The following is a 71,375-nucleotide window of genomic DNA, read 5'->3' on the forward strand; positions in this document are numbered from 1 at the left end:
CACTTGTTCTGTGTTTTCTAGACTGTTCTTCACTGTTTTCTGAATTCTCCATGCTGATGGCACGTGCCTTGGTAACAGTAGGTGATGGCTGGTTGTGTGGAATTTTTCCCTGAAATGTGTAATTTAACCATTATCTGTGATAGACACAGACTCCTGTTGGTAGATATTAGTTCAAGGGAGACATCCATCCTCAACACCAAGATTTTTTGTTTAAATGGGGCATTCCTCTGCAATTTCACATTATCTTATGTTCTCCTTCCTCACCTACTTGTATTTCAGATGGGTGATCTTTCTTCCTAGAAATTAATTTCCCAGAGTCCTCTTATTATTTCTTCAATTTGGGGATCTGCTAAGCCTAAATGACCGCTCTGACATGGGGGTTCCCATCTGTTCCAAAGCTTTGTTGGTTTTGGTTGGGTACAGGTTTTATTCAGTGAGGAGGAAATGCCTCCTGAGAATCATTCAGGGGCTACCCCAGCACCTACAGCAAGAGCCCTCCCCTTCTGAGCTGGAAGGATCTCCCTTCCTTCCAAGAGAGCCCCATCTGAAATTGTTTCCCCACACAAACCCTGCCCTGCATTCTCCATCTCGCTGGACAGGCTCCACACCTGCTGTGGGTGGCACAGCTGTGCTGAGAACACCAAGTGCCCCCTGTTCTCAGTCACAAAGGCACTGGCAGAGACTAAATGGTCAAAAGGAAATTCGTTAAAACATCTTGATAAGTAAAATAGCAACAATCGTGACAGCCAGATGGTGTTCACAGAAAGCTTGAAAGAGTTAATCCCTGTTCTGTAGGCTGCTAGCAAAAATATGCTTGCTATATTTAAATGAAGGCAGTTTACTGAAGAGTTTCAGAGTAAATAGAATTTTCTTAAAACTCACTGCCATAATTACATTGAAAGAACTGTGGGCCAGGTAATTCTGACCCAAATAACTTGGTTCAAGCATTAGGTGCTCAGCCCAAATGTTCTTCCCTTCCTTGTCTTTCCTGATGACTATTTTAGCCCTTGTGGCTTCATTTGGTGAAGTATTTGATAGAAGATTTTAATTCAAGTATCAAAGAAAAGAATAAAGCCGCACTGGGCAGTAAGCCGCAAACGAATATATTTTAGTGTTTTATAAATTGCTGCTCTGAGCCCTGATCTCAGTGACATCCCCAATGGTTTCAGCTGAGCCATGGCTGCTTTCACTACCAGATTTCAGTTTTAAGTGGCTGTGAACAACTTCTTCATGCTTTAAGACAGCTTTCTGTGTTTTCACCTTTAAAATATATTTAAAGACTCATTAAACAATTCTTTGAGAGTTCTGCTACAATAATTCAGATGCTTTTGGTGCATTTTTTCTCCTGCCACATTTCCTCTTGTTTTAAAAAAAGTGGTGTCGTTATTCCATTTTCACATTTCCCACTGAAATCAGTGAACTCTGCAATGAACTCTGCATTTCTTGCAATTAAAAAAAAACCCTAAACCATCAGCAGGGAACTCCAACCATGCCACATCTTCCTTTCCATAAATGAATGTGAGTTTCTCTAATTTACTCTTGAACAACTTGCAAGGAGAAGGAACTAAAAGAAAAAGGCAATGGCTGATCCTTCTTCCTTTTCTTCAAAGGAGAGGACAACGGGATTTCTGATAGATTTTCCCTTGGAAGACAAATGAGAACATTCCAAGCTTTGTGGATTGGAAATCAATGTGCATAAAGCAAGAAAAATGGGCAATGTTGTCAAGCCCAGAGTTTGCACAGGCAGTGAATCCAGACAAAATGGGCCATTTTCCCATCTCTGTCTGAGCTGGCAAGCTCCAACAGAACTGGCTCCATCTGTGACTGCCCCTCCTGCCCCAGCACACGGGGTCTGTGCTGCCTTAGACTGGCCCACCTGTATCTGAGAAAGTTCTGTGCAGTTTTTGGTATTATCCTGTGTTCTGTGGGGTTTTTAACGTGTGGTCATCACTAGCACTTTTCTTCTGTACATGAAATGGTTGCCCACACTTTGTCATATTTTAAATCTTTCTTTTCTAGAACTTACCCATAACTTCCCTCTCCTTGCTACAGTGAAGTTCCATAATGGCAGCAGTATTAGGGAAAATATTTGTAGCCAAGTGCATCTACCTAACTCCAATAGACTTCTGTGGTGATGCACAAGTCCCACAGGTAATTTTAGGACAGAGCATTAATTGTTCTTTTCCATCAGGTACGTGACATCAGCAAGATTTTGTACCAATCCATTGTGCTTTTTAAGTATGAAAGTGGCTCTTGGAATCCTTACCCATTCTGTCCTGGCATATTCCATGTGTGGAATGTAATTAGGTTTATTTGGAGGATTCTACAGAATGTCTGTGAAGGGAAAGTGTGTGGGTGGGATCCTGGCCCTGTTAGAAGAGATGAGAAGTTTCCATTGCCTGGAATGAAGTTCCGGATTTTAACTGGGGTTTTGTACACATGAGGTAGGCAGCAGGCAAAGCTCCTCAGTGATGGCTATTTCTTATCTCAGAGAGAAGTTGTCATAAGAAATAAAGTATTTGGAATCTTCTGATGTGTACATGGTTGTCAATTCTCAGAGTGGCAAAAGAGCTACCACTTGAGTCAGTGAAAAATCTGGATGGTTGTAGCAAGGATAAAGGGTACATCTTTAGGAAATACTCCTTCTAGTCAAACTGAGCAGGATTTCTGGGCACTGAAGCTCTCATTCTGTATTGGAAAATGTGTTTCTTCATTTATATGAGATAAGAATTTAATGGAAATCTCTTTATCTCTTTCCCTGGAGAGGAAGTTCTTTCATTAGTGCAGGAGTAACTGTAGTTTAATTTTAAAGGTTTTTGCAGTCAAATTATTCTAATCTGCCAGAAAATTTACCTGGATATATAGGAAGACATTTCCTATTCACATTCATTTGAATAACACCAAGTCACACTATTTTCTTACCTAATCTATGAAGCACTATTCAGTCTAAATCCCTAAAATTGCACTGCTGCCTTAAAATGTTCACATTATACAGGAAATCAGAGCTGGGCAAAGTTCTGGACTCTTCTCCATGGAAACAGCATCACTCATTATTCCTGGGATAGTGAAGATTTTAAACCAAAGGAGCTCTGCCCTTTTTCAGTATCCCAGTTAGGCTGGAAAATTTATGGGATGATGTATAGATAATCAGTCACTTTTATTTCTTTGCTTGTAAATAATGCTACAATGAGCTCCACAAATTGAGTTCTATTCTCAGCTTCTCTTCTGTTGTCAAAAGAATTTAAAATCTGCCAAGCAAGTAAAGCACACCTGGCTTCTTTTGCCTTGAGTCTGTAATAACTTTGCTCAGTCTGCTGGCTGTGCCACTCTGAAATGAATGACACTTGTTTTTGCAATAGAGGAGAGTATCTGTTGATAGTATACCATCTTGTCATCCATTGCAAAAACATTTGTGGCTGCTGATAGCTCTGGAGTCTTGAATTTTGATTAAGGAGTTCAATTTTGAAATGACTGCTTCCCACTTCTCTTAAATTTCCTGTTACAAAAGCCTTCCATGCAATTTGATTTTAGTTTCCTTTGATCACCTTCATCAGTTAAAGGTAAAAATGCAAATCTGTCACTAAAAGTCATTTGGAAAGGAATAGAGATTATGAAATTACATGTCCACATCTAGAACCACGTGTGCAGTTCCAGTTTCTTTATCTCAGGAAGTGTATCAGAAGTAGGGAACAGTTTCTCCTTTGTATGTAGGACATGGATATGTGTCCATGTGAAGAGATTTTTACTGACATTGAGGGAACAGGAGATGGGAAATGAGCAAAGAACAAAACTGGAGGCAGACTGGAGTGCAGAGTGGGGCTGGTGATATGCCAAGTCCAGAAATGGGGAGGCTGTGTTGTTAAATAAAGTCACATCTCTCCCAAAGGACCTTTGAAACAGAAGTGACCACATTTTTGTAGCTTTCTATGAGTCACAGAAAACAGATTTCCATCAAATCCTGCATGTTCTTTCATGAGTCTGAGGTTCTAGCATGTGTCTCATTCCTGTTTGCTGCTTTGGCCAGTTTTGTATGTTTTGTTGCATATTTTGCTGCAATAATCTCAAGATGGAAATGGCAGAGATGGATACTGCAAAGATGATCATCACAGCAGGCAGCTGGTAAGAGACAGCACACGGGAATGAATAAAGAGCCCAGTAATGATAAGGAGAGAACTTAAAAAGTACCAGAGAAAAATACCAGCACACACAGTTCAAACCATGGGGACATCAAAGAGGAAAGCAAATCCATTGATGTTTTCCAGCTGTTGCTGTTCTAATTTAATTTAATTTAATTCTCTACTCCCAGTGTGTATATGAAAATAGAGTATCTGGCACTGGCAGAAATTTCCTTTGCCTGTGTTAAACATTTGTGTAAAAAAAAAAAAAGTCAATATTTTTCTGGACTGTGTTGTACTAATTTTTAAAAAATATATTTGTTTCCTTTAAAGGGGAAAAGTTAGGTTTTACTGAGTGATCAGACCAGACTCTATTATCAACATTGCTAAGAAAGAATCAGTCCAAGCTGAATTTAGTGGTAAGGGAACCTAACAGTGCTGTTTCTCTGGTAACAGAAAAACTGTGCAGAGATTAATGTGTTCACAGGCTAGGCCATTAACAATCTCTTAGTGCAGTGTAGTTTTGCTTTGTTGCTGATATCTTTTTCTCTGATCTTCTCACTGGCTTTCTAAATTCTAGTGAAAAAGAATCTTTTTTCTTTCACAGATAAAATTGTTCTTCAGCTGTAAACAAAAAGAGGAATTTTTTCTGGATGAAATAGCCTGAAGTTTGTTGGTTTATTTCTAAATGCCACTTTGAGCTGTGACTTTGGCCTGATCAATGCATTGCTGAGCCTCCAGCTCTGTGCTCCTGCCTGGCCCCAGGTCCCTGTTTGTGTGACTGGATGTCAGCTTTGGGAAAAACCCCGGCCTGGCACAGGGCTGAGGGGTGTGTGCTCTGTTTGGAGATAAAGGCTGGCAATGGGGAAAAGCTGTTACTGATTTTTGTGCTTGTTTCTGACAATAGGAAATATTTCTGCATGGCAACATGGAAGAAGAATAACCTGTTAATGGTGAGAAGGGTACTTGGATAAATAGGCCCAGCAGTGTCACCAGGAAAATGAAGCTGCTTTTTAATGCAAGGAGCAAAGTTTTGGAGATCAAGAAACACAGGGCTAAAACCAGATTTGACAAAAGTGAAACAAAGTCTGATTTTACAAAGATTATTAAAACGTGTTTTAAAGTTGTTTTGGAGCGATTCTGATGGCAGCCTGCTCCAGGATCCTCAGCTTTCTGCCCCCAGCGGCTGCTGATCCTTAAGGCCCGGGCCGTGTGTGAGGGGCCGGGCCCGGGGCCTTTGGGCTCTCTCGGTGGAGCTTTGGGCGCCTCAGGGCCCAGCGGGGACTGCGGTTTGGCTCGGCCAGCTCGGTTTTATTGAGCCCAGCAAAAAGCTTCTCCCTTCCCGGCTCGCAGGAGCTGCAGCAGCGATCTTCCAGCAGCCTCCGGGCCGAGCCGGGGAGGGAAAGCACAGGGAGGGAGAGAGGGACAGGAGAGACACAAGGAGAGGCTCCAGCCCCGCTGCTCCGCCCGCCCTGGCTGCCGGGAGAGGAGCTGAGAGCCCCGGTAGGTGCTGGGCTCGGGCTGGAGCTGCCCTTCCCTCAGAGGGAAAAGGGAAGCTCAGTGCAAGCGCCATTTCCCTCAGAGGGAAAAGGGAAGCTCCCTGGAAGCTCCATTTCCCTCAGGGTGGAAAGGGAAGCTCCATGGAAGCTCCATTTCCCTCAGAGGGAAAAGGGAAGCTCAGTGCAAGCTCCATTTCCCTCAGAGGGAAAAGGGAAGCTCCCTGGAAGCTCCATTTCCCTCAGGGTGGAAAGGGAAGTTCCGTGGAAGCTCCATTTCCCTCAGAGGGAAAAGGGAAGCTCAGTGCAAGCTCCATTTCCCTCAGAGGGAAAAGGGAAGCTCCCTGGAAGCTCCATTTCCCTCAGATGGAAAAGGGAAGCTCCCTGGAAGCTCCATTTCCCTCAGAGGGAAAAGGGAAGCTCAGTGCAAGCTCCATTTCCCTCAGAGGGAAAAGGGAAGCTCCCTGGAAGCTCCATTTCCCTCAGAGGGAAAAGGGAAGCTCCCTGGAAGCTCCATTTCCCTCAGATGGAAAAGGGAAGCTCCCTGGAAGCTCCATTTCCCTCAGAGGGAAAAGGGAAGCTCCCTGGAAGCTCCATTTCCCTCAGATGGAAAAGGGAAGCTCCCTGGAAGCTCCATTTCCCTCAGAGGGAAAAGGGAAGCTCAGTGCAAGCTCCATTTCCCTCAGAGGGAAAAGGGAAGCTCCCTGGAAGCTCCATTTCCCTCAGAGGGAAAAGGGAAGCTCAGTGCAAGCTCCATTTCCCTCAGAGGGAAAAGGGAAGCTCCCTGGAAGCTCCATTTCCCTCATATGGAAAAGGGAAGCTCCCTGGAAGCTCCATTTCCCTCAGAGGGAAAAGGGAAGCTCAGTGCAAGCTCCATTTCCCTCAGAGGGAAAAGGGAAGCTCCCTGGAAGCGCCGCTTCCCTCAGAGGGAAAGCTGGTGCATCACAAGTGCGGAAGGGAGATTTCTTCAACATCTGCTGTGTTCTCTGGCATTCTGTTTTAATCAACTGTTGGGTTTGGGTTTGGTTTTTTTCCCCTCACTTTATTAGCATTTTCTGTCAGTGGAAGGGAATTGTTGAAACTCTTCAGAGAAGAGTACTCATTGCAGAGTGTCCTCTCTTTTGTCTCAAAACTGAGACACAAGTGTATTCTAATCTAGATAAAATAAAAAGAGAATAAAATGTGGGACATTATCAAAGAAAAAATTAGCAAATCATTCAGAGAAAACAGAATTATCTTCAAAACTAAAATACTGGGATTTATGAAATGAGGCAATATTTTCTTGATGACAGGTAACAAGAATTTACATCAAGAACTGAAGACATGAACTGGAGGAAATGATAGAGATTGAGAAGGACCAGCTATAAATGCCAGAAGGTACACACCAAAACAGTGAGGAAAAGGCAGATGTGGTTGTCGAGCACATCCAGCAAGGTAATTCCTACAGAAAAATATTGATACTATTGGAAAAGAATGATGGGATCTGACTTGGGAAGCCATGTACAGTCTGAGTCCCCCCCACAGGAAGGTTGGGGCTGGAGGGATGCAGAGGGAGGGAATGGAAAATGAGCAGAACAGTGTTTGATAGGCTGGCACACAGGGGAGACAGACAGACAATATTATACGCGTGTTAAAACTGCATCAGAAGTGTGGGTACTAGAGGCAGAAGAACTAACACCCTGTTTTTCAACAACTAGAACAAACACCAGTTTTTCAACTAATTGTGCGTAAATCAACTCTGAAAATTATAAGTGGGTTTCTGATCATTAAGTGTGGCAAAGTTGGCAGCAGTCCTCAAAAAAGAGCAATTGAAATAATTGTAGAAATTGACCAAGTCTGAAGTTTGCAGTAACTGAAAGGTTTTATATTTTGCTAAGTAATTGTCAATTTCTTGGTTTAGCTGCTCTCACTAGATAAATTTAACCTTTTATGAGTAGTGACTCAAAAGTTAAGCTTTTCATCTTGTGAGACTCATTTTCAGGCCCTGCAGTCAGACATGTATTCATTAAACTCTGTGATGCCTCAGAGCTACTCGTCTGCTCTGGATACCATGAATACAAACATTCACCGTCAGGTTGTTTGCAGTGTCAGCCCTGAACAAACATGCAGGAATTACCAGGTGGTTACAGTGTTTTAGGTATGACAGATCTATGGCCTGGTGTTGCTGGCTTATTATCTGCTTATTTTAAAACACTTAATTTAGTGCTGGGGGAGCAGACTCCTCCGAAGCGATAAACATCTGTTGCTGCTGTCAGCCTGAGCATTTGCAGCCCATAATGTTCTTGTCCCCTCTGGCAGCCGAAGGTAAATAAGGGAACATCGCTCAAGTGTCAGTATGGGGGGACCTGGGTGAGGAGGGGGACAATGTGTGACTACAAAATTAGGTCTGAATTCTCTTCCTGAAAACATTGTTTCTGTGGCAGTTCACATATAAATAACATGAAAATTGGAATAAAAAAAATTTCAAAATGCATTTATTAGTTTTGCATAAGTATATTTCTGATAAAACCTCAAGCAACCCTCCCAATAAACCAGGAATGAATATTGCTGCCTTGGGTCAATGCTTCCTAAACTGCAGTCAGATTTCCACTCAGTTTAGGCTGTTTCCTTTCAGCCTTTGAGTGTAAGAAGATGGTGAGGGTTATGTATTTACATCAGGTAATTGGTATTCCATAGATAGGGAAGGTGGGCTTGTTAGTGCCCCTTACTGTCACCATCCCCCAGCACATGCTACTGTAAGACCTTATTTTCAGGTAGGTTTGCAACTTCCAAGTGCCTGTGACCTTCCCTCCTTCCCCTGCCACTGTTTCCTTTCAGATATCTTCTCCCTGCTATTGCAGCTGAAATCCCATTTTCTGAAACTGAATTGAGCAAAAATTCTTACTAGCCATGCTAATAAAACCACATAAGCATTTAATGCAAATTATCTCATATCCTCTGCACGGTGGAGCGAAAGGCTTGAGATCAGAGGAACAATCTTTGCCTGGGATGAGTTCTTTCTGTCTCTGTGAAATTTGCCTATCAAGTCACCAGCCTCTGAAAAATCCCATTTTACAGACATTTACTAGAAACATGTGGATTTTGGTGGGTGAAGTCTCTGAAAATGCCCTGGGCACTGAACCTTCTCCAGAAATGCAGCCTCTGAGTGAGCTGCTGCTGTTTTGCCTCCTTCCCTCTGCAGCTGTTCCCCTGCAGGGAGTGGGACCCCAGGGGCTGTGACCCACCTTGGCTGCTCCTGCTGTCACCAGTTCTGCACTGCAAGGTGAAACATTCAGGGTCTGGTTTGGATAGCTTTGGATGCCTTTCCTTTTTTGTTTTTCTTTGGCAAAATGTTTCCAGGGAAAGGAAGGAGGAGAACAAAATTGTGTTCTGGCTTTGTTATTTGTTTTATTTTTAAGGAAATTTATTTTCTCTACCATTTCAATTGTAGTGTTGAACATGATGGAAGAACTTGAATGGCTAGGACAGAAATGGTGTCCTTTCAGGAAATACAAGGCCTTTTGTTCAGGCCTGTGTTTGGGCACAGAGTGAGGGCAGGTCATGAAACAGTGAAGAAGGGCTCACCTAGCACCCCAGGACACAGACATGGAAATACTCCTGCAGCCAGAGCACCTTCAGCCTGCACCTCCTCACACTGCACAGCTGGGACACCCCCATGTGGTGTTGTGCCACAGCAAATGGGAAAATCACCTCACTTGTCTGCCCATTCATTTTTCTTGCCTTCACCCAAATTATTAAACACAAAGTGATAAACACAGCAATTTCAGCATTCAGTTAAACTGCAGTTTTTTCTTACTCCATCTTTCTCTGAGGGATATTTCTCAAGTCCCAGTTGCTTTATACATGTGGAAGGAATGCAAAGCATAAACCCTTCTGAATCCTATTTTCTAAGCCTTTTTGTCATCTCTGTTGTTCTCATCTGCTTGGATTTCAATTTGTCTTTTTGAAATGTCCTGTCCCAAACTGAATCCCATCAGTGCTGCTGCTGAAGCCTGAGCATTGCTGAGCAGAGCAGGAGGATTATTGTGCTGCTTGAGACAAACTGTTATTGTTAATATAATCATGGGCAGCATTTGTCCTTTTTGTGTAAGCATCTTAGATGTGAATTGCAAGCAGTTTATGATTTAACTTCTAATAACTGTGTCTTGCTAGGAGTGTTCCTTGGCCCACACTGCTCATAAATACTTGCTTTGGGTTCAGCAGTCACTAGCATTGCTGCAATCTTCTGGACTGTGAAAAAAAGACCTGTTTTAAAGAGTACATATAAAATGTATTAGGCAATGGAAGGCTAAAACAAAATGGCTCTCTGTGGCAGGGAATATCACAGGGAGTATCACAGAATCATAGGGAATTTTTGTGGCAGCCCAGCAATCCAAAGGTAGTTTTTCATGGTTGTTTAATGAATCTGAAGTAACTGGATTGTCACTGGGAATACAGCCAGCCCTGAGTGCTGCATTTTCATCACCCTGGCAGCCTGCACAGGGCTCAGGGCCTTGGCTGTTAATTCAGGGAGAGGAACACGCTGATGGTGACATTTGGAACAGGAGAGACAGAGGCACTGAAGGGTAGAGTTCAGAAATGTGCTACCAGGCTGTCACAGCTGCAGACAGCACCTCCTGAGTGTTGAAATGGATGTGGAAATCAGCAGCTGAAATAAACTGAAACTGCTACTCTAGGTCACTTTAGTTTCTCAGTGCCTAAATATTCAGCCTTGGTAATTCTACAGATTCCAAACATTGTCCGTTTTTTCTCCTGCGACAACACTGACCACATCTTCTCAGAGGGAAAAAAATCCTGGAGCTTTCCAAGTCCCTGGCACCTCTCAGAGCAGATTATTCACCATTTTAGTACTTTCTCCACAGATCAGAGAAAAAAAAATCTTTTCTGAGACCCTCAGAGTTCAAAGTGGTAGATCAAGAGCTTGTGCTTGGCAGGGGAAGGTAATAAGACACTCAGATGTTAAAAATATGAGATCATAAATATGAGATAACCACTCATTGACTGCTGCTGATGAAAAAAAGCCCAATATTTACTTAGAGGTGAAAGAAACCTGTTATCTAGAATAAAATGGAATTAGTGCATGGGTCCAGCTATAAAATATGTGGAGCAGCCCCAGTTCCCATCGTGTGGCAATTCTGCAGTAGCTCCACTGTGGGCACAGTAATTCCCACACCAGGAATATTTTTGTATGGACTAAATGTGGCCACACAGGGGGGTAGTGGAGAACAACTACAAGACTTGAAATTCCCTCCCTGATTTATCTCCCCGTGGCTTCCATCTGCAGACAGTCTGGTCTTGTTCCTTGTGCCTCATTTGTGCAAACTCCTGCAAGGGAAGTCAAGAGAAGAATGAGAGCAGGTTAAAATCTCAGGATGTGGATGATCTCTCTGAGAGCTGGGGGCACTCAGCACCTGCAGGAAATCTCCAGTTCTTGAGAAATGGATGCTCAGGGTCCCTGTTGCTGAAATTCTGTTAGGGAAAATGGCTGGAATATGAGGGAAGCCAATGTTACAGGAACACATAAAGCAGTCCTAGCACTATCCAGCTTCCCTTGCTGTTCATTGCAAAAGCAGTGAAGTCAGCTTGGCATGGCAGTTTCAGCATTGTGGAATGAAGGGTAAGGCATCCACTCAATTCTCCCCTGGACCATTTTCTCTGGGTGAAATTCAGGATAATGATTTCTGCAGAGGAAGGAAATCCTTGAGAGCAAAAGCTCTGCCTGGCAGTGTACTCAGCTTGATTCCAGGGGGGAAGAAAGTCCATGTGGGCTGGGAAAATGGGTGAGGATGGGTGATTTGAGAGCTGGTTTTGGTTCTGGTGTACACAGACCAGCAGTGCAGTTTTGACCTCTGCAACCACAAGAGAAGCCATGGAAAGTCTTGGAAAGTCAGATGAACTATTCTGAAATAGACACAGAAAAATTCTCATTATTTATTGCAAATGCCCAGCCCCTGAATTACTTGTGCCAGAGCCTGTGGTCAGTGGGGAGAGGGTGAACGCTGCTGTGGGAGAAGGGCTAATGCATTTCCATCTGAACTGATTGCACAGGTGCTGGACACAAAAGCCCAAATTGAGGTTTTGCAATTTTAGGTGTGGTGTGCCCAGTCAAAATTCTGCCATGTGATTACAGTGACAAGTAACATTTTATGATAAAGAGAAAAAAAAGAAAGCCTTGTAAATCGATCTGTTTTGATAAGAAGGTGAATATCCTGATTTTGGTGATGTTAACCATTTAAACCTCCCATTTTTGGTGGCAATCCATGTAAAGCCGATACCCACTCAATAGCCCTTAGGAGGTTCTGAACCTGGACATATGTTCAAATGCAGAGAGAGGAGAGGACTACAAAATACAAATACTTTTTCTGTCACTAGAATTGAAGTTGCACATAGTGACAATCTCAGTTAGAAATGATGAGTTGTTTTTTTTTTTTAGATTATGATTTAAATAAATCTTTTGCCATTACATTCTGTGTACTTTGAGAAGGGATTATAAAGAAATAGGAGAAAGTTATAAAATAGAAATTGATAAAAGGCTTATTTGGTGTTTGGGGGTCCTGTGCAAGGAGCTGAAAAGGCCTTTGGAACAGAACCAGTCTCTGTAAACGCTTTATTGATTACACTGAGAAAAGCCCATTTTAAACACTTTCACAGCTCTGTGTTGCCTGAGGAAGCAAAATCTATTACAGTCAGATGATGAACTTTTTGTTTATGAGCTCAGCTGCCTTAGCGGGCAGCTGGAAGAAAGCAGCAGCGTTATTTCTGCTGCCTCTGGAGCAGGGTTATCAGCAATCCCCCATTTCATGTCCCCACGCGGCTGCCCCCGCCGTTCCCGGCCATCCGCAGCGTGAGGCGCTCCGGCACTCGCTGCAGCTGCAGCCGGCGCTGCAATGGCGGCCCTGGAGCGGCCCCGGGCCAGCGAGCCTCGGGTGCCCCTCAGCTCCCGGGGCAGATCGGGCTGTGCTCCCGGATCGGGGTGTGTGCCCTTGCTCCGCTCCCTCCGGGCTTTTTCCAGCGCCGGGCTGTTGAGCTGTGTCAGGAGAATGACTCGGATCTATCCGCGGTTAAATAAGCTGTGCAATCAGCTGCCCGAACAACTCTCACTCATCGGGGTGATCATGCTGCTCTAACGAGGATCTCCGCCTCTCTTTGGTCTAAGGAAAGGTCTGAGCCAGAAAAATGGGGGAGGAAAAGCGATTCCTTTTCTTTGCCTTTCCTTAAAGGGGCGAGTGTCAGACCGCGGCGGAGGGGATCTGGGTTTGGAAGGTGCCAGAACTCTCCAGCTCCCGGGGCACAGAGCAGGAGCTGTGGGAGGGCCGGGCAAAGCAGAGCAGGCGGGGCGGGCTCTGTCTCTCGGCCGAGCCCAGCAGCGCTCCGGAGCTCGGGGCTGTGCGGGGCGGCTCCGCCTGCGGGGTCTGGGACTGAGCCCGGGCGGCTGCACCGACTCCTGGAGAGCAGGAAAGGGCAATTCCGTGTGTGCTCGGTGCTCAGTGTTCCTCCTGGCCTCCAGGAATGGGGCTGAGAGCAGGAAAGGGCAATTCCGTGTGTGCTCGGTGCTCAGTGCTCCTCCTGGCCTCCAGGGATGGGGCTGAGAGCAGGAAAGGGCAATTCCGTGTGTGCTCGGTGCTCAGTGCTCCTCCTGGCCTCCAGGGATGGGGCTGAGAGCGGGAAAGGGCAATTCCGTGTGTGCTCGGTGCTCAGTGCTCCTCCTGGCCTCCAGGGATGGGGCTGAGAGCAGGAAAGGGCAATTCCGTGTGTGCTCGGTGCTCAGTGCTCCTCCTGGCCTCCAGGGATGGGGCTGAGAGCAGGAAAGGGCAATTCCGTGTGTGCTCGGTGCTCAGTGCTCCTCCTGGCCTCCAGGGATGGGGCTGAGAGCAGGAAAGGGCCATTCCGTGTGTGCTCGGTGCTCAGTGCTCCTCCTGGCCTCCAGGGATGGGGCTGAGAGCAGGAAAGGGCCATTCCATGTGTGCTCGGTGCTCAGTGCTCCTCCTGGCCTCCAGGGATGGGGCTGGCGTTTGGCATCTCGCCGAGGGTGACGTGATGTGACCTGCTTGTTCTAGCACCGGGTCTTTTATCAGTCTGGGCTCACAGCATCCATCCAGCTGAAACTGGTACCTGTGAGTGCTTTAAGTCTCAGGAACTGTGGAGTTGATTAAATTGACTCTGAACCAGCATCTTCAAACACTTCTGCCTGTCCCCTCCATTCCCCCAAAGCTCAAAGCATGCAGAGAAAAGGGTAAAATGATAAAATGCCTGACTTAGTTCCATCTAGATCTTTCCTGGAGCTCACAGTTCTTTTCCCTCCAACTGACCCTCATTCCTGACTGTGAGAAATAGACTGTGCTGCTCACAGCATGTTTTCTCTCCTCCTGTGATACCTTGCCAGCCTGACAAGTTTTAATGACTCCTTGACATTTGTTTTTTCTTTTTTTTCAGCAACAAAATAGAAAAGGATGTGAGAAAGATTTCTCACTGGTAATAGCAAAGGTTAGAGCCTGTTCATTTGGCCAACAGCACCAGGTAGCTGCACTTTTACCACTGATTTATGTCTTGTGGAAGATGTGGATAAACACAGAAATACTGGGGAAATGCCTCAAAGCACTCCCAGTTCTATTCTCTTTTACTCAGCTTCTCTTTTCAATATAGTTCTGAATGAAAGCTTTAGCAGAAGAGTTCTGGAAGATTGTCAGGCATTTAACAGATTAAACTTCTTTGTGAGACTGAACATTGCAGAAAAGCTTTACTGGAGAATTAGAAAATAATGCAATGAAATGATAAAATTCTTGCAAATTTAACAAACTCCCTACATATCAGATCTAGGCATACCAGCTGTAATTCCTGTTAGCTGTGATCTTGCAGGGTTTTTGTGACAGTTTTACAGTGGTAAATTTAAAATAGAAAACATTTAAAACTTTCCAAAACCAGCATGTGAGGATTCTGGAGCACTTTGCTCTGTACAAGGCCCAGCCAAATTAATCCAAATGTTCACTCTTGGTGTGAGCAATAAGGGTTTGCAAAAATTACTGCAAGCGTAGCAAAAGGTGTGACTGGATGAGTGGGAACTGTTTTTTCTTTAAAATGGCTTCATTTTGGTAAGTTTTTTACCAGCAGAGACTCAGTGAATGTGCACTGGTACCTGAAAGTAGTTCAGAAGAAATTCCAGATCCTCTCTAGTGGCCAGTATGGGAGTCACTGAGTTTTAGGGGAAGTTCAGTCCTAATTTCAGTGAATTTGACTTTTCAACTATTAACAAATCATAATTAAAAATACATTTATATAATTCTGTCCCACCAAATGGGTGTTTTTATTTCATTTCTGCTGCAAGAGTGTTTGGTGAAACTGTTAATTTCATTAAGCGTATTTCTTCAAAGGTGCTTTACTCCAGTTTAGAACTTAGCAAGTGCTTTATAGCTGCTGAAACTGCTCTGTGATTAAACAAGGGCCTCTAAATAAATGGTTGTGATCTTTAAACAAATTACCTTGATTGGAGATTTCTGTCTGACGACACCTGATGGATCTGTGTTGTCTAAAACTGTGCTGCCTGAAAGGAGGGACAGTATTGACAAGCTTTAAATGGGTCTGTTTGGTTTTACTGAATTTGAATTAGAAAAGAATTGGAGTTCTTTAAAGTAGACATTGGAAAGGAAGATTATATTGGTGAAAATTTGCGTGGGTAATTTACAAATATGTCTTCTAATGGCAGCCAGACGTTTTCAGTGCAAACCAGACTTAGCAGGCTGGGTTAGTCAAATTTAATTAATTTGCTTTCACGTATCTTTTGGCATATTGTTCATCTTCTTCTGAGGTTGACACAGCTTTAACAAGCCGAGCAGAAGCACAGCTCTGTGAGCAGGTGCTGTGGCTGGAGACAGCTTTGAACACCAGGTGTGTGCTGACAGGAGTTAGAATGGCTCCAGTTCCTTCTCTGAGCCTCTCCTCAGGAAGGGAGATACTGGCCTGAATGCCAGAAATGGGCAGAAGGGGTTTTACCCAGACTTTGTGCTCCCTGTTCTTCAGTCTGCTCACCCATGTGAGCACGTGCACCAATCCCAAGGGTTTGCCCCAGAAATGAGGGAGCAGCACAGAACAGGGCACGGCCAGAGCCCCTCTGGTTCAGCTGTTCTGAGCAGGTGTCAGTGTGAGACCCGAACCAGTGCCCTGAAGGTCTGCTGTCCTTTTTTCTTCCAGGAAATGCTCTGAGTTCATTACTTTCAACTGGTATTTTTTGTTCTGTTTGTAATATCAAGAGCCCAGGTTAGAGTTTGGTTTAGTTAGTGAGCAATGGGATATGTGCTGTGATTAAAAAAATCCCACCAGACGGAAGGGATGAAGAGCAGCAATGTAAGGTGAAAGGAAAAATTTGGTTTCCATTTCTCTCTGCAAGTTGAATTAGCTTTTTGTCTGCACAGACTTTTGCTGGATGGTAGCCCTGGAACTCCTTTCCTGTTTTATCAGCAGGGTGTGGTAAAGGCTTGCTTGCCCCCCTCACCTACCACACCTCCTCTAACTCATTAGCAACACAGAGCAGTCTAGATCTTCCAGGGAAGTGTTAAATTTCTGTAGCCATGCCAATTGATGCAAATTCTTAAAAATAACTTCAAAAATTAAGTACTTGCCTCATTAGTCTGATCTCCTGGAAATAGACCATTATAAATTATAAATAAAATACTTTAAATGCAGCTTCATTTGTTCCGCTTGTGGAGCATTAGCTAAATGTGGTTCTGCTATTATAAAAATAATGCTAAGACAGCCATAATATGTTTAGCTAGATAAGCTAAATGTTTCAGCTTCCCTTTTAAATGGGCACCTTTATGCCTCATCTCTGATCCCTTTGAGGCTGGACTTCACTCAGCATCTTTATTCCTAGTATCATTTCCTCACTCTGTTATTGTTTACTGCAGGAATTCATGGGCACACAGGTGCCTTCAGGACACCTTAATCCCATACAGTTTATTAACATTTCAAAGGATCTTCCTTAGAGTGACAGGTAACATCATCTCTTGGAGAAAAATCTGATTTTTTGTATTAAGTTCTTTGTTTGCTCTGCTCAGAAGCAGTAACAGCTTTCCTCTGAACCAGCAGCTTGGTTTCCAGATTTCATCTGTAGTGATCCATTTAGAGCATCAGAAATGAACTGCCTGGATTGGAGTTGTCAGAACTGACATCCTTGTGCTAAACTCTGCACCAAGGGACTCCAAGTGCCATCGGTGTGAAGAGGGAGAAGGTCTCATTCCCAAATGGAGCCTGATGAGGCACCTCGGTGCAAACTGGAGGGGAATGAGACAGGCTCTGCAAGGAGGAGTTAAAGAACAGCCAGGCCACTGCAGCATGAGAAGCAAAGGGGAGCAGAGAGAGGTCAGGCCGGCAGCAGAGTGAAAAGAAGTAGAAATAAGGCAGAGAAATATTAAGAGTGACTGCCGGCTCAGAGGGTGTGGAAACCCCCTAGTGATGGATCAGAGGCTGCAGAGGAGGAGTCCCTGCAGGCTGCCAAGAGGAATTTCTGTTCACAGCTGGGTTTGGGCTGCTGTGCAGGGGACGGGGCCTGGGGCAGTTTCTGTGAACAGTGAGCTCCCAGGGGAGAGGGAGAACAGAGATATTTGGGATCATCAGTCCTGGGGAGGGTGCAGCCCGGGGCACCAGTCCCTGCATCCAGACAGGCAGGGAAATCCCCCGGGGCAGCAGGGGCGCGGCCTGGAGGAGAAAAGCTGATTGTGCTGTGCCAGCCCAGCTGCACACCCAGTGCCAGCCCCGAGAGAGCAAGGGCTGCGCAGCCAGGGCACAGAACGTGACTGGGGAGTGCAGGGCTGGCTGCATTCACCAGCTGCCTGTGGTGTCAGGGAGGCACTGCCAGTGTCAGCTGCACTGCCACACTTGGGGGAAGGCGATGCATGCAGTTTGATTATTTTAGAGCAAAAGTTTGAAGCTTTAAAATTGTTGGGTCCTGTAATCCATGGACACACATTTTATGTGTTATGAATATGTTAATGCATTTAATGATGCAAATTGAAGCAATGGCTAGGATGACATGCCAATATTTCTGTATGAAGCAGGTTTTTATCTTTGAAATTATTATCTGAAATACTGTGAAAATAATAGGTTTTTTTTGTTGCTTCTTAGTGATAGATGCTTTTTTTTTTGCCATGGAGGTTTCAGATATCAAACTGGATTTATGGAGAAGTGTCATTCTCCTTTGTTATGTGGATTTTTAATGAAGGTTCTAGGTGGTAAGAACTCTATCATATATGTGCAACCAGATCACATTAATCTCTAAAGAGCTTTTTTATGTATTTCAGTAACATGATTAGAGAAGGGAAATGCCAGAGCTGTATTTATCCTTGCAGAAGACACCAGATACTAAAAGAAAGCCCTTTTAGCAAATGAATTTCTGTGATGTAAGCTGGGCATGAATTCAAAGCACTATTACACTTGGGACATAAATGTGTTAAACTGAAATAACAAAATTCGAGCAGACAATAAATAAAACTGGGGAGGGGTGCTTTTACTGCCTCAGAGACCAGACTGTCTCATTCCAGGACATTCACACATTATCCATAGGGTCCAGTCAGTGAAAGCCATTCCTGTATCTGTTGCCAAGTGTCCCATACAGTTGGTGATATTTATACAGGGCTTGTGATGGAAGCAGCAGCAGCAAAGCCCCAAAAGTCACCTCCAGAGCAAATCCTTCTCAGTCCATTCTTGCCTCTGGAGAATGGCACCACCCTCCTGAACAAATGGGGAGCATTTAACATTACAGTACAATTTAAAAATCCTTCATCAAAGAAGAGTGCCTGAAAAGAATTGGAGAAGGTTAATAGTGGTGCCTTAATGCAGGGGAACAGCTTTTTTATTGAATCCCTTTGGAGCACAGTTTGCCCTTGTGCACACTGCAGCGTGCAGCATCAGCTGAGGGACACTGCGGCTGAGAGCAGGACAAGGACAGGAGAGGCAGAAGGTGAGGAAAGAACTGATGTCAGGAGAGACCCAAGCATCACTCCCTGGTCAGGCTGAGACTGGGATGTGCTGTTTGATATTTAATTGTAGAGCTCTTAATTAAAAGCATCCTCCCGTTCCTTTGGATGCTGTTTGCAGAGGGGATGTTTGAACTCGTTCCAGGTGGAACCAGCAGAGCCTCCTGATGCTGCTGTGTGTGGCTGCCAGATCAGAGTCTCTGTGGATCCCAATTCTGAGGAAGTCTGTTTGAGAAATGACCAGGACACTGGGATGTGTATTGAAGGGTTTTCCCCGTGAACCATTGGTGTGTGAAAGCAAGAGGGCAGATGTGAGTGCGGATTTAAGAGGTGCATTTCCACTGAGCTCCTGACACCTGTTCTGAATTTCTGTAGTGTTCCTGGCAAATCACATCAAGTAAAAATATTCCTTAAGTTGTTTCTCTTGTTTCAGCACTAATCTGTACCTTTTCAGCCTCCTATTGCAGTAAAATGCTGTTCTGTTTTTAGACCCTGCTTCCAAGCATCTGCTATTTCTTATTTTCAGAATTTGGATGCTAATGGCAAAACAGTCCTTAAAGTGCATCTCAAATATCAGTAAATCTGGTTTTTTAGGTTTTAGTACAACAGCCTATATTATTTCTGTTAGAAAAAGAAAGTTAAATTCCTATTGTTTACCTTCTGCAGTTATCCATCTAGTAAGAGTGAAAGTAGAAAACAGTTTTGTAACATTGCTTTGAATAAGTAGTGGAGCTCTGATGCAATGAGAAATGACAGAGGTGTTACATCAGGTTTGGAGATGCCTGGATGGACAGATCTGTGTACATGTAAAAGTTCCTGATGCAGCAGAGAAACTGCAAATGCTTCTCTGGCTTATTGAAGCAGCATCTCATGTTAGACATAAAACCAGAAGCATTTTAAGTGGAAGAATAACAATATTGAAACCTTTCCACTATTGAAACCTGGTTTGTGATACAAATGACTCCTCTTGGAGTGACTGAATTCTCAGATGCTCTGTGCTTTGCACCACTGCACAGAGGGATGGTGGGAAAATACTGAAACGAGTCCATGAAGTTTTGGAATTGCAGAATTGTGTGGTGTTCAGGACCCACAGGGCTGTTGGCAAGTATTACACCATCGCTCAAATCCCTCACACCAGAGTTACCAATGAAGCCAGAAATGAGCAGGGTTAAACAAGTCCTTCTACACAAAAGATGGGTAACATTTTAAAATAGGAGAAAATGTCTTGAGGCAACTCAATTCTCAGGGAAGCTTCCCATGTTAAAATCCTGCTCTAAAATGATGGGGGGCACTCGTGAGAGTTTTTTCCCCAGATGTCAATGTGCACCTCCTTGTTTGTTTGAGTGGCTGAGTGGCCCTGAATCCTTCTGGGTTCTGCATTCAGGGGAGGGAACAGGGGGAGTGAAGGAAGCCTGGGGGCACCCATTGGACACAGGGAAGGACACTGAGCTCTGCCTGCCTGGAAAAATTCATCTGAGCATTGACCTCTCCCTGTGCTGAGCTGAGCACAAACCACTCAGAGAGTGCTGCCCCAGGCAGTTCAATTTGTGTTTAGGTACCACAGGCTCCCCACATTGTGCATTTTCCTGTGTCTCAGCTTGTGTTTGCAGCATGTTTCATTCCTTGATAGGGTGTGTTGGAGGGAAAGGGGATGGGAACTGGGCTGTGGTATTGCTGGCAGTCTGTTATTGATTCTGTCCCTGAGAGATTTGGGCTCGGAGAGACTTGGACCTTCTGCAAGGCACAGAGGGGCACGGGGCAGCTGGTGCTGCAGGAAACCCCTCTGCAAGGAGAGGCTGAGCTGAAGGACAGATTCACTGGCAAACCAGAGCACTGTGACCTTCCTCCTGAAACTGCTCAGTACCTGAAGGAAAAGTCACCTCAGGAGATCTCACCAGGCTCTGTGACTGGCACGGTGAGTTTGCTGACCCTTTGTACAACAGAATCCATGGAATGCTGCCTTTATGATGGATTTGGAGTCAGGCTCAGAATGGGGATGCAGAGTTACTGGAGTGCATCATTCTGCTGTTAAACAGAGCACCTGATGCTCTTGCACAGCCAGTGAAATACACCTGCATGTCACAGTGCAGGCACACTGGCAGGCATCTACCAGTGACTCTGACATCAGGAGCACACCAATGATATTTTCCTTTTCTCCTGAGTCATTCCCCTTTCTTATGCCTGGTGCAGCGTGATTTATAAGAATTGGGATGTCTTCTAGTGATTTGTGGTAACACACCATTCAGCAAGGAAAGAGAAGTTTCATTTTGTTATTATTCCATATTTCACTTGGTTGGCTCAGTGAACCCTTACAAAATGTGTTCAGAGATTGTGCCTGTGGATGAATGTGGGGATAGAATTTAGCAATGGAACCAAATGCAGAATGCTAAAAGTGATCTGGGAAAGGTTTCAAATTCTTCATTTCTGTGACAAGAATTACAACCAACTGGGAAAATGGCACCAGGTGAGTGAATTGTAGTGACACTGAACTGTAACAATGGAGAGGAAAGATAAAAATTGTAGTCATTATTTTTAGAACTTCATCGTATCTGACTTGCTGTCAGATGTTGCAGCATGGAGAATTAAATAATTGCACCAAAACTAGATATACATTAGTTCATTTTACATGATTTTTCCCTTAAGGTTACAGTTCTCATTACTAGAATTGAAATTTAGGAATATATTTTTTCTATTAATTTCCTTTTTAAGACTATCAGCAAATAGTTTACATTGAATCGTAATAATTTATTTTCATTCTTTCTTGCTCTGCCTTTGTTTGAATGACAAAAATCATAACCTAAGTAGAAAACAGTAAGGTAATCCATTCTTGTGTCACAAGTCATAAAAAGAAAAAAGTAAGGCAACAATTTATAGTTTTGACATGCCTAAATTACTCACAGGAGTTAATACCTATTTTTCCCTGTCAAATTCGTGTTTGAATCTCACAGTGGTTTATAAGTAATTTATGTGCAAAACATTGTAGCAGGCATACAGGGCAGTATCTAATTATTCCAGTCAGAAAAATTTTAAAGCTGCAAATTTTAGGCCTTCAAATGTGCCACATGTTACGATCTGGCTGCAGGGTACAGCAAAAATTTTAGAGACGCTGATTTTATAAGTTGAGGTTTTCCAGCACAGAAATGTTGCAGGATACACAGTGTAAAAAAAAAATGCTGTTAAATTTACAGGACTCAACACACAGAGATGTGGGAGATCTTTTGCTGTGTGCCAGTCAGAAATAGGGGATTTATCAAACCACTGCTGTAGCTTGAATGAAGTGTCACAGAATGTGCATTTTAAACAGCCTTACATGGCAGTGTTTGAGTGCTTCACTTGAAAGGGCAGAAAGCACCATTAGATTGCTCTTGAGCTCTGTCACTGCAGTCAGCTTGACATCACTCACATTTACATGGCTCAAGTGCTGCCTGCTCTTTAATCCTCATTTCCCCCTAAGTGCTGTTTTTAGTGGAACCTTTTTTTGCATTTTCAGGAACAGGCAGAAGCCATTTTTAGGTCAGTGAAATGCTAAAAATGCTGTCAGACACAGCAGAGGGAGAGCAGCGGGAAAGCAGGCTGTGGCCGTGGATGCCACGTCAGAGATGCCGTCAGTGGGGTGGAGAGAGCTCTCTAAAACACTTCTCTGAAATGCACAGGCTGTGAGAAGGGACTCTGGGTCTCAGTGCTCCATCTCCAAGTGGGATTCTGCCTGTGTGCAGCATAAAGATGGTTTGTGCTTGCAGATGTGCTGCTTACAGTGACTCTGCTTTAATCTATTTTTAATTGTCAGGCAAAAGAAAGAGAAGAAACCTTTGGAAGCTTCATCTGTGGTCTGAAAGCCAAAGCTCTGCCTTTGCTGCTCTCTGCCTCGTCAGCCATGAAGGTTTTGCAGGGAGAGCTGAGCTGATGCAGTGCTGGTAAGCCAGAACTGAAAGCAGCTCCCTTTTCTAGGACTCCTTTGGCTGTGCAGCCCTGGCAGGGCAGGAAAGGAGCAGCCATTTATTTCAGTTCCTGGGGAATCAGCCATGCCCATGGATTTACAGCCACAGCAGCTCAGCTGGGAACAAGGCAGGGAATGCAGAGTGGGATTGTGCTTGGATGTTGGATGAATGCAGCTCTGGGGCTGTTGGCTCTCCCCTCTGTGCCCCTGTGTGTGCCTGCATCCATCGCCAGGGCAGGGTGGAGCAGGGGCTCCTTCACCTGGGCTGGTGCCAGGGCTTGGCAGGGCCTGAGTGTGCAGAGCTCAGCAGTGTGTGTGTGTGTGTGCCCAGGGCTGCCCAGCAGCTCACTGACCCTTTGGGCAGGGCTCCCATTGCCAAAATGGATCCTCTCACCCTTCCTTAAGGTGACTTCCTTAAAACATCTGCTTGGCAGCCGTGGGGAATGCCAGTCTGTAATGTTTAGTCAAGGTTACTGAGAAAGTAATATCAAATTAGAAATGTGTTGCTCCAGTATGAAAATATTCTTATTTCATTGAGGTTTCCCAATGATCACTGTAGGTTTCATCCATTATCTTCATTCTGAAAGACATACCTGATGCATTATTTTTGATATGCACGCCTTAATTTTGCTATCTTCTCAGAAGTTCATCTTGTGATCACAATGTTCTTGGTCTACAAAGGCTTGATTTCAGCAACAGTACAAATCAGATCAGGATCTGTGAAGAGATCCTAATTTGAGAAAGAATTTTTCCCCTCCCATTTACATTGAGTGGTCACCTCCTTTCCTTCAGTCTAAAAGCTCAGTCAAAGTAGAATGAACTGTATTCAGTTTATACAAATCTGTTAATCTACTGAAAGAATGAAAAGAGAAGAAGAAATTTAAATTGATTAAGGCATTGTTTGCTATACCAGTAAATTAAATACTACAGTAATTTTACATTGTTGTAAGTGAAAACCAGTCAGATAACTAATTCGCAGTTTGAAAACCATGTAGTTTAAATCCTTATTACTCATCTTCTTGACTAAAAGTTAAATCAGCTGAACTACAGTGCCCAAAGAGATATTAAATCAAAGCCACATCTGAAGAGCACAAGTTTCTCCCAATAAAATATGTATTGCTGTTTTCTGGCATCACATTTGCTGTCTGCATTTGGGTTATCTATTACACCGTTGTACGTATCACAACAGGGCTCAAAGTATTTTTATGTCTGAATAAGTCATTTATTCTATAATAATCGTTAAGGATATGCTGCTGTAATGTATTTAATTTCTGGAGAAAATGAAAGGCAAGCAAGTAGAGAAGTTGCAGTAGATTGTTTAAAACTGTTTGTGCTAGGCAGAATTAGACAGGAAACAAATGAAGTTTTATGGAGAATCAGTTAATACCCAGTGGTACAAAAGTTGGCTGGCCAAGGGCTCTTCATCCCTCAGAAATATTCCACGCCCCTGTTGGATATGCAGAGCCTGGCCCCAGGGCAGCTCTGACTCCAGAGCAGCTCTGTGGTGTGGGTGGGACATTTGGGCTGGTGGCAGAGGGCAGGAGGGCTCAGAGCATTTCCTGCAGACAGCAGGGGCTGCCCCACTCCTGTCTGGGGGGAAATGGGGGAGCTGCTGTCAGCCTGGGACAGCAGGCACAGGAGTCAGGGTGTAAGCCTTTTGTGCTTTATTTATTTACTCATGGACATTTCCCACAGCTGCCTGAGATGCAGGGCGCCCCTGAGGCTGCTCCTGGGTCAGGTCACTGTGCCCAGCCCCAAGGTCACTGCTGTGTACAAAGGCCCGGGTGCTCTTTGCTCTCTGCTCCAGGGAGATCCTCTCACAGCAGGAAGCCTGCCCAGGTGGGTGAGGGATCAGCCTGCCCTTTGCTCAGGGAGCAGCAGGCAGCTTTAGGGATCAGCTGCCACTCTCAGAGGCTGAGAACTACATGCTCTGGGGGGAATTTAAAAAAAAAGTCTTTGTTAATAGATGATTAGATTAGATTAGATTAGATTAGATTAGATTAGATTAGATGGGGGAAGTCTAGCAGGGCTGGAAGAAGGAACAGAGAGATGAAAAGAGACAGGAGTTTCCTTGCAGGCTTTTGTCACACAAATTCCCTAAAACTGTGCTTGCTTTTGGAAGGGACAGATGGGCTGTAAAGGCTGGAGGCTGAGTGCCCACAGAGACAGGAGCTGATTTCTGTCACAGTTTCTGCCTTGCTGAGTGCACCTCCAAGGGAGGCTCTCCAGCCAGCAGCTCTTCTTGAGTGAATTCTCTTCTCCGGTTTTCCTACATGGAAATCTAGCCTCAGAGCAAGGAAACCTCCCAGGGGCCTCCTGCTCAGGCCCCAGACACTTCCCTATCTCTGAGAATCTGTCTCTGGTGCAGCTGCTGCATTCATCTCCCCTTGTAAAGGCAGCAGCTCAATCCATCCTTCCTTAAGATCCATGGGATGGAGACCAAACCAGACCTTGGAAAGAAGGGTGATAAAGCACAGGTCTGCCTTCAGCTGATGGCAGGGTGCTGCCTCTCCTGTTGGGATTTTTCTAGGATAGGGAAAGCTCCTCCTTAATGTCTGTTTTCCTTCTGCCTCTTTTTTTGGCACCCTGTAGAGCTGGCCATGGCAACCTGTCCCTAGGCCTTCAGGCAGGTCAGATTTGTTATCAGTGCTTTTGCTGAATGATAATTTGTTTATGATTTCTTGGAAGATTTCACAGTATGAAAAAAAATAGCACAGGCATATTTTAAAGCAAGTGCTAAAGGTTCAATTGATACAAGATCAGATCTACAAATTGTGCGAAGCTTGAATTTGACAAAGCTTTTATTCTAAAATGTTTTAATGAAAACCTACCTGCACCAATATTGTATCATTTCTTTATTTTGAGACCCAGGAGATCATCAGCTGATTTAACATGGGTTTAGTTCAGATCACCACTTACCTGTCAATTCAATCAGCAGGGTCATCCTGTGGGACTTTGCTCTTCAGTGAAACCACAAACCCAGAGGAGTGGGGGAGTCCAGTTCAGGGAACAACATCTGCTGGGACCACTGAACAAAGGGTAAGGAACATGTCTGCTGTTCTGGAGAATAATTATTCCTCTCTCTGCTCTTCAGCTAATCATTTGCCATGGTGTTTTTGGGTTTGGGATGTCAGACAGAGATATTTCAGAGGAGGACTCTCTCATGGTGTTTCTGATGGAAAAATCAACACTTTCCCCCTGCTGTTTCTAATGTGCCATCCCTGGCCAAGCATTGTCTGTTCTGCCAAGGGGCTGCCATGGGCTGCTTTCCCAGGTAAGGGGAAGCTGCTTGGAGCCTTCCAAAGGCACTGGTGAGGCAGGAGGGGAGGTCTGATGTCAGTAAGAGCCAGACTGCTGTGATTAGGCTGGATCAGTGTTTACAGCTGGATCAGTGCTTACAGCTGGACTTTTCCAAGGTGCCGGCACAGGCTGACTTTGAGTGAACATTCCACAGCTCTCTGTCCAACAGCGACCCCTGAAAATGCAGAGCAGGAGTTACAGGGGTAGTTTAAGGCCCCTGAGTAAATGGGTACTAACCTGATGAATTAATATTCCCAATCATACATAGCAATCCAGTTCTAATTTTTATTTTTGTTTTTTAAAGTTTCTGACATGGGTTGTATTTACTGCAAAAAGCTTCATTAAAATATATGACCACTCATGGCATGTGAATGAAATCTGAATTAGTACAAGCCATGGAGGTGAGTCAGCAATGTAGATTTATGTCTGTTTTAATGTGGTAAGAAGTACCTTCTGTGAAGACAAAAAAAATTACATATATAGCCATAATTTAAGAAGTGAAGCCCCTTTCAGCAGCACTTGAATATCTTGAAGGATATACACGAGGACTTGTCATAAATGACCTGGTGGATGTAAAACAAAGGTTATTCAGAGTAATTATGAAGGGCAGTCTAATACAGTAGGGCTGTATTGAGTCCATTAATCTCATTTGTGTCATGTCAGAGAAGGATCAGTCAGAGGTGTACATGAGGGGATTGCCCTTTGTTCTGAAAGGGTGGGGCATGCACCAAAACCCCCTGGATGTGTGGGCAGCTCCCCCAGGTCACTGTGTTTTAGTGGATTCCTGTGAACTGAGCTGACTGGCCATGGTCATTTGGTGCTGAGTATCTAAATGTCAGCTACAAATCATTGATGTGTGTAGCACCTACTGTGGGTTTCATCCTAAAAGGACTAATAGCAACAATTCCCCAGGAGCCTGTGGGAATCAGGGATTATACTTAATAAGAGATAGGCAATTTTTTAAGGGAATGAGGAAAATATGTCACTCTCTTCATTCCATCCATTCCATCCATCCTTGTTTATTTCCTGCAATGTACAGTGTATTTTCTGTGTTCAGATAAGTTAGTATCAGTATAACAGACAAGCTAAATGAAATGATGCTGTTCTCTGGTCTGCCACTGGAAAACACCATTAAGACTATAATTGATTTCATAATATTTATTTCCTCATCTTAATTCCATTTTTGAAGAGCCTGTAATAGAAAAGTAACTTTTCCAAATGAGGAAATAAGCTTGAGATAATGATATGATAAGATACTTGTACCCCAATGGAAAATTCCTTCTGTTCTACTTCTGAAACTGCAGAGAAAAACTCTGTAAAATGTAATTGTCTTTGTCACTCTGAGAATCTGTATCACCTGCAGAAATGAGTGTCTCTTTTCTCCCTAACCTGTCAAGTTCTTTCCCTTGTTTATCTACAGAAATGTTCTACATTTTATGTCCCACTAGACAATCCAAATATTTCATATTAATGGAGGGATAGGGTATTTTTGGGGGAGGGCAGCCTGCAGGAATCCTACCCCCCTGGCAAACAGGAGCAGTTTATTCCAAGTTCTTGGAAGATAATGAAGAAATGTGCTTCTTATCCTAGATCTTTATTGAAGGATACAAAGCCTGCAAAGAGCTTTTTTAATCTAGTGTTATTCCCATAAAACTCTCCATAAGTCCTGTTTTATAAGCAGAGTTACTGGACAGTGATTTAGCTGAGTTCTTATCAGAATATTAAATGAGTGATGAAATCAGCAGATGTTTTTTACTCAGCTTTCTTCCTCTGTCTGATGAGTGGCAGCTGCCATGCTAATAAATGCATGGTGACACAGCAAATACCACCACACCTTCCAGCTGCACTTTCATTTCCTTACGAGAGTGTCTCTCATTTTAGCAGCAGAATTTTTATCTTCATTACAAAGAAAAAATTATTAAGTGTATTTTTGAAGTCTCATTTACACATTCTTGAGGAAAGCAGAATCACAGGAAAAATGTTTAGGCATTCCTGAAGCATCTGATTAATGGCAGGCCTTTTTCTCCTTTAGTTGCACGTGAATCCTGAATTGCTGCCTCAGTCTTTCTGGGGCTGAAAGCTCCCCATTATCCAGGGGACTCTTCCAGCTCTCTGTGCTGGTTGCACAAACGGCACTCGTAGGTCTGTGCTGAGAAGCTGCCTGGATCTGAAAGCAAACAGCACAACAGCCTCAGGACAGAGCCAGAACATCCCTTGGGGCTGCCCAATCCAGCACTGCCTGTGAGAGGAGTACAGTGTTTCCCACATTTTCTGCAGAAACAGGAATTTGTGTGTCAGGTCTCAGTGGGAGGAGCGTTGCTGTGACTCCCAGCACTGGCAGGACTGGAGTGTGCAGTCAGAGCTGAGGGACCCTGCTGCAGCCGGGATGGGAATGTGGCTTTGGGTCCTGCTGGGGCACAGTGAGGCGCTGGCAGCGTCGCCTTCAGCCCCCTGAAGGTGCCATTTGTGTCACGGAGAAGGCTCACCTGCCTTTGCGTGGGCCCGTGCCAGGTGGTGTCTGTGCTGGGCACAGGGCCAGGAGTGCACTGCAGGGGTGTGCAGGGAAAAGGGCACTTGTGGCAATGAGTGCAATTATCATTAGCAGGCTTTCCCAGGGGATTACTTTGTACTGCTGTCACTGTGGTCCCCAGCAGCCACACACCCTGATCCTGTGCTTGGGGGCTCCTGCTGTACCTGCAGACAGTCTGCACTGGAATAAAGGGACACATCAAGGCTTCAAATGAAGAGATGTGTCTTACACTGGCTAAGGCCTGAGCTACATTTACCCAGTTAAATTAAATTAACACCAGTGTGTTTGTGATCTTTTTGTTCCATACATAGTAAATTATTGAAAACCAGAGTTAAATGTAATTTCTGATCCTTATTCCTGGCTGCATAAGTTCATTATTTAGACCTGCTTCCAGTGAAATCAACTGAAGTTTAGTTTCTGCTTTCACTGAGAGCAGGATTGAAAGACTCCATATTGATGTAGGGAGTGAAGGCAGCCACACGAACAGGTGTAATAAAGCACGTTGCTCTCATTCATCCTAATAGGCGTGATAAAAAAAATTTTCATACAAGCCTACAAGTAATACAAATGAATTAAAGTCATTTAATGGCAAAATATTTTAAAAGTCACAATAATAACTTAAAAATAACTGCTGTGACAAATTTTAATGAGATAATGACAGATTCATTAGCTTTTAAAATGTGCATAATTTACAGGAATGTTGTGTTAGCATTGAGGCAACATTTCCTATTTTATTCAGATTAAAATTGTGTAAATAGGCCATTTGAAATGTTGTATATTAGAATGAACTATCAAGGAATTAATTCTTCAGCTTCTCAGGAGAGTTATCCTTATTCACACAAGAAGTGCCATTGATTAATGATATTTTTCAAGCATAATCAGATGACATTGGGACAGGTATAAGAATTACTCATGTGAAAAATACCAACTCAATCCTTCTTTGTTGAAGTATTTGCTGATGATGGTTCTTTTCATGCAATTTGCTGTTCCAGTGTTCAGTGCTGCACAGCAGACTTTGGGAAATTCCAGCCATCTCCTACTGGTTTGCTTGAGGAGTCCTGTGGTTTCGTTTTAGTCTCTGGACAAATAATGCGTGTTTTTATGGGCAAAGCCTTTCTGGGACTCCACAGGCAATCCATGGACATCCAAGGGTCTCTGGAGCACAGGCTGGAAAAGAGTGGTTTAACTGCTGCACTGCAGCTGGTTTCAGACCACTTGTGTTCCTTTATCAGCACTGCATAAACCTATTGATGACCTAAATGTGGATGCAGAGCCCTGGCCTTTATTGCTTGTTTTATTCCATATTTCAAATGTTTTCTGGTTTTTCTAGCCATGCTTTCATGCAGCTGTTGCTCTCTGAGCTGCTCTTGCTCACACACAGCATCCTGCTTGCATCATTGTTTGTGTGGCTCATTAAAACACACACATGTTTGAAATGAAAACTCTCCTGAGCATTTCAAACTCGTCACCTGGCAGTGTGTTGGACAGGATTCCTGGGACTGATGAGAAGCACTCGGTGAAATATGTCAGCTCCTCATCCTGGAATTTGTAAACAGATAACCCTCATCAACAGGAGAGAGGGAAATGCTTCCTAAAGCAATTTTGTTGCTTTTGTAATAGATCAGATTTGTGCCATGTGGTACATAATTCAAGAGAATATTGGAAGAGTAAAGCTATAGATCCTCTTAAGTGACTTTGTTCTCCATAAGTCTGGGCTGAAGGCTGTCCCATATCCTTCTCTAATGATATCTGCAATACATTCAAATACTTTTGAAAGTTTTTTTGCTCAAGACCAGCTTGCTGCTCTAATCCTATTTGCTCAGCCTTCATAGTTGATCATGAGAAAGAAGGTTCTGCTTTTATTGTTTGCTTTTTTGTCAGATAGACTTATTTCTTAAAAAAAGTAAAGTATTATCAAGAGGAAAGAAGGGATTGTAATAGAATGAAAGTGGCACTGGGGCTCTGTGTGTGAAGCAATATCAAAGTCAAAACACAGAGCCTTGTGTAAGCAGGCCAAAACTTACCTTTCAAGGTGAATTTTTAAAAAACAGGATGGAAAATTTCTGATGAGAGTTGAAATCACTTTTGTCAGCTAAATTAATCTGCCCCTGTGTCCTGTCAATCATTTCATGCTGCAAATAATTGATCAGCGAGAGAAATTTGGGCTGTGATTTAAAGGGAATTAATTCATAATTAAGTTGGCTTACTTTGGATTTTCATCTTTAGGGAGAATAGGCTGCTAAGCATTCCTAATATCTGCCACTTATTGAATATTAGGAAAACCCTTCACAAGAGATTAAGGAACTCCTCAGGTGAGGGAGATGGGAATGAAGTACCTGAATTTAGGACTAATTTAGGGGTCTGGTGTAATCTACAAGGTGAGCTCCCAGTCACCCCAGGAAGTGAACTCCCAGTTATCCCATGAAGTGAGGCAGAGCAGCAAGGGCAGGATCCTGTGTTTGCAAGGGAAGCAGGCAGTTAATCCAGAAACCTTTCCATGGTGACCTTCCCTCCGCTCTGTTTCTCTGATGCAGCTCCTGTCAGCAATGTCCAGGAAGAACAGTGCAGTCCTGTCTTTGTCACTAATTGTAGGGTCTTGGGGGAGCTTCTTCCTGAGCATTCCTGGAACTGTCTGCATTGTTTCAAAGGGCTGCTTCCTTCTCTCCTGTGCTAATTGTTGTTTATTCTGTCCTGCTCCTGGGTTATTCCCTTGCAGATGGATGTGTTCAGAGTGCTTTAATACAGCGTGGAACATTAGTTCTGAATGTCATTTTCCATTTTATTTTTTATGTTGCCTTAAGAGGTCTTTTTAAACACCCCGAGTGTCTGTTTCTGCCATGGGAACACTGCACAATCAATTGCCTCTGGTGTGTTTTAGGATCAGCGGGATGCTCTTCCTTCCCCGGTGCATTTCAAACCCTGTTTGCTCCTGGTGACTCGCTGTGTTGGACAATGCTCCGTGATGAATTGCATGAGGGGCCCTCAGCAGTCAGGAAAGGAGGCACTGTGGTCAGTGCTCAGATTTATTGCAGAGCTTGTGAAGTCATGGAGTGGGATGAGTTTCTGCGGCTGTGTTTTCAGCCCTTGCAGCTACAGGAAAAAGCCAGGAAATGTGACACAGAAGACTGATGGCAATAGCAAGCATCAGGAAGATTCAAAATACACACCCCTCGTGGTTTTAAGGCAGTCTTGCTGTTCCTTAGGGTCTGGCTTGCAGTTTGTCTGTTTGAGGGTAAGCAGCCTTGCTGAGGGTACAAAAGGAGAAAAGTAAGGAGAAAAAAAGGGGAGGAAGTAGAGAAGAGCCTGCCCTTGAAAATGAGACAGTGAGCTGTGTTATCTTTTTGTGTTGCTCTTCTGGCAAGGTGTTTGTCCTCTTGCCTGGCAACGTTCTTGCCTCTCCCTTGGAGTGGATCTGTTCATTAGTGTCTCCAGACAGAGGTAGTTTAGCTTTTAATTAAAATACAATTTGCAGGTTTTTTCGTGTGTTAATGAGACAGCAAAAATGAATTCGTTGAGAGAGGAACAGCTATCTAGGCCTTACAGCAGTGAAAGTTAGAGCCTCATTAGTAGCTAATTATGCAGCACAGTATATAAATAGAGCTGTTGTGGCATTAAAAACAGCTTCAGTGCCTTACCTAATGACATAAAATGTTTACAGTCTGTTCTGAGTATGGGCTAATGCCTTCCTGAGGTAATTAATGGCATATTTAACAGTGACACAGCTGGAATCACAATTGCTTTGCAGGTACAAGTCGAGGGCAAGGGAATGCATTAAAGTCTTTAAGGAACGGATAATTTGTCTGCTAATAAATATATGAAAACCTTTCAGAAGATGCTGGAGGAGCACAGGATTTATGCAGGAAGTGGGAAAATGTCTGTGTCTGACAAGGACAGGGTGCACTGGCCTTTATTTTCATGTTCTCCAAAAGGGAGCAGTGAGATGCCAGAGCTCCAAACTGGCACTTCCAAAAGGGGAATAAGAAGAAGGTGCTCGGTATTTTGAAAATCCTTATTTTTTGATATAAAAGGGCAATCAAGGCTGATAATACACCCAAGACGGAACAGAAGGGATTTGTTTCCCTGTGTGGGCCCTTGTAATTAGACACACCCACTCAGAACAGTACCTTAGTAGCAAGTCCAGTTCTGCTTTTAATAAACTGAAGCATCCATAGAATTGTTTTGCTCTGCCTAATAAGATCTCCATATGCAGCTTAACAGCCGATTCTCCCAAGAATGGGGGCAACATCCTGGCCCAGCACACCAGAGGTGAGCTGAGGAATGTTCATGCTAATAAGAGAGGCCTGTAAAATGGTCTGGGCATTAGTCACCGTGATTCCAATTACTGTGGTATTGACCAGCAGCCACAGAGCTGAATCAATTATTCCTTTAAAAATACAAAAGGCTCTTTCCTGCTTCAATTTGTTCAGCAGTTAACAAGTTTAGCATTTTTTTCCTGGGAGATGATGTTGATGTGATGACCAAGTTAGAGACTGATTAATGTTTAGCTGGGGGTGGGTGAGTTGAAATGACTTTGCTGTCAATCCAGGCTTTATCTTGTAGTCGTGATGCTCAGTGAAATAACACAGAGCAATGGAAAACATCATTATTGCATGTGTTAATGACTTTATCTAGTGGGAGAGGAGTTACTGACCTGCAGGTTTGTGTTACCTGCAGATAGGAAAACGAGCCACGTGCTAATTGTGGTGGGATTAGTTCAGTTCATTCAGGAAAATAACTCTTTGTTCATAAAGAGGTCTGGGTAGGCCAGTGCTGAAAGCCTGAGCAATCTGTTGCACATGGAATGGGTGCAGTTAAAAAACCTCAGTGCCACCATTGCTGAGAGCCCACCGAATTGCCCGAGCCCTGATTTACATGGCCAGCTCTGTGTGTGCGTGAATTATGGCTGCTGATGTCTCAGTCTGAGTTGTTTAATTACCCTGGTCAGTGTGGATTGATCAGATTTGCTGTGTTAAAAGCCTTACATTTCTGCACGAGTATTCTCTGATAGAAATCCATCGGCCTTGTCCACAAAGAGCGCCACCAGGAACATTTGTCTGGATTTAAAATAGTTTATGTTTCATTTTTATAATCAGGAGGGCAAGCAGGGGACTTAGAAACTTTCCAGATTAAAAGATATTTCTTACAGTGCTGCAGATGGTTCCTTTATTGTTAGAACCCTGGGATCTTATTTGGACCTGTATGAACATGATTGGAAAGACACTTATTAGAAAACAGCTATTAAATTAGGGGAATAGCAAGTGCAGAAGAATTAAAGAAATGGGTAAGGGCTTTGTCTGAGTTCTAGGTAACTAGCTGGCTGTATAGCAAAATATCCAGGACAGGAGAATTAAAATGCCCCGTTTTGTGGGAAAGCAGATGAGGGATGGAAATCTCATGTTGTTAAAATAGAACATAAGCTGTAAATGTGCCCAGTGGAGAATTTTTCAACCAGGAGTAGAGAATGCTGTATGGATACAAGTCAAGTGGAAATCAAGGAAGTGAGAGTAGTTAGAAGGGGCCCAGGGGTCCCTCTGTTACTAAGATATCCATAATCCCTCTCAAAAGCTGTACTCAAAACCTCTTCTTGGATAATAACATACAGCTTCAAAGCCAACCCACACAAGCCCTCACGGTGGATCTCAGCAGAGGGACATGTGGAAACAGATGTTCTGTGGCTAAATTAATCCTTGGAATGTTAATTAGCTCATTCTCTTTTTACTGTTTTTTTAAATCTTGTGGTTTAGCTGTTCTCTTTGCCTTGCAAGGTTTCACTGCTGGATCCACTGTTTCCATGGAGTACTTGTACTTCTTTTACTTGCACACAGGAATTAAACTTTAATAGAGCCCAGCAATATGGTCTATGAAACTGTACATAAGTTGTGACATAAAAATTAAGCAGAAGAAAGTGATGGCATATGTTGTCTTTTTATATTTTGTGCCTACCAGCTCAGAGGAGTATCCTCACAATTCCTAATGATGCAGGGGTGAAAATGCTTTATGGTTAGATTTCCTAAAGCCTGGCTTAATTTACACGATCTGAGAATTCCTCTGAAACCATTAGATTTGCTTTACCAAATATGTACAGTTAAACTATTTTACACTATTTAAATATGAGGCTTTAGAAACCCTTTAATATCAGTTTCTGGCAAGGTTTTGATATTTTTCTGCTTTGATTATAAAAGAAATAATTGATGTAATATTGTGGTTATTAATGTAAATTGCTTCATGTATCAAATCAATGATGGAATCATCCAGTGGAAATAAGGTCTGGTAGATGAATCTTGATTAAAGCATTTATGGATCAGAACAGTTTCAGAGACTATAGTGCAGCGGGACAAACTTTGTCTTTATTTTGATAGGTGTTTTTTAATTGAAAATCCTACCTAAATTGTAATTCAGAAACTTGCTTTTTAAATGTACTACATCTTATATTTATTAAGAAAAATATGCTTCTTTTACATGGCTGTGCCAGTACTGAATTAATTCTAGATGAGTCTTTAGTGGAGATGGGGAAATGAGGGTTCTGGGAGCTGCTCTGCAGTTCAGCTTTGCTGTTGCTTGGGAGTTGCTGATGGAGGAACCAAGCTGGGCATTGCTGCGGGAACAGGGCCAGGAATGATCTTTGTTCAGCAGGGCAGGGGCACAGAGCCCTGGCCCAGAGCAGGCCAGTGTCCATTCCCCTGTGTGAGGAGCACCAGAGGTGCAGATAACCCAGCTGAGGGCAGGGCTCCGTGCCTCCATTGCAGGGGAGAGGGAATAAAAACATCTCTGGTCCCCGGCCTGTTGAACAAAAAGATGCAGAATTCAGCAGAAAGAGGCTGGAATTTCCTTCCCAGCCCAGCCCATAGTCAGTACCTTGTCACTCAGGGATTGGCATTGCCTGCAGCTGCCTGGAGCCCACTGGAGCACTGGCTGCTGTTTTCCTGCCTTAAATGTCTGCCTCTTCTGGAAGTGCTGCTGAGTGTTGCTAGTGATTGCCTGAAGACACAAAGCACTGTGGAAAGCGAACATTCATTTAAATTTGCATTCTTTCTTGGAGTTCAGCTCTTGAAATATCGCAGTCCTCTCCCAGTTGGTTCTTCCTGTGCCAATCTCTTGCAGGTCTGCCCTGATCAATTTATTCTCCATCTCTGTTATCTCTTCTGTTTTGACATCTGTGTGCCCACAGCCTGATGCAGCATAAGTGAAGTAGAAAACAGCTCAGGCAGACATGGAAAATCAGATTCTGTTCCTGACATATGGCCAGGAGTGAGCTCAGGTATCACCACGAGCAGCCACAATGAATAGTTCCTGCTCTGTTACTGATACAAACCAACGTGCCCTTGGCTCACACCCAGAGCTCTGAGCAAGGGCTCCTCCCCTTTGGTGATTCAATGGTTTGAATGTCTTTGTACGTGTGTGAAGGGTTTATGCTGCTGTTCCCTTGGGTTATGAATTCATTTCCTGCAGCTGCCATCATATGAAATCTATTGGTGCCTTTTCTAGGTGGGCTTTTAGAGCTTCCATTGGTGTCTTCCCCTCACCCCCTTTTCCCCTTGTTCTGTTGTTCAGTCTGTGGAAATGTTTCTCTCTCTGTGGTGCCTTACAGCACTGGGATCATCCGTGCCAGGAGCCCCAGAGGAGAGCAAGGTTTGTCACATGCCACAGACTGAACCTTCTGGCCCCTGGAAAATGCTTTTGCTCCAAAGCAGCACCTTCCATCTCCAGTACAGGGAGCTGTGGCAACACAGGGCTTGGTGACATGCACAGAAAAGACTTCATCTGCTTTGTGAGCTGTATGAAAATATGATGAAATGTGCTGTCCACTAAATGGGAGAGCACTGGGATTCCAGCCAAAGAGTCATAGGATTAATCTCAGGAACATCAAATGTGCTCTTTTAGTGAAATGAATCCTCCCTCTCAAACAATTGCAGCAGGTGGGCAGCTTTGGCTTGTTTCCATCATATCTGCTTAGGCTCCTCTGGCAAACATTTGATTTATTCCTATATACCTAAAATAAATTAGTATATTTACTTCAGCAAATCAATTGGCATGGCATGCTTTCCAGGGAACTGCTTTAACAGGCATATCAGTGACTTCAGCATTTTATCAGGATTCTTGACTTCCATAAGCAAAAAGAGCAAGGGGGAAACTAAGAAATCCAAAAACTGCATCAGGGAGGTAGAAAACTCTGAGATAAAATGGAAGTTAATTTCCTATTAAATGTGACCGGGTATTTAAATTATTAATTGCCATCTATTGTTATTTCAGTCTTGGATGCCCATGGAACATGAGGAATGAGAGCTAGAATGATAAAAGGGTTTGTGAGAGAAATTAGATGGAGGAGATTTCTTGCTTCATTTTTCCACAAAATATGTCTGGGGAAAGTCCATTAATTCAGACAAGACTTTGACCCACTGAGGGAATGGGAATCAGCTTGGAGAATTCAGAAAAATCCAAAGACTTGGCATAAAAAGCTACTTCATAGCTGGTATGACAAAGCTAAAAAGCCAATACCTTGCTGAATCCCATTTCTCAGATTCCAGTTTTAATAAATAGATTTTTAATAGATTTTTTAAATATAAAGCAACAGTACTGCTAATCTAGTCATTACTGGAGTTAGATGAATTAAGATACAATTAATAGTGTTATTTCCTGTAGTGATAAATTACCAGAAGTAGCTTGGTTTTGTCTTTATTACAAGTCTGTCCCTTTTTAGTGAAAAATTGTTCTCCTTGTTTGTTTTCCCTGAAATTGTGGGTTGATGATAGGTAGTATTGATAGTATTTAATGATACTGTCAAGTGCTGCTGCTTCACTTAGAAAGAAGACCTGAAGTAATTCATTCTAATGTGCACTCTGAAGTTTTATTTGTATTTAGCTGTATCCAGGTTATTCCTAAATATGTCAAAATTTCATTTAAACAAGGAATTATAAATGAGGGGGTGTGTTTACTTCTTCTATTCAGTAAATTTCTTGCAAAGACACAAACATGTGTGTGCCAAGTTGGGCAGCAAAAGCATTACCAGGAAGTAGTTCTAGGCCAGCTTTTCCTGCTTCATTTAAATCAGATTCATTTGGTCTGTCTTGCTGGGATGCCTTCCCCAAATAGTGCTTACACTTCCTAAGCTGGGGACAGAAATTCTCTTGTTCTCTGTAAGATTTACTGAAATGTTCTACGTTCAAACAGGATCTCAGCCTAACCCAGAACAGCAAACTAGAGAAGCAAAGCTGATGGGTTGCATTCACAGGTGACTTACTCTGGGTGTGCAGACACTCCTCTTCTCCATGTACAGAGGGAAAAACAGATGTTCCTGCTCAGCTCAGACCCACGGGAGACCTTTCAACCCATGGCCACCATCCAGCAGCAGGGTAATGCCACCAGCCTCGGGAGGATGGCTGTTTCCTTGTGATTGATTTACCAAAAAGGTCAGCCCCAGACATGACACCTGTTTGCACTGTGGTCCAGCGTTCACCCCACAGTTCTGTAAACTGCTGAAATGTTCAGGGAAAAAAAAATATGAGATGAATTGGCTGTTTCAGTGGGCTTCCAAAAATATTCTGAAATACTGTTGCCATTATGGGCACATAGCATTGCTCTGGGTGAGATTCAGGGAGGAGCTCGGGAAGAGATACCAGGAAGGGAGGAAAGAGCTGTCTGAAAGGAGAGCCATGATGGGACAGGATGTACACGGTCACTGTGCTGGAGAATAAATCCTTCAGGAAGAGAGGGATCCAAAGCGAGTTTATAGCCTGAAATGTGTTAGTTAATATTTATAATGTGCATCCACCTTTCTCTGTGTCTTGGCTGTGCACTGGCTCCTGGCTGGTCTTGTGTCAGGTACAAATAATGATATTAAAGCAGGTGATTAATGTCTGTTTGAGACAATTGGGAGGTTATTTCCAGCTTTGACAGCGCTGCTCTTTGTGCAGCACACGAGCACAGCACATGAGGTACTTTGCTCACAACACAGAGAGGTGTTTTATTGATCTCCTCCCGTTCCACTTCGCTAATTCTGCCAATTTTCAGGCAGGCACAGCACCAGGATAATGGAGTCAGCATCCACTGCAGCTGCCTGGGCAAGCCAGGCCTGGGGAAATCAAAGAAATTGTACAAGTTATGATGAGGGGAAGAAGAAGGGGGGAAATCCCCTCTTCTGAGGTAGTGGGGTTAAAGGGATTTAAAGCTAATTGGAGGCCTGAAAACAGGAGCTGCCATTTAAAAGGGCAAGTGTGAATTGTACTCTGAAATGAAAACCCAGATTTTGATGAGAGTTGTATGTTCTAAGCCATATAGATATAGCTATATATCCTTGGAAGTGCTCATTAAACCAACAGATTTTATGCAGTGCAAAAATGAAGAGAGCATTACTGAGTAGAATGGTGAGAAATAAAGGGATTTTGTCTGTATATATTTTCAACACTTCCATCTACTGGAAAAATTATTTCTATATAAAAATGTCACTTATTGGTAAATAATGAAAAAACATTAATGCCTGAGCTGGCTGGAAACACAAAAAACTGTGATTAATATCTGATTAATTATTAAGTAACAACTTTAGTAATACATTTTCCCTGTAGACACAGTCATAGTTGGTATAACCCATATTAAGATAATTCAGAAAAGCATGTCTGTGTACAAGAAATATATGTATTATCCAAATGGATTCAATTAAACCCATATCAGCAGTCAGTGCCTCAAAAATTAGGAAATAGCTGATATTAGCTGTTCAAGGGCATACTTAATTTATTCCCACTTGGATTCTGGCAATATTAATTTATTCTGTAGCAAATACCCTAAGTGTACAGTAATTTTACACAATGCACAAAAGGGAATGAAACCAATTAAGTGAGCAACAGAATGAAACAAAAGCAACAAGGAACACTTTTCTCAGGAAGTGGCCTCATTCTGGTACCTCATGATCAACTCCTAGATCTTGTATTTCTATTTTTCTTAACAATCCTGTGAAAAGGCAAAAGGAATATTAATTACATTATTAATTAAATCCAGAGTTTGTACTGTATTGTGAAGCACTAAGATAACACTGCCAAGAGAAATAAATCCATTAAATGGGACTCAATAAAATGAACAATAGTGAAATGAAATGCATTCTAATCCGTGATTTCCCTTATTATCATCGCATCATGGAAACCACTTCTGTAAATGTGCCTCACGTGCCTGATGAGCTGACAGCAGAACAGTCTGGGAAGCATTTGTACCTTAGAATAATGTAGGATGTTCAACACCCAATTCAATACTTCCAAGATGAAAATATTCCTCTCCTGTAAATGAGATAAAAATATCAATTAGAAATTTAAGATCTTATTCACGTTAATGAGGAGTAGAACTTGGACATGGATGGTGTGTGCAGATCACAGATTTACTTTCATGACTGTCAGAACACTTGGCTTTAAGGCAAAACAGGACAAACTTGTCCCTGTTTGCTGAGGCTGACTTGTTGTGCCTTGGTTTTGTTTTCCAAAGGTGCTGCTGCTCTGTGCTGGTTCCCTGTGACCCATTCCTCATGGCTGCTGATATCGATGGGTACCAGATGTGGTTTGTGGCCGGGTGGCTGTGCTGTCCCCAGCTTCTGTGCTTTTGGGTTGGAGGGTTACAATTGACAGCAGCCTCTGTCAGGAGCACTGCAAATCCCTTTGGTTTCATGTAACTTTTGTCCATTTTGAGAGAGAACATTGGTCAGGTACTTCCCCCACCAGGCTGCCTTAACTGCATTTTTTTATCAATTGCACAGTTCATGGGTTGTAATGGTTTCCAGACAGGCGCAGAGTTTTTTGGTAGGTGTAATCTGCATTTTTTAATATGTTGTGTAAATACTCAATTTACTATTTAGTTAGTAGTGCTAAAGAAGGAGCTTAAATAAAGGTGCTGTTCTAGTATAATTAGCACAGCTGTTTGTGGCTCTGCTTCAGATACCAATGGTGTTTATTTCATGACAAAGATAAGACAAAATGGAGCTGGGATTAGCTTGAGAATTCCAACCCAAGGAACTGCCTCAACAGCAGTTTCTTGGCAGAAGTCAAGCAGGAAGGAGGAATTCTTAAATAAACAAAGCAGCCCATTGCAGCATCCAAAGGTACTTCTTACTTCTTAGGAACAACAGGCCTTCATGCACCTGTATTTATTTTTTTCCCCTTTCTTTTGGTCTGGGAAAAGAAGATTTAGTTTGTGATTGGAACCCCTGGATTGAGTTTTGAAGCTTAACAGATGAGACTCGTCTGTCCGCAACACTGTGCAGATAAAGGCACCTTTCAGCAGCCCAGTTTCAATAATCAGTGCCTGAGCTTCAGAAACAGCTCATTGTATTTATCAGTGCTTCTGTCCCCATCCACATGTGAGTCAGGAGCTGCTCTGGGTGTAGGCCATAAATGAACTGTTGACATGAACTGGATGTGATGTAAATCAGGGCCCTACAAAGCTCGTCAGTGAGCAGGAATCAATAGGAAGGAAACAGTAAAATTTCAGCAATTTTTTGCTCTGATAAATAAATGGATTACTCTGTGCTCTTCTGGGAGGAAGCACAGCATGGGAGTGGAAACCTGGATCTCTGCTTTTCACCTTACTCTGCTGCAACACAGTCACAACACCAGTGACTTACATTTGCCTGACCTTCATCTATAAACACAGCCCTCGTGGTTTTATATCCTTACATCTAATTTCAGTTATGTTCATTGTTTACAGGCATATAAATATATTCTGGAGATACATCCTGTGTATAATGAATAAACAGAAATATTTACAGTTAATAGTTTGGGGATTAGAATAGCTCTGCTTTTTAATCCATATTTCTCTTTCACACTTGTCCAGGTACCTGAATTTTTCACCATTCCAGTCGATGCAACAAGGCCTTGTGTCTTGGAGAAAAGAGCCAATTGTTTCTGTTTGGGAAAGCTGCCAAAGGAGCACAGCTCCTTGCCCCCAAGGCCAGGATGATCACCCCTGTCAGTGACCCAGGGCTCAGACACACTCTGGTACCAGGTACGAGGATGTCACCTCCTGTTGCCACCATCCCTGTGGTTTTCCCCTCTGTGACCCCATCCCAGAGTGCAGGGTGCACCTCTGCTGCAGCTGAACAGCCACACTTGGTGAACACATTTAGCAAGGCTGTGGGCCTGCTGTGACCCTCCAGCCACAGACTGGGATTTAGAAACAATTCTCCAGCAGCACCAGGCTGTGCCTGAGGATCCAGCAGTGCTGAAACCTTTCCTGGCACTGGGAAAAGAGAAAACTTGTTTGCCATGTTCAAGTAACAGCTGAAAGAACCTGCATTTTGTCAAGGCTTATTTTCTTCCTCTGTCGGCCCTTCCCTTTTCTATCTACCTGTTTTGGGGTTTTTTCATTTTGAATTAAAGTTCTGATTGTTATGGAGTGTTCTGAAAGGCTCTGGAGAAAATACGTGTGTTGATTAAAGTTAAGGAAACTTTTGAAAATAAATGTTTTGCAAGTAGAAGTGGCGTTTTGGTCAGTGTTTAAAGACATGCAGAAAGAAAAAAAAAAGACAATAAAACAATCCCAAAATACAAAGACATTGTTTTAAGGGCAAGTTTGATCTCTGTAAGAAAATTCTCCAGAATTAGTAATTTCATTTGAAAACAAGGAAAACCAGACCTTCTGTTTAGAATAATTATAAAAAAGGTGGTTGAATATACATTTAAAGAACTGTTCCATAATACTTTGAAGATATTAAGACTTTTAAAAGTCATTTATTGACATTTTTTTTTCAGGACCTGACCTAAAGTTAATTACAGTCAAAGGTGGAACTGCAGCAGTTGATAAAATATACTAATCTACCAACTTCAGTTAACATGAGTATTGGAAGGAAAGAAGATTTCGGACAGAAAAAAAAGGACTAAAGTGCAGCTAAGAAGAAATTTTGGAACTTTGAGGTTCAGAAATGCCTGCATACCAGTACTTTATTATTGCCAGCAACACTGGCACAGCTTAGGGGTGTGAGCCCCTTTTTAAATGCATATTCCCTTCACAGTGGATCTGAAAGCCTGTCAGGAAAATCAACCCTTTTAGCAGCATTTACATCTGTACTCAGCCTGCAGTGTTGCTGGATCTCTGTGGGACTTAAACGTATCCTGAAATGCTGCCCTTAGAGACATTTTCCTGAGAAACTCATTTTCTGAAACACGGCCTCTTAGTGCATGGAAAACCAGCAAAGCGTCTTTGTCTTCCCATTTCCTGAACTTCAGCTCAATTATAAAAACACTAATTTTTAAAAGTTCTTCCAAAGGAGCTCTTTTCTTGTCACCATGTGTCACTCTGTCAGTCATACGTCAAGCCATGGATTTGAAAACCGACCTGCAGAAGCAGCTACCTTTGTCAGAAATTTAACTTGACAGCTTCTCTGGGGGACTTTCAATTAGGATTTTTTTTTTTTAAGAAAAAAAAAAGAACACTAAAAGTGTCAGTCCAAATGCAGTGAGCAAATGCTGGTATATGGGAGGCCTACACATACTGCCTTCTACTTCAGGATGATCAGGAACATAAATGCCAAGTTTTGGAGAAAAACAAATTTTAAAAACTTGTTTCAGGGACACAGAAAGAGCAGTTTCTGCTGTTTGAGGGGCTGGGTGGCTCTGAGGCCTGATGGGCTGGGCTGAGGGCTCAGCCCAGCCGGCAGAGAGGTGGCTCTGTGACACTGCTCAGAATCTCGTGTTTTCCACTTCAAACTTGGGAGTCTTGATGAAGGAAGTTGAAAAACCCCAGCAAATTTCAGTGCTGCTTGCTGAAAGCTTGGATTCTAAGGCGGTGGGAGCTGCTGTGGCTGGAAAGAGCCGAGCCCTGGGCCCGGCTCGGAGCCGCCTCAGCCTCGAGGGCAAAAGCCCCTCCCGGTGTCCGTGTGAAAACGGGAGCGAGGTGTGGGAGCTGCCGTCCCTGGCCGCTCTGCTCCCGGGCTGCCTCCCTGGAAACCTCATTGCTGTGGATGTGGGGGATCCCAGGATCCTGTGGAAGCCCTGGCTGCCCTTCAGACTGCCCCGAGCCCGTCCGGCCCTGCCTCGGGATCGCCGCCATCACCGCAGCCCCGTCAGCTGCGGTCAGTGTTACAGCCCCGCTCCAGAGCGGGAATTTCCTTGTCAAGCGTGGAGAAAAAATATACGTAATTGAGTTTATAGCTGGAAAAGTGGTAAAACAGCCCTTGAAGAAGTCATTAAATGTGGATGGACTCAATGATTTCTGCCTGAATCATCAGCAAGCTTTAAAGACACGCAGTGTGTGCGTGAGGGGAAGGCAGGAGCCCCGGCCGAGGACTGTTCCTGAAATCCCACTGAGTTTGTAGATTTTGTGATTTTATTTGTATCTGTCACCGAAACGTGACTGGAAAACTGATAGAAATGCTTTGGATAGACCCAAGGGGTGAAGGTGCTAAGGACAATGATATCCCGCACCAGCGTTCCTCATCCTCTGCCTTCTGCTGGAGCCGGGACTGTGGTACCGTGACCGGGTGTGTGCTGCGTTTTTTAAAGGTACTTTGTTTTTATAGTGTTAATTATAGATGGGCAACAGCTGAGAAAGGAAGCAATTGTAAATACGCTCAAACTTCAAAAGTTTATTGGAATTTTTCTGGTCTGTAATAGTTCTGATGGGTTTGTGTGACCTACATGATAACTATTTTTCAGTAAGAGAAAAGCTTTTATGAAAGTGTTTCAATATTATGTCTCCATTTGGTGTGGGAGGGTTTGAGGGAGGCTGAGGGCGATGGTAACTTGCAGCCTTCAGGTGCTCTCAGCAGCTTATCCTTTAAGCGCAAGGTTTTTGTCTAATTCATGGAATGTGAACTTCAGGTAGCTAGAAAATGTCTTAGGCTTTAATTGCTAAATTGTCTCCCATCCCTAAATCTCCACCAAACAGCCAGTGTAAACTACAATTTAAATGAGGCTGACTGAGAAACAGCGTTCCCCTTTCAAAAATATCAAGAGATCTTTTTTCTTCCCCCTAGAATTGATGTTAATGTTTAAACCAAGTGTTTCCAGATAACACTTATACTTTGAGAAGGGAAGATTTTAAATTAAGCTTTATTGTGTAAATGCTTGCTCTGCCCTTAGTATGTCGCTGTTTTGCACACAGTGGTCCCTGCTGAGAGCCAGTGGTTGGGATCCACCATCTCTCCTGGCAAGGCTGAGAGTCACAGGCTGGAACAACATGGAATCATTATGGAAATGATTGGCATTTAGGAGCTGTTCTGAGAACATGATTAGAAGGTAGAAGAAAGGAGAGGTCATTTTTCCCTAAAGAACTTATACTTGCAGAGTGAAATCTTACCCTTTGGGATTGAAGGTTGTATGCAGTGGGTGTGTATGGTGTGTTAGCACTAGTGCCAGCTAATAGTTGGCAAAAAGAGGTGAGCACAGGTAAGTAGTTGTATTTAAAATTAACTGGAAACCTGCCAAAGAATCCAACCATGAGGGAGGGCTTCGGCAAGGAGGAAAGCACCTGATTCGTGACTCTGCACATCTCTCAGGTAAGAAATTCAATGTTTTTGTGTCCTCAGGAGCACCTTTGTGGGCTTTTTAATACAGTTGAAAGGAAAATAACTAACAAAAATATTTGTTTTTATTTTCTTTTGCGGCTGCATTTCTTGACTTTGCGTTACATATCTTTGTAAAAGAGATACTTAGAGGCATTCAGCTAAGTGGTGCTTTTCTGTTTGTCTGTGAAACTGTGAAAAATGTGGAGCAGCAGAGCTGGGATTCCTGAGTTACAGAATGCCAGTTTCACTTGTTGGTACAGAGAACTTTGTGGCATTTCCTTGGAATGAGGGCAGAGGAGAAGCTGGGCCGCAGCTGTGGGCGTGGGCACAGAGCCCCCAGTGGGGCTGGGGCTGTGCAGGCACCCCCGAGGGATGCTCACAGAGCCCCCAGTGGGTCCGGGCTCCCCACGGGGCTCCCCCACACCCCAGGGATGCTCACAGAGCCCCCAGTGGGTCCGGGCTCCCCACGGGGCTCCCCCACACCCCAGGGATGCTCACGGAGCCCCCAGTGGGTCCGGGCTCCCCACGGGGCTCCCCCACACCCCACGGATGCTCACAGAGCCCCCAGTGGGTCCGGGCTCCCCACGGGGCTCCCCCACACCCCAGGGATGCTCACGGAGCCCCCAGTGGGTCCGGGCTCCCCACGGGGCTCCCCCACACCCCAGGGATGCTCACGGAGCCCCCAGTGGGTCCGGGCTCCCCACGGGGCTCCCCCACACCCCATGGGATGCTCACAGAGTGGTGCAGGCACTTGGAAGCATTTCAGCATTTCCATGTTTACTTAGACTCATGCCTAATCAGTTGAGTTGCTGTAAATTTCTCTTGAGGGAGTAAATTACTGAAAAACATCCCTTCTCAAATATTGTGTTTAGTGAGGGAAAGCAGCACATCTTAGAAGAACTGCAGTAAGCCAGGAAAAAATGGCACGTTCCCATGTAAAGGATCACAGCCTTTGGTTTCCAACAGCAAAGTGGTTTTATGAGGGGAGAAAGGGAGCAGAGCTCTCGAGTAAGTTTCTGTGCTTTGGTGGTACAGGAGCTGTTCCTTGGCTGGCAGCAGCGGTGGGACACAGGAGAAGGGAACTGTTTGTGGGAGAGCTGAGTTTCTCTCTCACTTCTGTGTGTTGCACTTGGTGGCTGTGTCTGAGTTACATGAACAGATTTTTTTAAAGCTAAACAAACAAACCAACCTGAGAGTTCTCCATCACCTGGGCTGGGCAGCAGATGGGCAGTCGTTGTTGGAGCCTTCGGTTGCATTTTCCCTGTAATGAGCTTCTAATTGCTTGTCCAGAGCTGGTGCTAATCTATTTACACATATAATTCATTCTAGTTTTAAAATAATCACACAACCTTTTTAGGTTGTTTGTTCTTTTTTTTTGATTTGTGGAACATCAGACTGTCATGCTGGTGAACAGCTGCTGTGTTTATTCATGGACTACATTATGACTCCATTCTGGATGTGTCCATGGAAGGACATGTGATAGCTAATTGTTTCTCAGGTTAAAGGAAATAATGAATATCAATTGCAGCTACTTCAGCATGGCAGGAGAACGTCAGGAGTACCTCCCAGGCTTATGCTGGCTACCCATCATTTTGATTCTGTTTTCTGAGTTAGGAAATGGGACCCCACTGATGTGGCACATGATGTTCAACTTCCTGAAATTGAATTTGGAGAGGGAAACAGGGCTCACCGGTTTTGTAGGACACCTGGCAGACCGGTGGGAGTGGGTGAAATGTTGGTATTTGCCATGAGAGAGCCCTGCTGTGCTGAGGGCCCAAAGAAGAGCTGTGCAGGCCTGAGAGTGGTGCCTGGTGCTGGCACAGCCTCAGTGACACCGAGCCATGGGACAGGGCAGCTGCGTGTCCCTGATCCCAGGAGCACAGCCTGGTGTGTGTGTCCCTGATCCCAGGAGCACAACCTGGTGTGTGTGTCCCTGATCCCAGGAGCACAGCCTGGTGTGTGTGTCCCTGATCCCAGGAGCACAGCCTGGTGTGTGTGTCCCTGATCCCAGGAGCACAGCCTGGTGTGTGTGTCCCTGATCCCAGGGGCACAGCCTGGTGTGTGTGTCCCTCATCCCAGGAGCACAGCCTGGTGTGTGTGTCCCTCATCCCAGGAGCACAGCCTGGTGTGTGTGTCCCTGATCCCAGGGGCACAGCCTGGTGTGTGTGTCCCTGATCCCAGGAGCACAGCCTGGTGTGTGTGTCCCTCATCCCAGGAGCACAGCCTGGTGTGTGTGTCCCTGATCCCAGGGGCACAGCCTGGTGTGTGTGTCCCTGATCCCAGGAGCACAGCCTGGTGTGTGTGTCCCTGATCCCAGGGGCACAGCCTGGTGTGTGTGTCCCTGATCCCAGGGGCACAGCCTGGTGTGTGTGTCCCTCATCCCAGGAGCACAGCCTGGTGTGTGTGTCCCTGATCCCAGGAGCACAGCCTGGTGTGTGTGTCCCTGATCCCAGGGGCACAGCCTGGTGTGTGTGTCCCTCATCCCAGGAGCACAGCCTGGTGTGTGTGTCCCTGATCCCAGGGGCACAGCCTGGTGTCCCTGATCCCAGGAGCACAGCCTGGTGTGTGTGTCCCTGATCCCAGGAGCACAGCCTGGTGTGTGTGTCCCTGATCCCAGGAGCACAGCCTGGTGTCCCTGATCCCAGGAGCACAGCCTGGTGTGTGTGTCCCTGATCCCAGGGGCACAGCCTGGTGTGTGTGTCCCTGATCCCAGGGGCACAGCCTGGTGTGTGTGTCCCTGATCCCAGGAGCACAGCCTGGTGTGTGTGTCCCTGATCCCAGGAGCACAGCCTGGTGTCCCTGATCCCAGGAGCACAGCCTGGTGTGTGTGTCCCTGATCCCAGGAGCACAGCCTGGTGTGTGTGTCCCTGATCCCAGGAGCACAGCCTGGTGTCCCTGATCCCAGGAGCACAGCCTGGTGTGTGTGTCCCTGATCCCAGGAGCACAACCTGGGGGGCTGCTCGGGGCTGGCTCTGAGCTGCCCTTACAGAGCAGCGCTTGTGAGGGACAGAGGGGCAGAGCAGACTCAGTGTGCTGCTGACAGTCCATCTGCACACACACACAGCCCTACAAGGGTGTCATCTAGGTTTAAAATAGCCCAGTCTGTCTCTCTGCATGTTTCCTGTGCTGTTAAATAAGTTTAAAGTGTGATTGATGATCTCCAGATCCAAACCTGGGTTTCTAAACCCTCCAGCTGCATCTGCAGCCCTGTGGTGAGAGCCCCTGTCATCACATGCCAGATCTTTCCAAGGCAGCTCACACATTTCCAGAGCTCTCCTTAGCAGTTAAATGGCTTTGTCACTGTTCTAAGGAATGTCACTCCTTTGGTTAATGACGGCATTGGGGCAGTGTTTCAGCTGGGCTTAGCAGGCAGTGCTAGTATGGTTTTGGATTCTCAGTTTTAAATTTTCTTCCTCTCTTTCTTTTTAATTGAAAGCCTGAGTTGAAGATAGAACATAGAATGTGCAGGTTTTCCATCACTGCTGAGCATTTGAACATTTCTTTGCCTTCCCTGCAGTGGCCTTTTCACATTAAAGGAACACATTAAAGAGGTGTAGAACATTAATGTGAGGTGCCGGTGGAAGCTTGACAACTGTCAGCTTTGCCTGTGTGCATTTACCTCATCCTCTGTGTTATTTATTCATCTGAAACTCTTTTGCAAATGAGGCAGATGAGAGGGAACCTGAGGTAAATGAAGCCTGTTTAGGGCAGTGGAGATGAGAAGGAGCTGGAACAGCAGCAGGAGCAGAGCACCTGGGTGTTGGTGGCTGCTGCCTTACCTGAGGTGTTCCCCTGAAAAACAGGGCTTGAATTATTCAGGAGTTACCAGCATCTCCAGCCCCAAAGCATCTTTATTCTTCTGAATGTCTACTTAATAACTATTTTATAGTTTAAACTCTGAGTCTTCAAATGATGAAAGGTGGCAAAAGGAGCAGACAGTTAAGAAAGTGAGCAAAGAAGCCTCTGTCTAAAGAGAAGGAAAGGTGAATCCAGTCTGTGCATTCAGGCACCAGCCCCACACAGAGAGAACAGAAAATGCAGCCCAGTCCTTGTGCTGTGTCCTGGTACCACGTACCTGGGGACGGATGGTGACAAGGCATTCCTGCAGATCTTTGCAGGCTCAGTTAAACCCCAGAGTGAAACTGTGGGAGTTTCAGATCTGCTCATCCCCTGGCTGTTTGAATTGGGTTTCACCTGGCCCAGCTCAAGGCAGGGGAATTGTTTGGGGAGTCTGTGTTCTCCAGCTGCTGCTGGGAGTGGAGCTGGTGCGCTGCCACTGCTGATGGATGTTGCATGAAGGATGGGAGCTGACCTCTGGCTGCAAAGCTTTGTGCTGTACAGGGCTCTCACCTCTGTAATTTGCATTCCCCTTGCTCAGTTTTATCCCTGCTAGGGGTAATAAATGGCCTGGGGAGCCTGGGCAGAGTTGTGTTAATCACAACAATCATAACAGAAACAAAAGGGTTCTGGCTGGAGAAATCAACATTAAGTCCATCAAGCTGGATTTCTTTTTAAATGGTTGGTTAGCTAAGCCAATTAAGAGCTCCTCCACTTATTATTTTGCTGGTTCATTTATTTGGGCAGCAGGATTTCAGGCACTGTGTCATACAAGCAATGTCAGTTTGATTTGGTCCCATCTTTTCTGTCCCCTCCTACCACATCAGGACCCCGCTGCTCTTCACAGCTCTGCGTTGTCTCAGGAATTCATTTGCAAGCTGGAGATAATCAGCATCTCCTGACTCTCTAGGGCTGGTTTGATTATTGATTGCTGAAATCAGCCTGAATATTGCACAGTCACAAACCCCCCAACATAAATCAGCTCTTTTAATGCTTGGGGGTTTAATGCTGCAGTCAGAGATCTGTGAGACGAGGGAAAGATGTGGATTCCCGTTGTCACTTCAGTTAATACTTGACTTTGTTGTACAGCAGGAAATGCTGGCGCATCTCTTTGAGCTGGGTTATCAGAGACCGCGTTCCTGCCGTGCTGTGCCCTCTCCCAGCGCTGAGGGTGAGGAGGGAGGGTTTGTGTGCAGGGGCTGCTCACAGGGGCAGCCCTGGCTGTCTGCACACGTGAGCAGGAGAGTGCAGGAGCCGAGTCTGGCTGGCAAAGGCTGTTTCTGGGAGCTGGCACTCGTGGGACAGGGCAGCTTTTGAGGGTCTGATCGAGGGAATTATGTGCTGACATTCACTGTGTCCTCCTTGGAGCTCAGCAGCTCACTGGACTGGATGAATTTTGAGTATCTTGTTCAGAAGGGAATTGTTACTGCATTTCAGTTCTAGAGATGCCAGAATTCTTCAGGCAGTTCAATATGGGGAAAATGTATTTTGTCATAAGCTTTATTTGTTTTGCTGTTATCACCAGCTCACATCTCTTTAACTGCTTTTTGCAGTATGGACAGAAATTCAGATATTCAAAGCGTGCATCACCATTGCTGCTGTCTTGGGATGCATGAAGACTCCTGCTGTCCTTGTAGCGCATTTCTGTAACTCACACGTTTTTATGAAATTTCAGATGAGACCTTTTTTCAAAAAGACTTCTGTCTCTGTTATTGTGTAATAAATATATGTGGAGAGCTAAATCTGCTTTTGTTCAGTTGAAGGGTTACTGCATTCAGTGGCCATAATTTAGTTTCTGAATGGCCTGAAGATTTTCTGGCACGGCTCTGAAGAAGCCACTTCAGAGAGCAAAAAGGCTTTTCCTGTCCTCTTGTGCTGTGATGGCACTGATGTGGCTTTGGGTTTGGCATTAGTCCTGTGGTTCTCTTTCTGGTTGGAACTGCCACAGAGGGCTTGAGACTTTCAGAATACCTCAGTTATTGGTTAGTCATTGCAGAGTCTTAGTTTTGTGGGCCTTTTGCTTTCAACACTAAATGTCAATTTTTGTTTTTCTTTTTTTAAAATCTGATGGTATTTTGGTTAGATAGATAGCTGAAAGGATGGAGGTTTAGAGATTTATGTGTCAGAATGTAAAGAAATGGGTCAGGCGATGCTCAAGTGGGGCTTGCAGCAGCAGAGCTGGAAGTGGCAGCAGCACGAGCTGAGCAGCCACCATGCCCTGACTGGAGGACTCATTTTTCAGGCCTCCTGATCAGGCTGGTGGAAATGCACCCCCAGAACTGTTTGCTCTGTGGTTTCAGGGGTTATTTGAGTTTGAGATAAGAGCAGTGCAAATCTGTGTAATGTTATCCTGAAGTGCAGATCAGTGCCTACTGGGAAATTGGCAGACTCCCCTGGTGCTGCAGAACAAATCAAGGCACCACTGTTCGTGTTCTTGCCTTTCCAAGAGTGTCACTCATCCTTCATCAGCAATTCCAGGATGCGAGGGAGATGCCATTGCAGTGATTGCATTGCCTTTGTCATTTGTGTGTGCATTAACCACGTTCATCAGTCAGTTTGCTCACAGGAGCAGCCTGGGGACTTCCCTTTGCAAGGTGCATTCATAGTGAAACCCGAGAGGTTCTGTTTCCTTTTGTTTATTAACTCCTCCCTGCACCGTGTCCTCCTTGTGGCAGTGTGCATTCCCTCCCAAGCCCTGCGGAGCACAGAGGTAAATACTTGAGGACATCACCTGTTTTTCAGCTGCCCACACAACGTTCATGTATCTTAGCTAAAGCTAGACCCGATTCTGAAACCTCTTCCATGGGGTTTCATGAACATGAAACATGAGCCTAACAATTGCTAATGGCTCCCCTCACTGTGCAGTTTCTGCGCCCTGAAGGTGAGGGGTAGGAAATGCCCTCCCCTGCCCTCTCCCCAAGGTGCTGTGCCCAGGGCAGCTGGGAGATGAAATGCACTGAGGACGCGCTGGGCGCTGTCGGTTCGGGTCAGTGCAGGGCTGAAACTGCAGGAGAGAAAGGAGAGGTGTCCCAGATATTTGATATGTGCCCTCTGTGTACAGTTTCATGTCCTTTGAGCGCTCCAGAAATCAGAACTCAGCAGTTCAGGAAGTTCCAGCTCTCTGCTTGATTTTTATCCCCATTCTCTCGCAAGTGACAACGAACTGAAGTATTATTCCAATAATCATCTTGTTTATTGTTGTTCAGAAAAGGGCTTCTGGCTAAATGTTCGTTACCATTTTTTTCACATCCCAGCCAATACAGATCATGGCTTTATGGGTGCACTTTAAAAATGTCCCATTTAAAACTTTCTGAAGGCTATTCAAAAAGTTCTCAAATTACTTGGATAACTGTATAAACTCTGTATGCAAAAATGCAAATCTCCTCTTGTGTTTTTCCATTTGAAGGAGAATGGCAAAATGATGAGTTGTGAGGAGTGGCATTTCCCCGTGCTGCCATCTCTTTGTAGTGCCCTGAAAGGCTGCCCTGCCCACATCCATTCCTCTTTTCTCTGGGGCCAGTTCTGCCGTTTGCATCCAGGTCAGTCCTTACCGAGCTCGTGGATGATGGCAGCGGCGCAGGGCAGATATCGATCACACCAGTGTGACGAGGGCTCTTTGTTCAGCGCGGCCCAGGCTGGCACTGCCCTGCCCTGGGGACCATTAATGCTCACGGGGAGTTCGTGTCCCTCAGCAGCGCTTCAGGCACGGCGTGCTCGGCTCTCGGCGATGGGCTTGGACGGGCAGCACGGCAGCCTGAGGCGTGGGATGTTTATTTCTGTGTGTGCCACCTTTTAAAAAGCATTTTTAATAGCCACCACTTGTTTTGGGGTTTTTATCCATGGCTTAGTGAGGGCTCTTTGAGTTGCCATTCAGCTCAGCAATGTTCCCGAAATGCCTCAGTTCCAATTTCACTCTGTATTCCCATTCACAGGGCTTCCCCTCCCTCCCCCTGCCCTGTACTCTCTGGAGATCCTAAACAACCTACACAAATTCCATTTTATTGCCCAGGGAATGGTGTTATTTGAGGATTCAGATTGTTTAGGTGCATCCCAAGTAGGATATTTGGCAAGTGCTGGAACTCTGAAATTGTAGGGAGAGGAAAGGCAGGGCCCTTGCTGCTTCTGTTCCAGACTGAAGCTGAAATTCTGATGGCTTCTGACTTTGCTGACACTTCTGTGGGATTAGATTGGTACGAGCAGCCCAAACTGAAACCCAGTTCCAGGTTAGAGAGACGTGTGGGATCTCTGCTGCTCCGTCTCAAATAAAGGATGTGGTTAAACACTGTGGCACGTGCCTTCATGGCAAATGCAGCAAAACCGCTTTCTGTGGCACCAAGTATAAAACCTGGAGATTGATGTGACAGCTGGGCTGGGCTTTTTAATCAGCTGGGACAACTCAGAACTGTCTTAGTGACAGGGTTATTTTTTTCCTATTTGTGTGTGTGTTTCAAACCAAGTCATGAGTAATGTTACCAAGTCTGTTAGCAACACTTAACTCCCACTTGTTTGCTTTTAAGAGTTTTTGGATTTCAGATTTCTGGGCAGAAAAACTCACTGGGAATCCCAAGTTGCTGCTGATGGTCAGGATTTTGTAATGCCAATTTGCGATGTGTGTGTGGATATCACGTGTAAGGAACTGCTCCTTTGAGATTCCTGCAGGCAGCCCTGCCTGGGCCAGGGCTGGTGTGGAGCAGCCAGCCCTGCTGAAATCAGTGATCCTCACACTGCACAGCTGGTTTTCCGTAGGGAAAGGCCCTTTGTGTTTGCCTGAGGTCCTGGCTCCCTTTCCCCACGGCTGGCAGGGTATTCCAGTGCTGTTCAGTAAATGTTAACTGTCACAAATAATTCATATCAGCACGCTGGAGAGCACCTGGGGGAAAGGGAGCTCTGAAATAGAAGGGAATGATTCTGTAACGTGGTAGGGAAAGGCCTCCCCTGGATAATGAGCAATTTCTGTGCAGCATCCGTGGGTCATTGTTCCCTTTAGAAAAGAGAAGATTCCCGTGTCTTTGAGGTGACTCAGGTGGCCTTTGTGGTTTTTAATACAGCAGGTAAACCTTGTAGGAGAGCTCACTGTTTACTGGGCCCTGTGTCCGGGGGCATTTGGGCAGGCGGTGCTGTTGGATTTCTCTTTAGAGGCGTGGGCACGTGTGGAGTTTGGGAAAGGGAGGAAAAGCAGCGAGAGCTCCTGTGGGTGCATCCCCACTGGAGTCAGTCCCCGCTGCCCGTCCCAGCTCATGCCCAGGAAAATCCCCCGGCTGCTGAATTTCTCTGGAGCAACAGGGACACCGCGCGGTCACTTTTACTCGAGTTCCACGTGGAAATGTTTGTGCCGCCCCTCCGCCTCTGCCTGTGCGGAGAGCAGCAGTTGGAATGCGGGCGGCATCCTTGGCCGTGTGCTCAGCACATCCCAGACCTGGCAGCACGAGAACTGATGGATGGCAGAGCTGCTCACGAGCCAGGGTGCCAAGGGCTGCGTGGAAATCCAGTTAGCAGGATGATATTATTGGGAAATAGGGTTTTAATTGGCAGCTGATTGGTAATTGGGTATTGCACACATTTCATTAGGAAGGCACAGAGGAAGCTTGGTTGTGCACGGACGACAGAAGGCTGAGGCGCTTGGTTCCATGCAGGAGTTTAGGGATGGCAGTGTCCTTGTTTTAATTTGGGAGAATGCAATTAATTAATGTGCTTCAGGTCTCCGTTCCCACCATGGCAACCTCCCCCTTTACATTTTGGTTTCCATCTCTGAGCACAGCTTTTGCTGCCGTGTTTGCCAGTTTGCTTGCAAGACTTTATTGCATTCAGACCTATTTTTTTTTTCTTGGCATATTGAATTTGTTGCTCCAGAGGATTTTTCATTCCAGCTGGGCTCCAGTTATTCTCACATTCCCTCAGGCTCCACTCTGAGTCCTGCTGTGATCCGCATTTGTAGCTTTTCAATGAGTAAACATCAGAGCTCCTCTGGCTCTGTGCTGGCACATCCTCTCCATGGCACTCAGCTCCTGCTGGACCTTGGAAAAAGCTGGATGCTTTGCATTATGTTTTGTATGACATTCAATTATGGAGATCCTCACATTTAAAAAAACATGGAACTGGGAGAAGAGTGATCTGCCATTAATTAGCTGTCTGATGCCCTGGACTCATGTGGATAATAATGGTTCCCTTTGGCTATGGTTTTAGTAATGTATAGGAAAACATGCCATTAGAGATATTAAAAATTCATTTCTGAATTTATACTGGCAGCTTGAAAAGTGCCACTCTTTTAACAGAGCACTTTTAAATAAAAGCTCCAGATTTGAAGTACTTACTTCCAGCAAACCTGAAGTGAACATCTTTGTGTGAGCACAGACTTTGCACACGAGCCCTGCAATGTCTGCTTAAAGGAGCTTTGAGATCTCTGTTCCTGAACATCCGTGGGGATGGATGAGGTGTCTCAAGATGAAGCTCCCAGGCTGATGGGTCAGGTCCTTTCCCCCTGTTTCTTCCTGGCCCACAAAGCCGTGCCCAGACATTTCTGCACATCCAGGCAAACTTCTTCAGTGGCTTTTTGGAAATGAATGTCAGTGGCACACTGACATCTGCTCCTCCTCTCTCCTTCCTTGTCTCCCTGCACCATCCTCGTGTTCAATCCAGCCCCTGCCTTGCCATAAATGCAGTGCATTGGTGGATTTAGGGCTGTCCTGCATCTTCTGCCTGGCATTGCTTCTCCCAGGGTTTCCCCGCTGGCTGCCAAAATACTCCTGGGAAAGAGAGAGCTGTGATTTTCTGTGTCCCCACACATCACCTTTCTTGTAAAAGCAGCAACATCTACAAGTGTTTTCTTCTTGGAATCACAGTTTAAAGTGAAGAAGTAGAAAAGAGAGCCCACAACCTAATAATGCCTTGGCTTGGCAAGAAATTTGATGGTGTTGCAGGGGACTCTTTCTGAAGAAACAACTGAAGTTCTCTTTATGCTGCAGCAATTTGTATGTACCCCCAGCACCGTGTTTATTTGGTGTCAATATAGGGTCAGCAGGAACCAGCACAGGCAGCTGGAACTAAAGGTCCTCTTGTCCCATTTTACAATATTAGTGTTCAAAATGTAAACTAAAGGCCAGATTCCACCCCAGTAATTTGGCTAAGAGGATAAGGGCTTATTGAATAGTAAAATGCTATCCTCAAAATATTTCTTTGCGTTAGGATTTTCCCAAGTATCTCATTTAGCTTTTGTTAATGGATTAAAGAAAGGGTGTTATAGTTTGGTAACCCTTTGTTAAGTGTACATATTTTCTATGTTAAATGGGTGAACAGGAGTGCAAACCCCTATGGACGAGGGCTGCTGGAGAAATCCTCCAAAACCGATTGTGTCCTAGAGACCCGAGTCATCATTTTGTCCTATTGCAACATCTCTTATTCTTTCGGTTCAGATAAACCTGCAAACAATTTAACCTTTAGAGCTTTAATATTTTTAAAGAGACATTCGTGTCCAGAAGGTGTCTCAAGGTGTTTGTGCCGTCAGGCTGGGTTTGATATCCCTATTAAAAATATATATGGCTCACTTGATGGGAAAATCTTCTTCAGAGAGAGGGGTTTTTCTTCAGCTTGAAATCTGAAATATAAAATAGAGTATAATAAAGTGAAGAGGCAAGTCATGATGCAAGGGATAGAAAAGAAAAATGGCTGGGAACACATTCTACTGAAACTGTTTGGATTTAATAGGAAAAGTACAGCTAAATCCTCAGTCAGTGAACCAATTAAAATTAATTATTGCATTGAGGGAGTTGGTGCCAAATCTGAAGAAATAATTCGAAGAAGGAAACTTATTTGAAAACTGCAATCATGGATGTTCTTTTTTTGACCGAGTAAGGAAGAGATGAACAGAGAGGGCTGCGATGGCTTTGGGCCCCGCGTTGTACCCAGGGGCAGAACGGGCTCCGGCACAGGGGAGAGGAACCCGAGCACTCAGGCTTTGCTTTGTGCCTGGCACGGTCAGTGATGGGCTTTGGTTTGTGCCTGGCACGGTCAGTGATGGGCTTTGGTTTGTGCCTGGCACGGTCAGTGATGGGCTTTGGTTTGTGCCTGGGCACGGTCAGTGATGGGCTTTGGTTTGTGCCCGGCACGGTCAGTGATGGGCTTTGGTTTGTGCCTGGCACGGTCAGTGATGGGCTTTGGTTTGTGCCTGGCACGGTCAGTGATGGGCTTTGGTTTGTGCCTGGCACGGTCAGTGATGGGCTTTGCTCTGGGCAGGCGCCGGTGGTTTTCCATGCTTCTTGTGGCTGTTCCTTACTGCTCTGGTTTAGGATGGTAGAAGATGTCAGGTAAATTACAGCTTTTGGGTAGGAACACACATGCCTTTTATATTGAGCAGAAAATAGTCCATCTGTTGGGGGAAAAATAATTGTAATTTACATCAACACCCCTGAAAGGTACTTTCTCTACATGACATCTGTTTGTGTGGACTCCTCTGAGTTTGGGAATGTGGAATCATAGCATCATTTAGGTTGGAAAAACCCCTTATGATCACTGGGTCCAGTGGTGAAATTCTGAATGGGCTTGGGGCTGCCCCCAAAGGAACGATTGCCTTGGGTCTGGGCAGCGCCGTGCGCTTGGGACTGTTCAAAGGTGAGCCCAGCCCAGGAGTGATGTGACACATCATCCCGTACAAAGCACGAATCTAACCCTGCAAAGGTTCAATCTGAAACTGGCACACAGAAAATCCTAACTGGCCACTCGATAGGTGATGCTGCAGCAAACCAGGCATCCATCGGAATTCCCTCCTGTAGCAGAGCGTTCAGGGGCAGTTCGGTCAGAGCCGTGCCCCGGTGCCCAGAGCCCTCAGGCAGAGCTCCGAAAGCGCTGGGTGGGCTCCGTGGAGTCCCTCTGCTGGCGAGGTGACACCACGGTGCTGTGGCAGCGAATGCCCGCGGTGTCAGAGCCCCCGGGGACCGGGCTGCTGTGCCCTGGCCGCAGAGCTGTGCCGGAGCTGCGGGGACACCGGGCAGGGCATTGTCATTGCCCGGTGCCACTGCCTGGCCAGGCCTGGGATGGGACATGGGCAGGGCACGGGAGCTGCGGGGAGCGGGGGAGTGAGGGAGGGAGTGAGGGAGGGAGTGAGGGAGGGAGTGAGGGAGTGAGGGAGAGAGTGAGGGAGGGAGGGAGAGAGTGAGGGAGAGAGTGAGGGAGTGAGGGAGGGAGTGAGGGAGTGAGGGAGAGAGTGAGGGAGTGAGGGAGGGAGTGAGGGAGAGAGTGAGGGAGGGAGGGAGTGAGTGAGGGAGAGAGTGAGGGAGAGAGTGAGGGAGGGAGTGAGGGAGGGAGGGAGGGAGTGAGGGAGGGAGGGAGTGAGGGAGGGAGTGAGGGAGGGAGGGAGGGAGTGAGTCAGTCAGTCTGTCAGTCAGTCAGTCAGTCAGTCAGTCAGTCAGTCAGTCTGTCAGTCAGTCTGTCAGTCAGTCAGTCTGTCAGTCAGTCAGTCAGTCAGTCAGTCAGTCTGTCTGTCAGTCAGTCTGTCAGTCAGTCAGTCAGTCAGTCAGTCAGTCAGTCAGTGAGGGCTCTGCTCTGCTGCTCACAGCCCCGGCAGGGCCCTGTGGAGCAGCAGGGGCTGCTCTGGGACACGGGCACAGGGAAATAGGGCAGGGCACCATCTCAGCAGTGCCGCAGAGTTTCCCTTCAGAGCAGCGAGCTCAGAGAGGCCCCGCAGCCCCGCGGCCGTGCCCGCCGAGCGCAGAGGTGCCGAGGGTGGCAGTGCCAGTCACCCTGCCGGTACCTGGGCAGCACTGACGCTCCAGAGGGAATTCCTGTCCGAGTCAATTCGGTTGATTTGGGTGAGGGAATGAATTCCTCCTCCGAGTCCTCCTCTGTGCGGTCTGGCACAGTTGCCCACGGTCTGTCGTGTTGCTTACAGAAGTGCCAAAAGCCAAAACCTTGAGGAACAGACCTTAATCTGACTCTATAAATAGTTTTAATTAGCCACTCCTTCTTTTTTTTTTTTTTCTTTTTGGGGAAATCCTAATTGACTTTGGTTTTATACAGCCAGAGTTAATCCAAAATCTGTCTCTTCAGGCCACTTTCTGGCCTTGCATAGACCACAGCACACTTTTTTCCCCCTTTAATGTTTCTCCTTGCTGGTAAGGAAATGAAAGGAGTGGGAGATGATGTGAGAGGAGCTCAGTGAGGGGCAATTGCCAAGTTCCTCGCTCTCCCCTTTGAAATAAGGAGGGGAGCATTGCCCGGCAGGCAGACGATGGAATAGCGGGGATGCCTTGTGAGGGAGGCCTGAGGAATTAATGTCTGTAGGAGCCAAGTGAGTGCTGAGGCTGTGACTGCAGAGGCACAACAGACATTGTCCCCACGAAGGGCAGGGGCAGTTTCTCCTGTTTCTGGGGAGTGCCAGCGTGGCTGTCGCTGCTGCTGCCGCTGTAACTCTCAGCCCAGGGCTCAGGCCGTCAGCAGCAATAACTTCTGCCAGGTCACGGGGATTGCTGAAAGTCTCCTTGGCTGCTCACTGATGCTCAGCAGTCTCAGTTCTGGTCAAAATCATTTCAGTGGGAACCAGGAGGCATAAAAATGCTGAGACCGATTTTCACAGAGACGCCTCTCCCTGGTGAGTGCAGGGTGCGATCCCAGCAGAGCAGGGGCAGCTCTCCCTGGCTGCGATTTCTCTCAGCACCTGAATGAGCCTCAGTGTTCGGCAGGAAAGGGCCTCCAGTAAACTGCCTCCTTTCTCCTCTTATTGGAGTCCCGGCTGTAGAAAGAACCGAGCAGCGGGGTGAAATCATTGTTTGAAATTACTGACAATGAATGTCGATCGCAGCCTCAGGACTGAGCCACGATCGCTGCGTGTGCCTTCTCCTGAACGCGCTGCAGTCGCTGCTGTGCCCAGAGCGGGGATTTGTGTGCCGGCCTCAGCGGGCTGCAGTGCCGGAGCTCTCTGTGGGCAGGAACGGGCTGCAGTGCCGGAGCTCTCTGTGGGCAGGAACGGGCTGGGCTGCCTCGGCCGGATCCGATCTCCATGGGGACTCTGCGCTCCCCGCGTGCGGCACTCCCGGCCCTTGGGACAGGCTCCCGGCTCTGCCCTGGGACTGAGCCGGAGCTCTGGGACACCCAAGGTTTGGAGCGGCCCCCTGAGCCTCGGCAATGTGTGCGGGGGTGAGGCTTCCCCGGGCCAGGGGAGGGAATCCCTGCTCGTTCCCAGGCGGGAATTCCGGGCTGGAGCAGCTGGGAGGCGCGGCCGATGGACGGGGACGCGAGCTGAAGGCAAAGAGCTCCGGGGAAAGCGGCGGCTGCCGAGGGAGCCGAGCCAGAGGCAGCCCGGGCAGGGCACAGGATGGGAATCCTGAAAGGTGAGCGTGCCCAGACTGGCAAAGGGCAGAGAGCAAAAGCCCAAGCAAGCAAAAGACAAAAGAAACCGTGGAGATTAAGAGACTCTCGAATTTGCCTTTTATTCGTGAAATAAATACAGCTGGAACAGCATAAATAAAAGCAGCTGGAAGGATCGTGTCAACAGGCGGGGTTTTGCTCACCTCTGCTTTGCTTTGAGTCCACTACAAAAAATCAAGACTCATCAGGAAGATGGAAATGAGCACACAGGTTGATCCAGGAGCAGTGGAAAGGGGGAATGAGGCACTTTTAGCCCCGCGAATGGCTCTTCCCTTGTGCGCTGAGAGAGCTTCAGCAGCAATTCCTGCTTTGGTGACATTTTACAGCAAGGTGTGTTTTCTACAGGGGAAGACTTGAAAAAGAGCAGCTCCACGTTCGGATCATGTGAGAGCTGCTCGTGAGTGTCACAGCTGCAGCTCCCCAGAAGCTGAACTGTTTATTGCAGGAAGAGGGAGAGGCAATTGGTTTTGCCATTGTCAGCGTGGGAGCAATGTGTGCCCTGCGAACGTCACGAGCAGAGGTGGCAGCAGGCTCTGGTCTGAGAAGCAGAACTGGTTGGAGTTAGGGCACCCTAATGAGATTAGAGTGAGACAAAATCCGAGAGAATAGGAGCAGAGGAGCACGTGGATCCATCCTGGGATTTCTGTAATGGAAAGCTAAATATGCAAAGATCTGGCATCAGGTTTAATTTATGGCTGTCATCTTTCTGCTTCTGAAACCTAGTCAGTGGCACGGTATTGGCCAGAGTTTTAAAAAGAAAATGGCATCAGGTGTTATTAATCTTAGCTATGTGCAATCGCATAAAGAAGGAAAGGAGAACAGCGTTGTTTGTCTTTGTTTTGAAGCCCGCAGACATCGTGGCTGTTTTGCATCACGCACGTTGCTGTCGGTCGGTGTGCGATAGTCTGTAAAATGAATATTAAAGCTTCTGGCCGTCCCTTAGTCCCGCTCAAGGAGCACAGACAGAGCAAGTTCTCCCCTCGGGCCCAGCGCTGTCGGCCGGCCGTGCCGGCTCCTCCCGGGCACTCCCGTCCGCCTCCTCCTCCTGGCGGAGCCCGAGCAGAGACCGCGGGGGGCTCAGTGCCGGCGCTGCCCAGCCCCGCCCGCCGGGGCTCCGGTTCCTCTCCCAGAGCTGCCGCTGTCCCCGAGAGAGGCGGGGCGGCTGCCGTGGCACGGGAGCGCGGCCGTCCTTGGGGAGCCGCAGCTGGGAGCTCCCTCGGCCCGAGCTCAGGGCCCGGGCGGGAGCGCCCGGATCGTCACCCGCTGCTGCCGCTCCGGCCCGGGCACCGGGCACCGCTCCGGTTCCCGCGGGCCGAGCGGATCCGGGGCTGCTCCTGCGCCGCGGGAGCGCCGGGAGCCGCGAGCGGCATCGCTCCGTGAGCCGGAGGCGGCACAGCAAATTCGGCTGGGATAACGGGATATGGCACTGCTGGGATAACGCGGTATTGCAGATGGGCTGCGTTCTGTGGCGTCCTGTCAGGGGAGGCTCCCTGCCTTCTGATCCCACCCGTGGTTTTCTGCCAGCCTGAAGCAGTTCCCACAACAGAATCAAACGTGTGAGAGCTCCATTCCCCGCCACCGTCTGTGGCGATGTCCGCAGTCAATTCCACGACTCTGTGAACTGAGACTAATAAATCGGGCATTTTTCTGGTCTCAGAATCGGGGTCTTAAGTCCTGTGGGTTGTTGTTTTTTTTGTGGTGGTGAAGGTGAGGAGGGCTCAGGGACACAGTCTCCGCTGCCGGCACTTGGGCCCAGCCCCATCTGGCCGGGCCCAGGGCTGTGAAGCGGGGACTCGAGCCCTGTGTTTGGGGAGTGCAGAGCGAGGCTGGCCCAGGCCTGAGCACAGAGGCCAAGCGCTGCATTTTGGGCCCGGGGACAGAGCCCGAATCCTGCGTGCGAGCGCTCGGAACGGGAGCCCCGGCCCGGCGCTGTCCGGGCCCGGCCCCGGCCTCACGGGGGCGGCTTCGGGGCTGAGAGCGGCGCTCGGGCGCTCCCTCGTGGGGCTCCGCAGCGGAGCCCGAGCTGCGGCCGAGGCTCTTCCCGGAGCCGGGACACCGGCGGGGCCTCTCCCCGGCGCCGATGGGCGGCGGGTGACGAGCCGGGAGCGCGGCGTTCGGGGGCTCGGGCCGGGCCCCCGCCGCGCTCTCGGGCTCCGGAGGCCCCGGAGCCGTTCCCGGGGAGGTGCCGGGGGCAGGAGGCGGGGCGGGAGCCGCGGTGTCCCCGGGCCTGGGCGGTCCCGGCCGCTGCTCGGGGACCCTGGTGCGGGCAGGCGGGCCGGGGCCCGACGGAGCGGGACGGGAACGCGGGGCCGGCGGTTCTCGCTCCCTGTCCGCCTCTCCCGCCCGCGGCGCCGGGACGCGGAAGGTGACACCGGGACGCGGGGGAGACACCGGGACGGGGCTCTGCGGGCTCAGGAAAGCCAGGCTCCTCCCGTCCCGGTCCCGATACCGACGGGCGACAGGCGGCACCGCCCGGGACCCCCGGCAGACCCAGGCGGCGCTCGGCCCCCGGGCCACGGTCACGGCCCCGCCGCAGCGCCCCGGGCTCCGAGCGGTCCCCGCGGGAGCGGCCGCCGGGCGGGGCTCGCACGGCGCCGAGCGAGGCTCCCGAGCGAAGGCCCCGGGACCGGCGGGGACAGGGGGGCGGGGCCGGCACAGGTGCGAGGGGCGGGGCCACGGAGCGCGGGCAGGGGGCGCCGCGGCGGGGCCACCGCCACCGTGCCCGGGCCGGGGGGCAGAGCGCCGCTGGGGTGTGCCGGGCCGTGCCGCCTCTGCCCCGCCGGGCGGATCGAAGCGGCACCGGGCCGGGGATCGGATTGGGGCCCGGGATGGCCGCGGGCACGGGGCGCTGCCGGCTGCGGGATCGCGGCCGTTCCCCGGTGCGGGCGCGGAGCCCCCGTGTAGGGCCGGGACCCCGCAGGGCGCCCTCTGGCGGACACGGAGCGCGGTGCGAGCGCGGCGCCCCCGCGTGGCCGGGGGACAGCGGTGCGGGGGCGGGGCCAGCACAGGTGTGAGGGGCGGGGCCACAGAGCAGGAGGCCGTGCCAGAGAGCGCGTGCGCAGTTCGGGACAGCGGAGCGCGTGCGCAGTTCGGGACAGCAGAGCGCGTGCGCAGTTTGGGTCAGTGGAGCGCGTGCGCAGTTCGGGACAGCAGGGCGCGAGCGCAGTTTGGGGCAGTGGAGCGCGTGCGCGGCCGTCATAGGTGTGCAGGGCGGGCCCAGCTCAGGTGTGCGGGGCCCCAGTGCGGCTGCGCGGGGCGGGGCCGAGGTTATTTAGACCCCGGAAATCGCCGCAGCCGCCATTTGCACGGAGCTCCCTGTGTGGGCTCCGCAGGTAAGGCGCGGAGGTTTAGGCCTCCCCTTCTGCCCCTCTCTCTACCCCTCCTTCCTTCTCCGCGTATTCCCCTTTCTTTCTGCCCCTTTCCTCTCGCCCTGAAACTCTCCTCTCCTCTCCTCCCAAACCCGACCGCCCCCCACTTCTTCCTGTCCTGTCCCTTCTCCGCTTCTCCCTTCTGTTCCTCCTCTCTCCACCGTCCCTCTTCTCCCCCCTCGGCCTTTCCCTTCCTCTCCCGCTTCCCTCCTCACTCCGACCCCTCTCCATTCCCGTCCTCAGCACCCCCATCTCTCCTGTCTCCCCGTCCTCCTCTCGCCTCCTTCCCTCGCACCGCGGGGCTGGGGCTGCCGGGCAATAATAAAGGCCAGAGGCCCGGAGTCCGGCGCCCCCGGCCCCGCTGGAGCCCCGCTGGTGTCCCCATGCAGTTCCGTGGTTGAACGCAGGGGGCGCCGCCGGGGCTCCGCTTCCCCCATCCCACGGGGGCCCCTCGTTTGGAGGGGGTCCCGGGATGGGGGGTCGGGTTTGAGGACCCCCTTGTTTGGAGGGGGTCCCGGGGTGGGGGGCCCCCTCATTAGGAGGGGGTCCTGAGGGGGGGGTTAGGAAGGGCCCCCCTCATTAGGAGGGGGTCCTTGGGGGGGGGGGGGGTAGGTAGGGCCCCCTCCGGAGGAGGGGGTCCCGGGGGGGGCGGGGCGGGCCCCCTCCGGGGGAGGGGGCCCCGGGGGAGGGGGGCGGGGCGGAGGGGGGGCATTCCCCCCTCCTGGCCCCGCCCCCCTCCCCCGGGCCCTCTCCTCCGGACGGGGTCCGGCCCCCGCCCCCTCCCGGGGACCCCCTCCTCCGGACGGGGCCCGGGGGGGGAGGGGGGGCGGGTGGGGTGGGGGGGGAAGCAGAGGGGGGCACGTCACTTCGCGCCGTGAAACACAAACACATGTACACGTGTAAAAAAAAAAAAAAAAAAAACCACGCACACGAACAGCGCACACACGAACCGCCCTCCCCGTCTGGCCCACCCCACCCCACCCGCCCCCCCTCCCTCCCCCCCGGGCCCCGTCCGGAGGAGGGGGTCCCCGGGAGGGGGCGGGGCCCGGACCCCGTCCGGAGGAGGGGGCCCGGGGGAAGGGGGCGGGGCCAGGAGGGGGGAATGCCCCCCCTCCGCCCCGCCCCCCTCCCCCGGGCCCCCTCCCCCGGAGGGGGCCCGCCCCGCCCCCCCCGGGACCCCCTCCTCCGGAGGGGGCCCTACCTACCTACCCCCCCCCCCAAGGACCCCCTCCTAATGAGGGGGCCCTTCCTAACCCCCCCACCATCCCCCCGACCCCCTCCTAACGAGGGGGCCGCTGTAACCCGCACCCCCCGCCCCAGGACCCCCCCAGTGTGATGTAGGGACAGCCGGAGCCCCGGCGGTGTGGGGCGGTGCTTGAACTGCAATGGGGGGACCCGCGGAGCGGCTCCGGCCCCGTGTGGGGACCCCAGCGAGGGCGGGGGCGCCGGGCTCCGGCCCTCGGGGCTTTATTATTGCCCGGCACCCCGCGCCCCGCGGTGCGAGGGAAGGAGGAGAGCGGGGAATACAGAACGAGAATAGGGGAGCGGGGGAGAGGTCGGGGTGTGCAGGGCGGCAGGGGACGGGGCGGGGGGGAAGGCAGGGTGGGGAGGGAAGGGAGAGGACGGAGGAATAGGGTAGGGTTAGGTAGGGATGAGTAGGGTAGGGATGGGTGAGGGAATAGGGCGGCGGGATGGGAGGGAGGGGCGGGGGGCGGCCGTAGGGGGGGAGGGAGGGGAGGGCTAGGGGGGAGAGGGAGGGGGGGGGGTTTGGGGGGGGGGGTGGGTGTGGGGGGTGGGGGAGGGGAGGAAGGGAGGGTGGAAAGGAGAGGTGTAGAGAAACAGGAATAGTAAAGAAAACAAACGCAGAAGAAAAGAAAGAGAAACAGAGATATAGAGCCCCGACCGACAGCAACCTACCCCACCGAACGCCGAGGAGCAAATGGCTCTGCCGGGCTCCCCCCGCGCCTTAAATCCCCCAAGGCCTCGCCCCGCGCAGGCGCACTGGGATCGCTCACACCTGCGCACGCCCCGCCCCTCGCACCTGTGCCGGCCCCGCCCCCGGGGCCCCGCCTCCCCCCCGCCCCCCTCCCGCCCATAAAAGCCGCCGGGGCCGCGCCGGTCCCGCTTTCTGCGGGGCATCTCGGCTCGGGATGCGGCGGGAGCGGCGGTCGGAGCGCGGTGCGGAGATCCGGATCCGGGGCTGCTGCTGCTGCTGCTGCGGCTGCTGCGCGGGGACCGAGGCGCTCAGGTAGGACCGGGATCGGGATCTGGGCCCGGGGATTCGGGTCCCGGTCCCGCCGGTATTCCCTGTGGGAGCCGGGCCGAGCCGCTTTTTCCTCGGCGGGCAGGGCACTGGGGTAGTTACCCGGGGTACCGGGACCGGAGGATCGAGGGGGGATCGGGGCTGGATCGGGACCGGCATCACCGCGGGCGGGAAGAGCCGCTCCGGGACAGGCGGCGCCGCTCTGGCTGCGGCCGGCGCGGGGCTGGGTCCCGCCGGGCCTCCGGGCACGCTCCGGCTGCGGCGGCAGGGAGCCGGTGCTGTGCCGCTGCCGCGCCCGCCAGGAGAACGACGCTGCCCGGGAGCGGCCGCTGGATCGCAGCGGGAAGGACACGGAGACCGCCCGTACCGGCCCCGAGACCCCATCGGCATCGCCGCTCGCTCAGCGCCGCTGCCCGTCCCGGCCCGGTAACCCTGGGGGGACACCGAGCCCCCTCCCCCGGCCCGGTAACCCCGGGGGGACACCGAGCCCCTCCCCCGGCCCGGTAACCCCGGGGGGACACCGAGCCCCTCCCCCGGCCCGGTATCCCCACGAGCCCCGCGCTCCCCCGCAGCCCCCTCTCCGTGCCCGCGCCCCGGGGGCTGCAGCCCCGGCCGGGAGCAGCCGCTCTGGGACGGCCGCTGGGGCCGAGGCGTTGCTGCTCCTGCTCCCGCTGTGCCTGGGCTGGGACCGGAGCCCAGGGAAACGCTGGGGAAAAACAGTGAAAACTCTTTGCTCTTTATTTGCAGAGCCGCGAGGATCATCGAGGCAAACGCTGAGCAGCGACCGGCCCGGCCGCCCATCGATCACAGACTTTTGGCCTTGCCAGCGCCCTGCTCCAAACACCTGGGCCGATGCCAGGGCTGTTCCAAAGCCCTGCTGGGATGGCAATGACCGCTGCCAGTAAGAGAGCTCCCCTACAAACGCAGCTCCTTCCCTTCTGTGAGTGCTGCTTTGCACACCGGCCCCTGCAATGGCTGCAGGGCAGAACCGGCTGGCACTCAACCTGGCAGCACCGAGCTCTTCCCCATGACCCTGATTGTTCTGCCCTTTCCAGGATTTCCCCAGCAGCTGTGAATGTGCTCCCACCATGTCCCTTTGTTTCCCCAGGAAGAAGCGAACCAGACGAGTGCTGAGGGCTCCTCTGGAGAGCGGCAGGGGGCGTTTCCTGCAGGTGAGTGCTGCCAGCTCAGAGCCACGGTGGCTGCTGAGGCCGGGGCTCCTCCCCTGGCCCAGAGGCGTCGGTGCCTCCTGCTCGCTGCCAGCCGCGCTCCCTGCTGTTCCCTCGGGGTGTCCCGGCTGGCCGGGAGCGCGGGGCAGGAGGAGCCAGAGGCTCCTGAAGGCAGCGGCCCCTCGTGTCTGTGGGATCTGCAGCAGGAGCTGTGCCTGCACCGCGGCTCCCGGGCCAGGGGCTGCTCTGAGCAGGCCCGTGGAAATGCTCCGGCCCACACGGAGCACCCGGAGCCCGGGAGGAGCCCAAGGAGCAGCTGGCATCACCTGGCACCGGAGGCACGGCCCGTCTGCACGGGGGCTGGCACAGCAATGCCCGGTTCAGAGCTCCCACACGGCTGCAGGTACGTCCCAGCCACCCCACATCCCTTCCCTCCTCCCCAGCCTGAGGCCATCGTCCCTCAGCAACGTTAAAGCCAAGGCAATCTTCCCCCACAGATACTGAACCCCAGGCAGGAGCCCTCAGAGACACCCGAAAATCAGCGGGATGGAGTCTGGAGTGTTCAGGATCCAGCTGCAAGTGCACAAGTGATGGAAAGCTCTCACAGGCGGGTCCCACTGGAGGTGTGCTGAAGACAGGGATGTGCATCCCTTTCCTGAGGGAAAAGAATTTGTAGAGGCCACTGCTGAGGCTCTGAGAGGAGCTGAGCTCCTGCAGGGAGAGATGTCCCCCCTGGGCACAGGGGCTGCCCCAGCACGGGCTGGGAGCACATCTGGCCACTGCCTTCTCCTGCTTTAAACACCACCGGGATGTTCTCCATCCTGGAGCTCAGGGGGTGACACCAGCTCAGTTCCAGGCAGCTCTGTCCAGTGCCCCCAGGGACATCACCGGGGTGAGGGGTATAAATGCCACTTCTGTGCCACAGAACCCTGTCCTTGTCCCCGTGCTGCTGCTGGGCTCCCTTGGAAGCTCTGCTGCTCCTGGCACAGCCGCTGTCCAAGGCAGCAGCCCTGCATGGCAATGCCCAGCTCCATGGGGCACTGGGAGGTCACTGCAGTGGGAATGGAGCAGGGAATTTGGGGCTCTGGGTGTGATTCACCACAGCCAGCACAGCTGACAGGGAACCCCAAATCTGGGCACCGCACAGAGAACAATCCTTGTCCTGCCCCGTCAGCTCAAACCCCTGGGCTGGGAAGCTTTGGGAATTAAATATACGGAATTACACAAAGCACAGCAAGCGGCATCACCCAGAGGGACAATCCAGGTCCCAGACAATTCCTCCTCCATCCTCTATGGGGGAAAACACCCTGGGCCTGCCAGGAGCTCTGGCTCTGCTTTTCCTCCAGCTCCTGAGCAGTGTCAGGGCCACCACGAGGGCTTTAAAACCCAAATAAACCCCACATCCCACACAGTGAATAACCCAAATAAAGAAATGCATTCTTGTCATCAAAGCTCAGAGCTGTGTTAGGAGTTGTGACAACAAGCTAATGGGATTCCCAGGAATCTCATTCATGCTCCTGGTTTCATTTTCATGTGGTTTTAATCCCTCAGTGGGCAGCCTGTACAACTTCTCCTGGCATTCAGAGGTTGAGCAGGGCTGGCTTTGGATTGACCTTCACCTCTGGCCCCAGGCTGTGCAAACACACCTTGTGCCAGGGTGGGTGAGCTCCTCGCCTCAGCTTTTCCCTCCTAAACGTGCCCTTACTCATCTCTGTGCAGATGAACTCACACTTTGCCCCAAACCATCCGCTCCTCACCTCCATGTGGCCTCCGAGTGTCCCTTCTGCTCCTCACAGGTGCCCTGGTGACCCCGCGTTGGTCCCTTTGCCCTTCCCCAGCCCGAGGCCGCTCCTCTGCTCGCTCTCTCCAGCCCCATCCCACAGGGATCCTCTTGTCCCCTCCCTGCTGGCTGCTGCCGAGGAAGGAGCGCACAGTGAGTCCCAGTGCTGTCCCCTCAGCCCTGGAGAGGCCTGGCTGCGGCCCTCGGATTTCCCAGGGGAATTGTCTGCTGCTCTCCCCTCAATGACCTCAGCAATTCCCTCACAAATGCCACCTCACTGCCCCTGACATCCCCTCCCATTCCATTTTCCCACACAAACAGTTCTTGTATCCCCTCTAGATTGCACCAGGATTTCAGCTGCATGCATGGCATCATCTGTGCCCACTGCTCCTTACTCACCCAACCAAAATCAAGAGCAAATGCTGGTTGGGCTTTAATAAGAACTTGAAATAACTTTAAAGCAAAACAAATCACCTTTTTCTCCTGTGGTTTTTTTTTCCTTCAGATGCTGGGCTTACCTCTGAGGATGTGTGCTGAGCTCTCAGTGGAGGCACTGTCAGGCTGAAGGGCTGTGAGTCTGTGTTCTTTCCCTGGCACCAGCAGTGCCCCAGTCCCTGTTCCCAGGCTGTGCCCAGGCTGTGGCAGCACGGGCAGACTCAGCTCTCAGCACTCCCTGCTCCAAACACAGCTCTGGCCTCCACTGCCATCTGTCTCTGCTGGGAGCCTTTCTCCTGGAGAAACCAAAGAATGGCTCGTGGTGGCACTTTGGAGACTCGATCTGCACAAAGGGAGGTGAGGGATGGAATGCTGCTCCAGGAGCCCCTGGGATCTGCAGGGCTGCTCAGGGAAGGGACAGTCACTCCCTGCAGTGCCCCAGCCCCCCTGCAGCACCAGCACAGGCTGCCAGCTGGGCTCTGCCAGCCCCTCTCTGCCACCCTCCCTGTGCAATCCAGCCCCGGGCCTGAGCCCAGAGCCCTGGCTGGCAGCCCAGGGACACAGGGACACTGCCAGGGATGAGGCACATTGCCAGCACACGCTGCCAGCAGGGCACACGGGCCCCCCTGGAGCTCCTGTGGGGCTGGCAGGAGGGCACAGCCCCGGGGCTGGCGGTGCCAGTGACGGCAGCACAGTGCCACGGTCTGGTGGCACGGCAGGGACACCAAGGGCAGCAGTGCCCAGGGAGGGGCACGATGGATTCTGCTCCCTGTGCTGCCCCGTGCCAGCAGGAAAGCTCCAGGGGATGGAAACTCCTCCCCTTGCCCCAGCCCCAGATCAGCCCTGCTCAGTCTCACCCCCGGCTCTCACCTCCGGCTGCTCTGGGGCTGCTGCCACATCCCTGCCAAGGTGCCAAAGCCACCTGGGACAGGGCTCCCTCCCCCTGTGCCTCAGGGCATGGCAGGGACCAGGGTGCTCCGGCAAGGACAGCCTGGAACAAAGGTGGGAGGAGTCTGGTGATTTGCCTGCCCTGAAAGAGAGGAGGAAAAGAAAATTAAGTCCACTGAGGAAATCAAAGGATCCCAGCTCTCACACGGTCACAGACATCTTTCCATTAAAATCCTTTCTTTAGCATTTTCCCTTCTGGGAAGCTGAGGCCCCAGAAAAAGAATGCAAACAATGGTTCTCTGCTGCTGAGGAAGGCAACAGGTGCAGCTGTGATTGGCTGTAGGATGTGTATAATTAATGTATAATTAATGGCCAATCACGGACTGAGCTCCTCTGTTATTCATTCTTTTCTATTCTCAGCTTAGCCAGCCTTCTGAGAACTTTCCTTCTATTTCTTTTCAGTACAGTTACAATGCAGTATATGTATCATAAACTAATAAATCAAGCCTTCTGAACACGGATCAACATTCTCGCCTCTCTTCACCTGCAAACCCCTGTGCCCACTGTCACACTCCCACTGCTGCCCTGATTGCTCCCTGTGGGGTTTACCCATGGCAGGTGACACCAATGCAAACACAAACCTGTCCTTTCCCAGCATTTTCATTCCTGACTATTGCAGACATTAAAAGGAAGCTCATTTTCCATACCGCATTCTTTGCCCAATTTCACAGAACCATTTCTATCCCAGCCCCCACGTGTCAGCCATTCCCTCCTTTGCCACTGGACTTGGCACAAAGGCAGGGACACCTGGGATGCTGCATCACAAAAATCCCACAGAGAATCCCCTCAAAGCCTCACAGAGAAAGGGTTTTTGCTTCTGGGACACAAGAAAGGCCTTTGACCATTTGCATCCACGTGGAAAGCCCCCATGAGCACTTGGTTTTAGAGATGTTGCACTTGGAGTTACAGACATGGAACTGCTCTGGGATTTGGCATTTCCTGCACCCACACGAACACATAAAGGAATGAAGGGCAGAGTCCCAAAGTTTGGTTATTCCAGTGCTGCTTTGGTAGCGCCACTTGGCACACCAAAATCCACAGCAACACTTAAAAAATGAAAAGCAACTTTCACCCCACATCCCCCTTCCTTTTGATTTTGCAGTTCTGGGCTCCCCTTAGGAACAGGTTACAGAGGAGAAGAGCCCAGGAGCTGCTGCCAGCCAGGGCACCAAGCAGCTGTGTCCCACAGACAGCCCTCACAGCTGATGCTGTTCCAGGACAGCTCCAGCCCAGCCCTGCCACGGCCACCTGCAGCGCTCGGTGCCAGCCCCAGGGCAGAGCCCGTCCCTGTGCTGTGCCAGAGCTCGGTCCCTCTCCCTGGGACGGCCCTGCCCTGGCCAGAGCTGGCTGCAGTCCCTGCCAGCTGCGCTGCCCGGGCTGCGGGGCACAGCGTGTGCCCTCTG

The sequence above is a fragment of the Melozone crissalis genome, unplaced genomic scaffold (assembly GCF_028551555.1).
Source record: "Melozone crissalis strain CALT ecotype California unplaced genomic scaffold, PUWL_Pcris_2 ptg000038l_1, whole genome shotgun sequence".
NCBI lineage: Eukaryota > Metazoa > Chordata > Aves > Passeriformes > Passerellidae > Melozone > Melozone crissalis.